The following is a 60,948-nucleotide window of genomic DNA, read 5'->3' as shown; positions in this document are numbered from 1 at the left end:
AGGTGCTCCCGTGTACTAGCCCGCCCACCAGCGATATCAACTTTAAAAAAGAACCCGATGCAAGCATTACATCCTAGCGTATTTCTGCTCTTTGCCTTTTTTCTCCTAACCATAGGTCTGGGCGCTGGCTTCCCGCCAGCCCCGCGGACGCCGCCCCAGTACGGCTGCATGGGTCCGCGGTCACTGACTTGCGTGCGGGGTACAGGGGTCAGCTTCAGTGAGTGACCCCGGGTGGCTCGGCCACTTTCCGGGTCTGTGCAGGGGCTCCTCCCACTCGAAATCAGCTCTGCCGGCGATGCCGGGGCGGCTCCGCAGCCGGGAGACCTGCGGGAACTTTTCCCGGTGCCCGTGCGCGGGGCCCAGGCAGGTTCGACAGCCTGTCGTTTTGGTTTGGTTTTAAGATCGCGAATCGCGGCGAAAACCCGCGGAAGGAGAACACAGGGGCGCGTAGAAGGGGAAACTGAGCCCCGCGGGCGGGAGGATCGCGCGCCGCCCCGACCCGCCCTGTCCGGGCGCGCCCGCCCTTTCCCCGACGTGGGCGGTCCCGGGCCAGCTGCCCGCCCTCCCTGCGGCCAACCCCCCCTCCCGGGCGCCGAGCCCATCCCTAAGGCGGCTCGTCACCGCCGGGAGGCCAATAGGCTGGGCCGAGCGGCCACGCGCACTCGCACCCGCTGCCTCCGAGGCCCTCCCGCGCTCTCTCCGGCGCTCCTCTCCGGCCCTGGTCCAGCCCGCCGCCGTCGGATCCGCCATGCAGTCCTTGCGCGCCGTGCTCCTCCCGCTGCTGCTGCTGCTGCTGGCCGCGCCTGCCTCGGCGCTGCCGCCCCGGGCCGGCCGCTCTGCGCCTGCTGCCACCGGGCCAGCTGCTGGCTGTCCCGAGCGCTGCGAGCTCGCGCGCTGCGCCCCGCCGCCCGACAACTGCGAAGGTGGTCGTGTCCGAGACGCGTGCGGCTGCTGCGAGGTGTGTGGCGCCCCCGAGGGCGCCGCGTGCGGCTTGCAGGAGGGCCCTTGCGGCGAGGGGCTGCAGTGTGTGGTATCCTTCGGGGTGCCCGCCTCGGCCACCGTGCGCCGGCGGTCGCAGGCCGGGCTCTGTGTGTGTGCCAGCAGCGAGCCGGTGTGCGGCAGCGACGCCAATACCTACGCCAACCTGTGCCAGCTGCGCGCTGCCAGCCGTCGCTCCGAGAGGCTGCACCAGCCGCCGGTCATCGTCCTACAGCGCGGCGCCTGCGGACAAGGTACCCCTCCCGCCCTGCGCTACCGGGCAGCTTCCCTGACCCTCCATTCCACCCTGGCCTTCCCCGCGGGGCAAATGGGCCAGCCGAGGGGCAACGGAGCGTTGTAGGGTGTTTCAGGGCGTCCGCTCGCCAGGAGAGGTGGGTAGGGCTCTGGGATGGCAGCATTCCACGGGCTCCCTCGGAAGCGAGCGCTGCGCCCAGCCCGGGGTTGGTCGGCGCCTGGCGTGTTCTCGGCGCGCTCTGCCCGGCAGCCCCGGGCCAGGGTGACAAGGCATCCCGCCCTGTGGCCTGCCGCTGGATGCTCTGCGCGGAACCACAGCACCCGGGACTCTGGAAATAATACAGGAATGTAAACATAAGGAGGGGAAAGTTGAGGACTGAGCGGCTTTGGGACCACAAGAACTTACTTCTGTTGCTTCCCTCCTTCTATTCTCTGCTCCCCTCCTAGCTTTGAAATTACCCATGCAGCATTTTTTTCCATGGCTCCTCTCAGTGAAAAGTTTAACTTTTTTGGGAAAGAAACAGCGTTGCCGTTGCCCGTAGTTTCCCCAGATGGTCTCCCCCGGGAAGGACTGTGTTAGGACCACTGACGTTTCAGCACTGTCGCTGCCTGTCTCGCTTGTTTTGAGCAGGAAAAAAAAAAAAAAAAAAAAAAAAAAAGTGAAAGCAGCTTCTTTTGAATAAACTAAACTCCAGCGCTGGATCAGAAATCTGCAGAGCCAGAGGCAGGATGGGCTAGGGATGAGGAGGAAAATGACCAGCTCTCCCTCATTCAGCTTGTCTGTATCCAGACCCCTTCTGACCCAGAAGGTGTGTGTGTGTGGGGAGGGGTGGGGGCAGGGAGGACAGTGGAGAAATGCCTGTCCTAACTTTAGGGAGAGATGCTGTGTCTCCATGAAGAGATGCCATGTGGAAAAACAATACAGAGTTCAGCCCCAGCCAGTCTAGTGGTGTGGGGACCAGCCAGCTGGGCTTGGCAGTGCACTTGGCCACAGCCACCCGGTTGCTGCCCAGACCTGGTGTCACCTTCTCAGTGTATGCATGTGGAGAGAGGGATGGGAGCGTGCAGGACTGAGGGTCTAGACTGTTCTTTATAGGAGCATGACCACCTGGCACAGCTTGGCTCACATGGAGAGGAGGGTGCCAGAGTGGTACAGGGAGTGGCCGGAGGATGTGCATCCACTGACACGGGAGCACAGAGCCCAACCTCAGCCCTCAGGAAACTGAACTTCTTTAAGGAGAGGAGAATTATTTCAGAGACAAATGATCTGAGGGCCAGGGAGGGGCGTGGAGAAGGTTCACCTTCGGAGTGCAAGTCCATTGCCAGGTGCGTCGCCCCAGACGCTTTCAGTCTTGATAGCCTCTCCGGAGGAAGCTTCTGCCTCCCCTTCCTGTTTTACACAAGTGAAGCTGAGGTTGAATCATTGTCCAAGGGCACTCAGCTGAAATCTGAACCCAGATAGCCTTATTCAGAGCCAGCCCTAGGGCCCAACATCAAAGTCCTGGGAGAGGGGCTTTCTAAGAGGAAGGGATCCAGGGGGTGCACCCTACATCTGGGGTGTGGAGCAGCCTGAGCAGAGCCATAGTTTTGTTTGGGAAGTGGGGAATGGATCGGGGTTGTGGGCATTTGGGAAGGGCCAGGAATGATCCGGGCTGGGTGTTCAGAGTCCCAGGAAGGAGGAAGAGGGACCGTGTCACGTACAATGACGTTCTTGGCAGCTCAGAGAAAGCCTGGCGGGGGACTAGCCTAGTGGAGGAGTGAGAATACCAGAGGGTGAGGAGTTTGGGCTCCTGCCAGAACCTGAGTGTGTAGTGACAACATCAGGAAAGCGTATTTTGGTCAAAACAAGGCAGCCGTTACTGTTTGTAGTCTGGCTGCACGGGGTCCTCAGTTACTTTCACCATGTGAACAGCCTAATTTATTGCCACTGAAGCCGGGTCACTTAACGAGCTCTGGAGTTGGCAGAGTCCAAATACTTGTTTGGTTGAGTTGCCTCTGGAGAGAAACAGGTCCCTCATTGGCCCTCTGTCTACCAGTGGTTCTCCAGTGCACTAGGTGGGAACAGACACAGAAGAATGAGCTTGGAGGGAGACAGAAGGGGTGCAACACTGGCCTCATCCATCCCTCCTACTTTTGCAAATATTTATTGAGTTTGTAACATGTCCGACACTGTTTGTGTGTCTGTCTGCCTGGCACATAGAAAGCACCCAATCGATACGTGGGTGGATGAATGAGTGGATGGATGAATGAATGAGTGCGTAAATAGGAGGTGCTGGAGACTCGTAGCCATCCTATTGCTAGTGGAAGGCGTTGCTTTGCTCTGCCCCTTGCTCCCCATCTGACACTCTGCCCTAACTTCCCAGAGTTATTTCCAGGACGGGAGCCTGGGTGCCAATGACCTTTGATCAGCCCAAGCCGCGCTCCAGCTCTCTGCATCTGGTGCCCAGGGTAGGTCAGTTGACATCATAGTGAATGAGGAGAGTTGGCCGCCTGTTCTGGTGCAAGGGTTGCCGGAGTGCAGCTTTAGATGGGTGGACACAGAGGCCTTTAGAGAGGTGCTGTTTGGGTAGAAGATGGGGCAGGGTGGGGAGCACTCTGCCGTAAGGGTGGTCCAGGATCACAGGAATTCAAAGGAGGGTTTGTCTGGGCAGTGTGTGGGGGAAGAGAGGGGGATGCTGTCAGAGGAGAGGTCTTTGGGCAGGGGAGCCATCCATTGGAGTCATGGTGGCCCTTTGGGTGGAGGAAGTGTCACCATTCAAAATAAAGCACTTTTGTCTGTGAATTATTTAATGAAGACCTCAGAGAACATCTCTAATTATGGAATTGGAAATGAAGGCAAACCATCAATTTCAGAGCTCATCGCTGCTGGCAGGTCTCCTTGGAAAACTATAGTTATAGCAGAGAACAGGCATTTGTCATGTGCTATGGTGGTCAGGAAACTACGGGGAAAAGATAGAACTGCAATTAAGAATAGGATAATAATAATAAGGGCTCATGTACACCTCGTGCTTCTTTTGCTCTGGGCATTTATTTATCGACTCTTCATCCTCCTAACAATGGTTTTGCTATACTCTCCCCTGTCACAGCTGGGTGACAATCATATAGCAGTGCCTTTTCTTGCACTTGGACCCATGCATCTGGTTCCAGAGCTCTGTTCATAACCCCCACTCTGTGCTGTCGACCGAGCAGCAGCGATTATAAGCCAACTGCAGCTAAGCCACAGCTAAGAGCTGAGATAAACAGTGTTCCAGATGGCTGTGGCCTTAAGCAGGACAGATCCCAGCTCTCCCTCTGCAGGCGCAGGATTTTGAGGACAAGGTTTTCTTCAGTTGCCATCCTTGTAGCCCTGCCAAGGAGAAGCAAACTAGAAGGGGCTGGAGTTAAATCATTTCCAAACTAGAGTCCCAGGCCCCAAGCTGCTCTTGAGAGAAAAAGGCCCTTCTGGATCCCTGGAGATTCCAAAAGATGAGCCAGGACTGTGTGGCACTGCATGTCTCTGCTAAGTGGACGAGAAGCCAGGAAGGCGCTCCGAAAAAGACTCCCCAGACTGTAGAAGCCCAGTTCATTTCTCCTCTTAGTACACAGTCCAGACAAGCCCACCTTATCCCCAATGGTGGCCCCGATGAGCCTAGAGTCTCCGAGCCTCAGGCAGGAGGAGGATGCCCAGGGGACCCCTGCACTGGAGGTTCTCAGGGGTTGCTGGGTCCTGGACTCTCCCCAGAGCCTCTGAAGATGGGGGTCACAGAATAGACAGTTGCTTTATTTCTTCAAGGCTCGCACCATTTGTAGACTCTATTTAAGTGGTTCTTTTATGGGTTCCTTGAACCTTAATCATTGTTATTTGAGGACCAGGCACTTTGCTGAACGTGGGGGAGACATCGAGGAATAAAACAAAGCCCCTGCCCCTGGAGGCTTAGGCTTGACACAGTCGGGGAGGTACCAGCCTCCATCACCACAAGTGCAGCATCTGCTAGAGGGTCATTTCCACTATCTGCACTTCAAACACATTTTTAAGAAATAAGCATGCAAGGGTCAAGGCTTCATTTTAGGGCAGGGTTGGTAGAAAACTTTGAGTTTCCAGGTTTCAGTCCTTTGAAACTTGGAAATTTTAATATAAAAGACTTTGCTCACTGTGGTTGCTTATCTACTTTTATTGCTCTGATGGTTTTACGAAAGAGTTAAAAACTATTAAGCGTTCATAAAATTAGTAAGCTAACAGGATCAAAAGCCAAGCATTTGATTTACTTCATTCTGTCCAGGAGAGCTGTAAATAGTTGCAATGGAGCTTAAAATAACTGCAGTCTGTAGGTGATTATGGCCGGACCATGAGCTCACGGTGGCCAGACAGCCTCAGCACAGCGGGGCTGGATTGAGTAGGTTTGGAGTTTTGTGATCCTGGACAAGTTTTGTGCCTTGGATTCAGAAATCAGACTTTCCATGAGCTTATATTTCTCGTGAATAAATAGCTCTGGTTAAGCTTAATGAGAAGGAGAAATCAAGCTTGGCAGGGGTTGAGGTTCCTTGGAAGACCAGCTGGGATGGCAGGGCCGGAGGGCTGACACCTGGCCCTGGCCTCTGTGGGCGGTTACCTGACCGATGACCAGCTCCTCCTTCTGAGCTTTCAGCAAGGAGAGGACTGGACCAGCTGATCTCTGAGGTCCCTTCTAGTTAGAATGGCCTGTGCTTCTTGTAAGAAAATCAGTCTCAGAGGAGATTGGAGCCCCAGCCTTTCTATTTTGAAGGCTGAGTGAGTTGCCCAAAGAGTTACTCTGTTTTTGAAAATTGCAACTGTCAAAGCCAAGGTTGGCACTGAATGGATGTGACCCATCTAGAGCCTGGTTGTCCTGAACTTTGGTTCTGTGCTGGCTGCTGGAAGTCCCTGGGAGACTGTGGGTCACATGTCTACCCCCAAGAACCCGAGGCTCTGGGGCCTGGTGTCCTTCCCTGGGGCCTGAGGCTGGACTGCCTCTGGTCCTCTGGAGTGAGTCTCCTACTGAGCCAGCATGGCTTGTCTTTTTCCACCTTCTCTGCCACTTAAAGAGAAAAGAGAAAAATGCCATCAACGGAGAAGTTAAGACCTGTAGCCATTCTGAGTACTTGTTCAAAAGACTCCCGGAAGTGGTGGGGAAGTTGGTGTGATTCAGCCCTGCTCAGTGATGTGTGCTTAAAACCACAGGAGGACATTAGCCAGGACAACATGCCTCAGGACAGAAAGAAGTGGCAAGGAAGAGGCCTGTCTGTCACTGATGGATGGGTTCACCTTTCAGGCTCAGTGACGTGAGGTCCATTTCTAAATTCTTTCAGAACATCTGTTGAATAACTACTGTGCATTGAAATGTACCCAGTAGAGGGAGTGAGGGTAAGACCCAGTGTCCCCTGTTCTCATGGTGCTCATCACAGGTTGTGTGGTGCCCAGCTTGAGGGCTGGGCTTTGGGAGTCCGGTCGCCACTTGGAGGATGTGTGACTTCTTGGATGTCAACTGTAAAACACTCATCAGCACTAACAGAAATCCAGTGAGCCTGTGCGCGCTTCGTGAAGTGCTTTGTGCCTGGTGCTTTTCTAGAGCTCCATCAGCTGTATGAGCTGTAACAACCACTGTGACCGACACCCAGGACTGCCAGGGCAGCCAGCCCAGGGCAGAAGTGGGAGAACGTCTCTTCTCCCCAGGGTGAGTGGGTAGGCTGGTTAGGAAGGCTTCATCGAGAAGGGGAGCCGGGACAGGTGTCCTGGAGGCTGGCCTGGAATTACCAGTTCATACCTCAGGAAGGTCTCCGGGCAGAGCGAGTCAGATTCCAGTCTGTCGTACTCTGATGGAGATCCAAGAAGTATGTGGCTTCCCTTGAATTAAGAGCCCAGTGTCTGGGACACCTGGGGTTTTACAGATGTCATCTTGTTAACCCTTTCTGGAGTTTGTTAACTCCTGGGGATGGCAGTTTGGAGAAGCCCTGGGGTCTTCTGGGACAACATGTGGCTTGGTTTCCCGTGCTCTGGGAATTCCTTACAGGGAAAAATTTGTCACAACTTAAGGAAAAGTTGGGCCGGGAGCCCATGAGTACCCTACAATTTTAAATTCCTAGGACAAATTGTCATGTAAGCACATTTCATAAGCACTGCCCTCCACAGCCTGGAAGGGCTGTAGCTGGTGCCTCCGCGTGGGAGAACCGCGTCTCCCTGCACATGAATGTCTCCGAGGGCATAGGATTGTGGCTGGAATTTCTGATCATTTCCAAATTTGAATAACCTCGTCTTAATGAGTCAGAGCCTTGTGCAATAGTTTAAGTTTAAGGAGCATCTTTTTCAGTAGTTGTGCAATAGCCAGAGGAGCTGGTAGGCCTGCCTGCACGAGGAGCCATGTTCTCCTCCCCTGCACACCAGCGGGGCAAGACTTTGCCCACTTGTCCAACACTCGCATCATCTCACACCCTGTGATTGAGATGAACTCTCTCTGGTGCCAGCATTGTAAGTGGCAGTCACTGCACTGGGACAGACACAGAGTTCTGCCACTTGGGCTTGCCAGGCAGATGGCTGCCCACCGGATGTGGGCCACGGAAGGCTCTGCGGTCACTCTGCTTTTCCCTGGCGTGGAAGGTGCTACGTGGGGAAGGGAGTGCTACATTCCCAGGACAGGCTGGATGGGGGAGGTGCCACCATGCAGGACAGTGACCCAAAGAGCTGTCATCTCCGTGTGCTTTCTTGAGCTGGACACTGACCATTAGGTTCCAGATCTTGCCTGCTGCCCAGGGAGGGAGAGGTGCCATCTGGGCTACCCAGCCCCAGGGTGGATGAAGCTCTGGGAGGTTCACCTAACTCAGCCAGTAGGTGGAGGGAGGCAGAGCCGGGGTTTGACCCCAAGTCCTCTCACTTGGGAACTGTCCCTGAGACTTCTTTGCCTCAGTGTTGCTTGGAAGTATTGATTCACCTCTGGGTAGTTTTCTATCATGAATTCTGTTATTCATTTCTACTTTAATTCTGCCGTGGTCCGAGAACGTACTTCTTTACATGATTTCTCTTCCTTTAAGCTTGTCGGAGTGCTCAGTCTTGGTGACTGCTCCCTGCTAGATGGAGGACAGGTGTCCACTGGCCATTGTGTAGATGTAGGGGAATGATCGTGCTGTTCAGATGGACTGGATTCTCACTGATTTTTCTGCCTGCCCAAGAAGGACATTGAGGTCTCCTGAGTAGTCTGAAACACTGAACTGCTGTCCTTTATGGACTACCAGCCTTAGGAAACCTGGATGTGGCCTGGCATGGACCTTTTGGACAAGTTGCTAACTCCCTTCAGCCTCAGTTGCCTCATTTATTACACAGGGACCGTGGTGCTGCCCAGGAGACAAGAGCAGCATCAGATGAGGTAACAGGTATGAAGGGCTTTGTCAACTGGGAGAACTGAAGCATTGAAGGTCCAAGGGAGTAGGACTTCTAGTTGGCTAGACTCTTCCAGGACTCCAGGTAGAACCAGGACCAAGAATGGAGCTGGAAGGATGGAAAATGATATGCTTCTTAGGTGTCCAGGCATAGGTGTCCTTTGGGCACTGTCGTAGTCAGTTTTCTGTTACTATCATGAAATATCTGAGGTTGAGTACTTTAAAAAGAAAAGATGTTTATTTAGCTCACAGTTCCCAAGGTTCAAGGGCATGGTGCCAGCCAGAGTATGCTTGGCTTTGGTGAAGAACTCATGGTGGGTGGTGGCATAATGGTAGGAGTGCATATAAAAGGAAGAGGTCACATGACCACACACACACATACACACACACCAGGAGGGGCCAAGGCCTGCTTTTTTATAACAAGCCTCTTGCAAGAGCTGACCAGGATCCCAGGGCAGCACCCCGATCATCCAGTCGTATCCCACTAGGCCTTGCCACTTAAGGGTTCCACACGACCTCCCAACATCGCCACCCTGTGGCCCAGGCTTACAACACACCAACCCTTGGGGACACGCTCAGAGTGTAGCAGGCGTGTTCTCTTGTCCTACTGAGATGTGGTAGCTCAGGAAGGTCAAAGGCAGAGTTCACTACCATCATCTCCAAGGGCAAAATACTAAAACATTTTGTTCCAAAACACAGCATCCCAGTCATTGTACGGAGCACGTAAGTGTCTTGAGCCAGCGTCACAGAGGGCACGTTCCCCATCATGAGGTTGTGTCTGCATAGTGTCCTTTCAGGCTGAGTTTCTTCTTTTTCTGTTTTTGTGGTACTGGTATTGAACCCAGTAGTACTCCGCCACTGAGCTACATTCTCAGTCCTTTTTATTTTGAGACAGGGTCTTGCTAAGTTGCCCAGGCTGGCCTTGGATTTGTGATCCTCCTGGGTTCTTGGGATTACAGTTGTGTGCCACCACTCCCAGCTTCAGGCCAAGTTTCTGTTTAACATTTGCTGGTCAGGAAATGGCCTGAGCTGACATGCCTCCGATCCTAGCCGGACATTTCTCCACCAGTCTGAGATTTTTGGCTCTGAAAAGTACAGCTCAATATGGTTCAGCTCCCCTTGGCCAAAACTCAGCAGGAAAACCCAGGTAATTGTCCGGGAGATGCGGGAGGGAGGGTGGAGACTTGAGACAACCCCGAGGGTCCCGGTGCACTGAGGTTTTGCTCTCCCTAAGCATCTGCAGTCTGTCCCCTTGGAACAGTCATCGCTGGCCACCACAGAACCAACCCCTCCACATCCTCTGAAAAAACATCACCAGCTCTCACTTCCCACGTCTCTAGCCATATCAACTCCTCGTTTTCCTGCTTTCTTGGACCTTGTGGACGAGGATGCTGCCTTCCCTGCACCGATGTGGTAGCTAGCCAAAGCCACCACCTGCCTTGTAGGGCAGATGTACCTAAAATTGGAGCGTAGACAGTCTTGCAGGTCCTACAGCCCAAACTCACTTCACAGATGGGAAACTGAGGCACCCAGTGGGAACGAGAGGCACAGCTCATTCTGGGCGCCTGGGGCACCTGACCCGAAGCCCCTCCCACAGCCCCTCCCAGCTGCCTCCTCCTGCGGGAGCAGTGGATGTTTGGGAGAGGACGCTCCCCAAGGCGTGATGGACAGCGGGAATCTTCACCTACTCTCCCTTTTCAAGATGGTGCTGAGGATAGCTTTTTCCCCCCCCAAATAACTTTTTTGTTCTCTCGGGTTGGAAGATGAATGCAAAGCAGTTCTATGACTGGCTTCTCCCCTGGGGGGTTGGAAGCACCGTGAAGGCTGGGGTGGTAATTATAGTGCTCTTGCTGCAGGCAAAACAACCCACAGAAATATCATGGTGGACACATGGTGAATCGGCCGAGGTGAGGCTTCAGTGCTTTTTTTTTTTTTTAAAGAGAGAGAGAGAGAGAGAGAATTTCAATATTGATTTTTCAGTTTTTGGTGTATACAACATCTTTGTTTGTATGTGGTGCTGAGGATGGAACCTGGGCCGCACGCATGCCAGGCGAGCGCGCTACCGCTTGAGCCACATCCCCAGCCCGGCTTCAGTGCTTTTAGCCTGTGGTTGGTTAGGTTTCTTTTGGGATAAATCTGCCAGGTTTTTCCCCTTAGCATAAAGGCTCTTTTTAGTTTGTTTTCCCCACATTGTTGAGCCATCCTGGGAAGTGCGTTCATGCACCTGACAGCATGTTGTACTGTGTCCGTTTTTTAAAAGTTAGAAATATCATCTAAACACATCAAAGATAAAAGAAGGGAAAAGATTCGTGAATTTTCCACCACCAGGGTTCCAGCAGCATCCTCATTTCTGTCCCAAGCTTTGCCACTGTTTGGGTAGCAATCCTGCTGATGTCCCTTTGGGCCAGGGCAACAGTGCAGAGGCATGCATGGTCATGTTCATGGCTACTTAAGTTTCTTGGGTCGTTCTCTTAGGATGGACACCGAGAAGTGCAGTAACTGGATGGAAGGAGGTTACTTGTGAATTGCCAAATTATTTTCCAGAAGGTTGTGGCAATATTTGTTGCCATCAGTTATAGAATTTCAACCTCTTAAGTCACTGAAGGTCAATAAGAAAAATCCTTGAGGGAAATCCTCTGGGATAGATGGAAAATGATGGTCCAAACCAGCCATTCTGTTAGTTACTTTCTTGGTCTTCAAAGTTACCTTTATTTTGAGGTTCATCTTCTGTAAGGGATAAGCGATGTTTGGGCAGAATGAGCACTTTGGACATTCATTTTTACCTGGGTTTAGGGAGAATTGTGATCACAGACTGTCTGACCCAGGAGGGTTTGTGTGGCTGTCAGGTCCAGTGTGCCTGGGCTCAGTAGGGGAGATGTAGGCCCAAGGTCATGAGGCAGGACATGTCAGAGCTGGATTTCTTGGATGCCCAGCTCAGGGACTCTAGCAGGGCATCTCCAGGATGCAGGAGGAGGCCAGACGGTTTTGTTTATTTTGAAGAATATGTTCATTCAAATATTTGCTTGTTTGTTTGTTTTGTGGTGCTGGAGATTGAACCCAGGTCCTTGCACATGCAAGGCAGGTACTCTACCAACTGAACTGTATCCCCAGCCCCATTCAAATGTTTTTACACTTAGAAGTAGAATGTGAGCCACACATAAGAAACTCAATTTTCTAGTAGTCACACTAAGAAAGTAAAACAAAAGGAACATTAATTTCATAATAACTTCATTGAGATATAATTCACCGGTTGTGTTGATGTGCACCTCTAATCCCAGACTTTGGAGGCTGAGGCAGGAGGATCGCAAGCTCGAAGCCAGCCTCAGCAACTTAGCGAGACCCTAAGCGTCTTAAAATAAGAAAAAGGACTGGGGATGTGACTCAGTGGTAAAACACCTCTGGGTTCAATCCCTGGTACCACAAACACACTAAATAAACAAACAAACAACCAAATAAATAAGACATTCTTCCCTTCTGCCTGGCCCTAGCCAACCTCCTGTCTCTGAGTTTGTGTTTTCTAGATGTTTCCTATAATTGGCCTCATTTAGCGGCTGGTCCTCTGGGACTGGCTCCTGTCACTGAGCCTGTTTTCAAGGCTCACTGTGTGGCTTTAGGAGGGCCGTCCCCCTGCTGTGGAGCCTGACACCAGCCCTGGACGCCTAAACTGCTGAGGCAGGGCCGACGGGTCCTGTCAGAAGAAAGCGGAGCCCGGCCAGGACGGCCATTGAGTATCAGGGCATTCTGTGCGGGCGGGAACCTTGTATTGGGAGAGCGAAAACATGAGGAAGTGCCGTTTTGGGATTCATTAGCTCATATGCTTTTCTTGGCTCTGGAAAGGATGTGGGAAGTGGTCTGGCCTTCCCCCTCATCTGACAGACAAGGTAACTGAGGCCCAGAGCAGGGAAGTGGCTTGTCTTGGGTCCCAGGTCCACTCTTCACTCCTTGCTTGAGGCGGAATTTCCTTCTGGTGTCTGCTGAGGCTTCTACGGTCCCCTCATGAGCCTCCTTGGGCAGCTCATGGGCAGTGGGCCTTGGGTACTGCTCGGCCTCTTCCTGGAGGCCGAGGCTTGCTCTCCATCACCTCTCCCCTGGGGCTAGCCTGACCCTCCCTCTGCCCCCAGGCCTCCTCGGCCTGCAGTGCCTGGGCAGCCCCAGACAAAACAACCCCAGGAGTCATGGCAGGAAGAGAGGCCAGTGGAGAAATCTGTGAAGGTCAGGACGGGAGCCAGATGCTTATCAGAGGAACTGTTGATGGCGTTGTAGACTGAGCAGTCAGCTGTTTCCCCAAAGATAATAGATGCATCATGTGGGGCCTTCACACACTGCTGAAAAGAAGTGTGCTGTGGAACATGATTGGAAACTTTCTTCTAGTACATAAAAGAGGCCAGAAAAGTCAGTCAAAGGCAAGGATCTGGACCGAAGCCAAGCATTCTACACAGGCTGCAAGCAAGGGTTACTGTCACAATTTTTTTCTCCTTGCTGCTGAAACTGAGAAGCAACTTTTCAATGGCAGGCACCTTTGAGCAGAGACACGTTCTGGAAAAGGCACCCTTTCCCAGTAAAGCCAAAGCTGCAGAACTGGGCTGAGCTTGTGAGTCACAGCATAGTTAGGGGCTCGCAGCCAGCTGGCCAGGTGCCCCCAAAGCTGGTTCCTGATGCGCCTATTTGAGGGAGACTGTCCTAGACTTGTTTGGGTGATCCTTCTGCTTCCCTTCACCTGCCGCCATCGACCGCAGCCTTGGCCCAGGCCCTGTAAACAGGCCCTGCTCAGCGCACCACCCCGGGCAGCGCGGCCTGAGGTCTGCTGTCGGGTGAGCCTTCCCCCTCGGAGCCGCCTGGGAGACTGCACCGGAAAGAGAGGTGCCGCCAGCTCTTGGAGTGCCAGTGTGGGCTGGAGACGGAGGCCAGGCTCCCGCTCCACCCCTCTTCCTCCTTTATTCATTAAAAGGAAAGAAAGAGGTCACATGAGTTCTGTTTCTTTCTATGCAAAGGACAGGGCGGGTCTCTGCCCATTATTCAATTTTTAATCTTAGGAAAAATAACTGTTACTACTTGTGAATTCACTGCATTTTAGCAAGAGCGGTTCTAAGGGCCATTGGCTGTGGGAAGATTGACAGGACACCAAAGGGACGCGGGGGGGGGGGGGGCATGTCTTTCTGTTGCATTCTTCCTTCGACTTGGGGATGATGATGCTGGTGCCTGGGCTTTTCAGGTTGATTTTAGACCTCAGCTGGCCACTGCGGCCACAGCTTGGTGATGCCTGTGTCCTTCCTGGGCACAATCTCCACAGGGCTCCAGGAGACCACTCTGCCTGGGCTCCTCTGTGCCCCGGGGGGCCCCTTGCCCTGGAATCTACAGCCCCAGCACTGATTAGGATGGGGGTCTGGTTTTCTGGAATGTGCAAGGTGTCACTTCTGCTTCAGCGTCTCCACGCCTCAGACCAGCCCTGAGCCCGACTCTGGCTGCTGCTGACGAGTTTCCTTGGAATTTAATGGAGTGGCGTAGACAGAGCGCAGCCACCCAAACCGAACACATGCAGCCAGCGGTCTTGTGGGGCATCTCTGGCACTCGCTGGGTTCTGCTTTTCCTTCCCCAGGCAAACTCTCTCGCAAGCAGGAGGCCCCATCCATCCCCTTGCGCTTCGCGACTGATTCAGATAGATGTCCCCTGGACCTGCAGGGAGAAGGTGGCCAGCCCTGATGGAGGAGGAGGAGGAGAAGCAGTCCTGCTCCGCTCCCTGCCCATCTCCCTCCCTGCTCATCCGGCTTCTTCCCCCCTTGTGCTTCTCAGGCCATTCTCAGATTCAGCAAGAAACCTCTCAAAGGGAGCATTTTTTAGGGGAAGACTCATCCCCCTTTCCCTCCCTGGATGCACCCAGCACCCCACCCCAGCTGCAGGCAGCACAGTAGTTAACCGCCTGTCTCCTGGTCCTGTCTCAGCTTGCCACCCATTCCTGGGACAGCTGTGCTGATTGGCCCTCAGGTGCCTACGCTCAGCCAGAGAGACGAGGCGAATTCCATCCTGACACGAAAAGTCCTGAGGGGGGACCCAGCGTTGAGTAAAGACAGTGTTCCAGGTCCTGTCTTCCCCCCCCCCCCCCCCCCCCCCGCAGTGACAGGCCAGTTTGGGCACGTGGTGTCGGTTACCCTGGGCCTGCAGCCTGCTTGTTCCCACCTCTCTGTCGCTGTGTTTCTGTTAGTGCACCCCCTTATCCGACGTGCTGGTGGTGGTGGGCTTTGGTTCAGGGGGTGCTGGGAAGCAGGAGGAGTGGTGGGGGTCAGCTGACCTGTGGATCCCCCCAGCTGCTCCCTTGTGTCCCGGCCCTTGTAAAGGTGCTGGACTATGAGTAGAGCAGGTGGGTGAAGACTTGTCCGTGGGTCCCAGGAGTGTCATTTCCTCCTGGGGGTCCCCAGTGGATTGGGGCCTGGATTTGCTTAGTAGCGTCTTTGTGGTTTCCTCTGGCAATGCTAGGGATTGATGGGAGGGCCAAAGGAATGTGAGAGTGGCCCTCAGACTGCGCAGGAATGAGAGGACGCCTCAGGCAGCAGATTCTGGGTGTCACTGCAGGAGGCTGGACCTCTGGGGCGGGGCTGCAGGAAGGTGCCGTGACAGTGAGGAATGGGCCCCACCCACCCCAGTTTGCTCAACGCCCACTGGGGGCTGCTGTGTTTGCCTTCTTTGTTTACAGTTTCCTTTCCAGGGAGACCCAGAGCAGTGACTAAAGGAGGCCAGGGGAGACTTTCCTGGGCAGCTGGGCAACTTTGAGCCCCCAGCAGTGGAGGCTGCAGCACAGGCTCTCCTAGTCCCCAGATGGTCAGAGTGGCTTCCTGGCCCTCCAAGTGTGCAAACGCTTCCTGTTGCCCTCATTTCCAACCTCTGCACGATGGATTAAAAAAAAAACTTGCATGCTTTTGTCTCTGGCCAGGTCCAAGTGGCAGAAGAAAGGAGACGTCCAGCCGTCCTCACCGACCACCGGCCTGCCCGGTGCCTTAGCTTGTCCCACGTCCTAAAGAGCAGTCCCGTGCCCATTCTGCTGTATTTTTGACTGGTCGTTTTCTTCACATCTTTCCTGTCCCCTGAATCCGGGCAGTTGTTGGAACTGGGCTGTGCCCTTGTTTGAGGTCTGGAAAGCCTGTGCTGGTGTTCAAAGTTGAAGAAATTAGGTCAAAAATCACAAGTGATTTAAAAACAGGAAGGGACCTTAGAGGTCACCAAGTTAAGTCTCCTCATTTAAAAGTTGAGGAGTCCCCCACCTGGTGGGCCTGCCTAAACTCCTGCAGCTGTCCTTGGCTGGGCGCGGGCTGTCCGGCATTGCAGGTCGCTGAGGTTGGCCGCTTCACCTCCCACACAGCAGGGTGCTGTGTCAGCCCCTGCAGAGGGCCACGGGCACCTGGGCTCCACAGACTGAGGCCACAGTTCCCGTAGCTCCTGATCTGCGTGTAGCACCTTTTGTTACTTTATCTGGATTTTGGTTTTAAATGAAATGAACTTGCAATGCAGGCCAGGCAGGCTTCCTGGACATGGGCCTGCGCAGTCACACGGGCCCCGTGTTCAGCAGGGTCCCACCTGTCTTAATGCTCTGGGGTTGCTGTTTTGAGATCCCTAATAATTTTTGAACAAAAATTTCATTTTCATTTTGCCCTGGGCTCTGCAAATTATGTAGCCCGTCCTGAATGTAGGACAGTGCATTAAAATGCCAGGGATTTGATCAATCTGTTCTTGCAACTGATTTGAATTTTGGGAACATGCTGTTCCCTGTGAATAAAGGGGGATTCATTTCTTTTCCCTCGAATACACTGTGTTCTGTTTTCCAAATTAGCTCTACTTATCAACTCTGCTGAGAAATTGGATGGTGGGATTGTTCTCCCTGGAAAGGAAGGTTGTGCATCCTGGCCCTTATTTCTTGGGCTGGAAGTGCAAAGCACGTCCCACAGTGATGGAGCATGGGAAGCTCCAGCTCGGGAGCTCCATTTGGATGGGGCTGGCCTCCGGCCTCTGCTACTTGCCAGGGCTGAGGCTCTGAGCATGGTGCTTTCCTTCTTTGACACTCTGTTTTTCCATCTTTCTGTAGACTGGACATAAGTTCTACCTCTCAGGCTTGCAGGAAAAATTAGAGAGCACATCTGTGTCTAGCATTGTGCTTGACATATAGTAAGTGCTCAATAAATAACTAATATTACTCTTACTGGTGTATGATTTTGTTGCCAATATCGAAGGTTGGGTGGGATTTGACTAGCTGTAGTGGGGTAGAATGAAGTGTCCCAGGCAGGAAGGAGAATAAGTGTGAATGCAGGGGATTAGGATGGAGCACGGCATCTGGGGGGCTCAGGGAGAAATGAGATGCTTAGAAGCTTTGGAAGTATGAGAGGAGTTCTTGGAGGTGTTGAAATGCATTGAGCCGGTGCTGGGCTAAGAGCTAGGACATGGTAACCCGGAGACCATGACCTTGAGTGTGGGCCATGAGATGAGTGTTTTATATGCATTCTGTCACTTAGGCCCCCCACCTGCCCTACATGTCACAGGGTTCCATGTTCCAGGAAGGGAGATGGAGGTGTGGACAAGGACAGCTGCTGCCTGAAGTGCCCCAGGTGCAAGGGGCAGAGGAGGAGTTTGATGCTAGTTCTGCCTCTGAAGCCAAAGTGGCTTTCACTGGGGGCTTGTGACTTTTCATAGCCTCGCTGACCCTGCTGGGACTGCGGGGGGGCTGGAGTTCAGCTCGGCCTTCCTGCCCACCCTGGACGCTCCTGAGTTTGTGAGCCACAGTTGCCATGCCAGGTTGGGAAAGGGCAGGCAGCTTGCAGGGAGAAGGACAAGGGACAAAGGACTGCACTGAGGACAGAGCTGAGCTAGTTCCAGTGCTGGACTGGCCAGGGGCCAGGGCTGGGAGAGTTGCTGGCTGTCGTAGTGCAAGGGTTGGCCTGGGGTTCCAGAGCTTTGCATATTTTATTTAGAGATAGTTTTGCTAAGTTGGTAAGGCTGGCATTTGAACTGGTGGTCCTCTTCCCAAGTTGCTGGATTATAGGTGTGTGCCACCATGCCAGACTACCCCTGCACTTTTTTTGGTACCAAGAATTGAATTCAGGGGCACTTGACCACTGAGCCACATCCCCAGCCCTATTCTGTATTTTATTTAGAGACAGGGTCTCACTGAGTTGCTCAGTGCTTCACTTTTGCTGAGGCTGGCTTTGAACTCACGATCCCCCTGCCTCAGCCCCCCAAGCCTTGGGGATTACAGGCATGGGCCACTGTGCCCAGTTTACACCTGCACTTTTCTTCTTTTTTTTTTTTAAAGTTTTTTTTTTTTTTTTTAGGTGTAGTTGGACACAATACCTTTATTTTATTTATTTACTTTTATGTGGTGCTGAGGATTGAACCCAGGGTCTCCCATGTGCTAGGCCAGTGCTCTACTGCTGAGCTACAACCCCAGCCCCTACACCTGCACTTTTCAGGTAGCCCCTTCCCCTTTATTTTATGGCTGTGGGCTCATTGATCACCTTTTCAAGTGACAGTGATTTCATAAATTTCCTACAGAGAAGAAGCAGTTATTTTTATATTCATTATTATTTATGTTGCTAGGAGTAATTCAGTCTATCTTCCGGCGTATTTCCCTACTACCCACATACAGTCCTCTGGACCCCCACGTCATTTCTGGTCTGCAACACGGGGCTGGTGGTGGGTGATAGCAGTGTCCCCAGAAGCTGCATCTGTACCAGGACAGGCAGGGTCATCTAAGTAGACCCAGAAGTGACTGCAGCATATGCAAACACATCTCACTTAACCCGAACAAAATGATTCTCCAGTTTTACTTTCCCTGATAGGGAATTGCTCTGTGATGGAGGAAGGGACTTGTGGCCTCTGCCACCTGCAGCTTAACTATTCCCCTCCAAGATGCATGATGACTCTGCTTTCCCAGGGCAAGGGGGGTGCGCTAAGCTGGAGCTCTCTCGACCTTCACTCTCCACTCACCTCTGCTCTGAAACACTGAGCCCAGAGACACCAGGCAGAGGTTCCTAAATGTGCACAATTCATAGCACCTTTAGCATCCCAGTAATTTTTTTCATGACTTTCAGACCAAATGGAATACCCAAGGGTTCTGCTGACCTAGTAGTTAGGCCCCAAAGAACCTACCAAGTATTTGTGTCCTTACAACATGGTAGACATTTGAAAAAGAATAAAGTAATACTTCACTTTATTTTTCAAGAACTATAAGTCCCCGTGAATAGAATTTATGCACCTGTTAGGTGCCACATGACCTTTCAAATCTCAAATTCGGATTGCCCTGCCAGCCCTGTCTCCAGTTCAACATTGAGTTTCATGTGCTTTGTTCCTTTTATCACAGCAACTACCAGACACTCAACTTTGCAAAGGGGTGAATCGCAAAGAGGAAGGTAGTGCCATCCGATTTGAAACTGAACTGCTGGAGCTAGTTCCCAAGGTGTCCAGGGGGTATGCAGCCTCGTGTTTCCCCAGAGAACGTGCAATATCTTTTGAGCTTGCTGTGATGTTCTGGGAACCTTGGGGCAGACATTGAGGAACGTGGCATTAGGACCATAAGCATGTACTTCTTTTCCTCCTGCCTCAGTTCTAATCTTTATCTGATGTGTTTGCTTTAAAGATGAAACACATATTGATGTATTTAAAACACATCCAATGTATGCTCATTCTCCTGAGAGAAGCAAAGAGAAAAGTCTGTTCTTGGGCTAGGGAACAGTTGGTAGAGTGCTTACCTTGCACGCACAAGGCCCTGTGTTCAATCCCCAGCACCACACACACAAAAGGTCTGTTCTCGGGTTCACACTTCCTGCGTGTGACTTCCATTTTCACTGCAACAAATTTTCTTTCTTTTTTTTTTTTAATATTTATTTTTTAGTTTTTTCGGCGGACACAACATCTTTGTTGGTATGTGGTGCTGAGGATCGAACCCCGGCCGCACGCATGCCAGGCGAGCGCGCTACCGCTTGAGCCACATCCCCAGCCCCGCAACAGATTTTCTTAAATGTGATAATGGATGTCAAATACAGTCACCCTTCTGTATCTGCAGGGTCCCCTTGCATGGATTCAACCAACTGCAGGTAAAAAAAAAGTGAAATATACATCAACAAAAGCAAACTGCATCTGGCTGCACACATACAGATGTTCTCCTTCCACTCTTCCCTAAACGATTCAGTACAACTATTTAGACGGCATTTACATTGTATTAGGTATGGCAAGTCATCTAGAAGCGACTTTGGGTACATGGGAGGCCATGAATAGGTTGTATCAAGTACTCTGCCCCATGTTTCTATAAGGGATTTGAATAGGCAGGGATTTGGGTTCTGAGGAGGGTCCTGGATCTAATTCCCATGGACACCGAGGGTCGCTGCACTTACTCCCTGGCACTCTTCGGTAAACACTCTTCAAGGGAATGTGATTTTTGAAACTTCTCCACACTGAGCAGTCTCTTCCTAGCAGTTGTTTATGGTCGTTAAGATGTGTTTGTATTTGTAAACCACCGAGGAGGGTGGGCCCCAAGGAAGCCACATTTATGAAGTTGTGTTCTTGACTAGTAGTTTTTAAGGAGGAGAGAGGAATCTGTTATTATCTTGGGATACAATCCTGGCAACGTGAAACTCATAAAGTTAGAGGAAATGCCAGCCACTCTGAATGGGTCCTTCGTTGTGTTAAATATCCAGCGTAGTGAGCCACGGTGGTGGCTTGCGCTTCTAATCCCAGCCTGGGAGGCTGAGGTAGGAGGATTGCAAATTCAAAGCCAGCCTCAGCAACTTAGTGAGGCCCCGAGCAACATAGTGAGAATCTGTCTCAATACAAAAAATAAAAAGAGCTGGGGATGTGGCTCAGTGGTTAAGTGCCCCTTAGTACCCCAAAAAAAGGACAAAAAGAAAAGAAGTATCAGTAGTGATAAACATGTATTAGGTAAGTGGAAAGATCTGTCTCTGTAAAGTAGTGTGACTCATCCTTCTGCTAATCCTAGTTATTTACCATTTTTTTTTTCTGTTTAAAAAATGAAGTCCTATAGTATAAATCACTCAGTTTTTGTTTTTGAGAATGTTTTGCATACTTGAGATTCTTTGCTTTCCACATAAATTTGAAAAATTGGTTTCAAATTTCAAAAAAAAAAATATCTGCTGAGATTATTCATGGGGAATGTGTTTAATCTGCAGATCACTTTAGGGAGAATGATAGCTTAAAGATAATGAATCTTCAAGCCACAAGTATGGTATCTGATTTATTTTGACAGTGTTTGGGAACTTTCGGTGCACAGTTTCTGCATGTATTTCATGACACATTTCCCTGAGTATTTAATGTTTTTGATGCTCATCATTGATGTTCTTAAAAATTTTGATACCAACTTTTTATAGACAAATACCTAGAAGTACAACTGATTACAGTCTGTACTTCTGGGACATTGGTCAGCACACCGACTCGAGCAGTCTGTAGAGCTGAAGCATTTTCCAGAAAGACTCTCCAGGCAGTTTCCTGTGTCCTTTCCAATCTCCGTGCCTTTCCCCTTCCTTGCCTGTTACACACCTTTCCCTGTATGGCAGCCCGAGCCAGGATCCGTTCAGGACAGTGACCCAGCAGTTAGAAGGGCCAGGCCTTGACTTTGCAGGGTCTCCTGTCCTCACGACTGGCTGAGGCCTCAGTTCTCGCCTAAGGGGATGAAGCAGGGGGAGCAAGGTCTGGCTTCCCAGGGGCCAGAGTTGCCTTCCTCTGGGTTGTGCCCATCTGGGTGCCTGGATTTCCTGCTGACTCAGCCCCTGCCCCTCCCACAGTGGCTGTGGGGTGAGTTACAGCCTCCCCTGGATCAGTCCTCCACAGGGGTGGCCATGAAGACACTGCTGGGAGGAGCCTGGGACCCATGTGCGTTGCCAGGGTGGCACCTTCGCCTCTCCCTCTCCTTCTCTGCTGTCCTGCTGACCACCCTGTGCCAGTTCCTTTCTTTCTTTCTTAAACTTGATGCATGGCTTGGTCAAGTGCTTCCTGTGCATTGCTCAGAAAGGCAGCACAGCAGGCACTGAGGTGGGTGCTGCTCTGGTGGCACTGCAGGACAAGGGGTGGGTTTGAGAGTTTGTGATAACAGCCGGGACCACACAGCTAGTGGGCACCATGCCCAGGGCCACATTCTGCTCCACCTAAGGCCAGAGCCAGGCCCAGCACGCCCCCGCCCCCCCCCACCCCTTGCCAAGTGGCCGGGACGCCCCAGCCTCCCCAGCCTCCGTCTCTCATCATCCCTTGCACCACAGCTCATGGCAGAGTCTGCCTGGCCTGGCCTCACCCATGAGCCGTCCCCACCTGGACTGACCCTGCTGCAAGGAGGACAGTTGACTGGCAGCTGAGGTCAGAGCCAGCCAGGGTGTGGTAAGGCAGCAGCGGCTCAGGTTCCAAGTGGATCAGGAATTAACACCCAGCCAGGTGCTCCTTGAATCCTTCAGTCCTCGTTCTGGTTGGAGAAGCCAAACATTCTTCCTCGGGTTGGCTTTTTGGCCATCTTTGAACAATTCATTGATGTTCCTTGTGTTCAGTTGTTTCTGTTTAGTTTCCTGTGGATGCTGGTCCACGAAAAGATGGTCTCGAAAAGTCAGAGGTCATCTGACCCACACAATTCAGGCCTGTTGTGGGCTTTTTGTCACCATCTGTCCTCCTGCTGCCCCTCCCTCCGTTTACTCATCTGCCAAGTCGAAGAGCCCTGCGCTCACTCTTAGTCTAGGGCAGCTCATTCTAGAGGCACTGGCCCCATTTTGCAGATGGGGACATGGAGGCAGAGGTCATTCTGCGGAATGAAGATGGACCTCAGGCCTTCTAGTGTCCAGGTCAGATTCCTGGTCACTTTTTCTAGACTAGTGAGAGAACACCGGCTTCTCCTCTGAGCCGGGAACCCCTGGGTTCATCTTGCCCTGCTGCAGGCAGGTTCTCCCAGGCCTGCCCAAAGTGGGACCTCCGAAAGAGGAAGTGAGTCAATGATCCACAGCGGGCAGATCCAGTAGTTGTGCTTCTGGAGAGATCCTCAGGAATGCATTAGCTCTTGGGAGTTGCTGGCTTTGCCTGAGTCACACTCTGCCCTCTGCCCAGCCTTTGCTCAGGAAGCCTGTCCCAGGAATCCCAGATGCTTTGTTTACAGCCACCTCTGGGTGATGTTCACCAGGCTTCGTGTTTGAAAGGAGCATTTCCATCCCCTCATTTCTATCTTGCACACCTAGGAGGGCAGCAGATATGTCTAGGGAGAGTTCCGAAGTGGGAAAGTTGTGGATTTGGAGAAAACATGGAGTCAAGGGGCCTTGCTCAGATTTTCCTGTCATATATGCATGCTATTTATCTATGGAGAAGTCACTCAAAAACCTGTAAGCCTCAGTTTCTCCAAATATACTATGGGAGCAGTATCTGATTTTTTTCTTCTTCCAGAAGAAGGTACAAAAAACTAAAATGAGGTAGCACATGATAAAGCAAATATAATAAAAGCAGCAATAATAAAATGATGCTATCGTGTATTTGTCAGATTAGTTGATTTCCCCTAGTAGTAGCAGGGCTTTTTCTGATCTTTCTATGTAAAAGGATCAGATTTCAACCCTGAAAAGCTTGTTAGAACCAGGGAGCCAGGCAGAGAGGGCCTTTGTCTATAGATGCTCCCTCACTTCCAATAGGAGGCGATCCAGAGAGGCAGGCTGGCCCTGGAGTGTCCCTCTGTGCAGTGGTATGGAGTTGGGTTGCTGAGGTCCCTGGTGGCACAGCTGGGGAGGAACTGAGACACCATCTTCAGATGCTCAGGTGCTGCCGGGGGGAGGCTGCAGATGGGGAGCTGTGACCAGTCACAAGAGGGCCTGGAAGTGTCCCAGTTTTCACTCAATCTAGAGCCTGGGGAATGGCTGCTTTCCTCGAGTCAAGGGAGACGTGTATGTGTGTGCAAGCATTCATGTGAGACTAGGTGTGCATGTATGTAAGCACCTGTGTGTGCATGCATGTGAGCATGTGAGCGTCTGCATATATATGCATGCATGCGTACGAATATATGTGTGTGTGCACGTGCATGTGTGAGTGTGTATGCATTTGAGTACGCATATGCATGACTGTGAGTGTGCAGGCTTGTGTGTGTGTGTGTGCTTGTGAGTGTGCATGGTGGTGCTGTGATGCACGTGGGCTCCCTCTAACCCATCTCCCTCCAGGCCCCACGGCACAAAGCACAGTACGGTTAAGTGCCTGGTCTTTTCTTTGTTCTCAGGGCAGGAAGATCCGAACAGTTTGCGCCATAAATATAACTTCATCGCTGATGTGGTGGAGAAGATCGCTCCTGCAGTGGTTCACATCGAGTTATTTCGCAAGTAAAGAGGCCTCCTTGTTTGCTCTAACCTGAAGCTTTCAATGACAAATGCTGCCTTTAGCAAAACACCAGTGCTATTTCTGAGATGCATTCAAGTGTCAGAGTGTCACTGAGTAGATTCTTGCCTTATGATAAATGCTTCTCCCTTAGGACATTTTTCCATTTGACTATTTAAATCTACATTCTTGACCCTTCAGATGCTTTAAGAACGTTTGGCTCTGCAGAGATTCCCCAAGAATATTTTCTAAGTGGAATTTTTCGATGTGTTGCAAAAACTGGCACGACGTTTCGTCTTGGGCTGTTAAACCTGGTGTGTGAAGCAGCGATTCCCTTCACACAGAACCAGTCCCCAGAGCCTCGGTGGGCGCGGTGCACAGATCTGGGATTGGGGGCTTACCTTCTGTCCTTTGGTTCCAGGCTCCCTTTCTCCAAGAGGGAGGTGCCAGTGGCCAGCGGGTCTGGGTTCATTGTGTCAGAAGACGGACTGATCGTGACCAATGCCCACGTAGTGACCAACAAGCACCGTGTCAAAGTCGAGCTGAAAAGTGGAGCCACCTATGAAGCCAAAATCAAGGACGTAGACGAAAAGGCGGACATTGCTCTTATCAAGATTGACCACCAGGTGAGCGGCTTCTGTGTCCCTGACAGTGCTCCACCTGCAGAGCCCAGATCTCAGACATCCTAGCCAAGATCTTGGCCAAACCCAGACCTGGTAAAGGCACCTGGGATCTGACTTCCTGGGATCCCAGGGAGAGGCCTTGGGGAGTATAGCCTAGAGCAAGGGAGGGCAAGGGGGTCAGAAAAGCTGTGGGAAAAAGCTGTCTCCTTCCAGGTCAGAGAGTTTCACAACAGATATTTAAACTGTTTATAAAATAAAGCAATAGGTTGGTAAAGAAATAAGTAGGTGGAGCTGGGTATGGTGGCGCATGCCTATAATCACAGCTGCTTGGGAGGCCGAGGCAGGAAGATCACAAGTTCGAGGCCAGCCAAAGCAACTTAGCCAGATCCTGTCTTCAGACCCTGGAGAGAGATATAACTCAGTGGTAGAACATCCTTGGGTTCCACCCAGAGTACCAAGGGGAAAAAAAAAAAAAGAAAGAAATTAGTAGGTGAACAGTGGTAATTGAGTCTCCTTCCCATTTCTGATCCTGAGGCATCTGTTAAAAGTTTTTTGTCTGTCTCCACGGGTATCTTATGTGTTCACCATGTAGCATAGACGTACCAGGTTTTAGGATGAGCCATCTTTGACACCAAACAACTACTTTGAGAATAAAACAGGTCTCCCCATTTGGGGACTTTGCAGGGTAACTAGATAGGCTTCAATCCATCTTCAAATTCAAACAGTTTGGGGGGATGGTATACAGCTCAGGGATAAAGCACTTGCCTGGCTTGTGCTAGGCCCTGGGCTTCACTCTCAGTACCTCAAAAGGAAAAGGGCCAAGGGCCTTGGAAACCAATTAAAATTAAAACAAAGCTAATGGATTTCTTCTTTACAGAACTTCTCAGAGCCTTTAATATGCTAATGTACACCTGCCAACGGCGGGGTGGGGGGTGGGGGGGTGCGGGGGTGGTGGTGAGGGGGGTGGGGGGGGTGGCTGGGACTGCAATGTTTGCTCAAATTAGAATTCTCTGAGTGTTCAGGTTTTTTTTTTTTTTGGCAGGGATGGGAAGTGGGATTCAAAGCTGAGACAGAGTGAGCTCCAGTTGGGGAATGTTGTATTTGAAAATGTGTTTGGTGTTGGGAACACGGCTTAGTGGTAGGGTTTCCCTGGCATGCATGCAGCCCTGGGTTTGGTCCCCAGCACCAGAAACAAAACAAAAACAAAAAAGAAGATGTTTCTGTTTGACTAGTCTCCTCGCAGTCATTTTTGCTTTGCAGATTTCTTAGCAAAGTCTTCATGCCTGGAACGAAATCCAGTTCTTGTTGGATCATCAAAAATTCCCACTCATCGTCATGTTGATTACAGAGCATTAGTTTGCCAGGTGCCAAGTGCAATGAAATTGCTTTTTCTGGTTTTTTTTTTTTTTTTCACATCCTTACAGTTTTCTAGACTCCAGATGGAAGGAGGAATAGGGGTCAGCTGGAATCCTGTGGCTGGACTAGGAAGAGACCCTAGACTGAGATCGGGGGCCGGGGTCTTGTCCGGCTCCCCTCCAGCTTCCCCTGGGTGTTGCCTGTGAGGTCAAACAGGTGTGGCTGCTTGGTGGAGCTAGTTCTGTGTTCAGTTTGGGCACAGGATTCTGGATTCTGGATCTTTCATTTTATTAATTTATTTTTTAACAGCACCAGGCTGCTGCTCCTTCCCAGACAGCTTTTCAGAAAACACGAGCTTTGAGACATCTATGCATGTTCCCTCACCCGCTCGGCTGTGCACCCCGGCCCAGGCCAGAGAAGCTCAGGGTAGATCCAGGCTCTGTGCTCATGCACAGAGTAAATGGCCTTCAGTGAGACCACAACTGTGTGTTATTCTGGTAGGTCACCGTGGAATTTCTAGCAACAACTCATCTTTGAAAATTGTTTCTTGGTCACAAGATAATTGGGCCAGGCCCCACTTTCGTTTACTTGTGTGCAAGATAACTGTATCATCCCCATTTTACAGAGGGAGAAACAGGGCTCAGAGAGTGTAAGTGATCCATCTGAAGCCACACAGCTGCACCTAGTTACCCCAGCCTCCTGGTCAGTCAGGCTGCTGCTCCCCAAGTGCCCAAGCCCATGGCCACGAGCTCAGGGATGGAGCCTGTCCTCTTTGTGATGGGACAGCTCATTCTAAATAGCCTGTAGGAAGGCTGGCACATCCCCATTTAGAACTCTGCTAGAAAGGTGTGCAGGACGTGGTTGTCTCACCGGAAGGAGGGCAGCCAGAATAGCACGGGCTGTGGCCACATCTGTGACTTTCAGCTCCTCCGAGCCCTTGGAAGGTGGCCAGCGTGGGGCCGAGCTGTCTACAGGCGGGTGCTGGCCTGCACGGTGCCTGCACTGTCCCTGCACTGTCCCCGCAGAGTGACTCTGTGTTTGGAATGTGTGGTGCATTCCGTGCGATTGCTCCTGGCCCAGGAATCTTCTCAGATTTTGAGCCAAAGTGGAGCCTGGAGCCTGTGTCATCCAGGCAAGATGTGGGCGCTCCAGCAGGCGGACACGGCTGTGCTGTCCCTGGGAGTCCAGCTGTGTAGCCAGCAGCCTGCTGCGTGACATGTGTTGCCAGCCCCCAAAAAAGGGTGCTGGAAAATTTAAAATTGAACTGATGTGGCTTTTCAAAATGGAATCGGAAATGAAAGGATATTAAATTGCAGACACCCACACAAAAGCCGCTTTCCACTGACTAACTGCTGTTTTTTTTTCTTTCTTCTTTTTTGCTGATTAGCTGGAAGTAGGGGGGGAAAAGACACCTCTTCCAGGCTTTTCCCTTTTGTCCCCTTGTTTTGATGAGAGCCAGGTGGGGGTAGGGCAGCAGTCTGGCTGGTCATGAGGCTCCATTTGGAAAGAGCCCCTCACCTGGGTGAGTGAATCCCTGCACAGATTCACCCATCTGCACGTGATGTCTTAGGCGGGAGGTGGGCAGCAGATGGGGCATGAGCTTGCCTGGTATTGTGCCATCTCAGGGACAGTGACAACACAGAAACAGACCAGGGAAACTCGGGGAAGGCAGGCAGAGCCGCAGAATCGGCTCCTAGGAAGGAACTTGGTTACGGCGGCACCTGGTCGTGAAAGACTATGGCCCAGTCTCCCCAGGGCCATCTATGAAGAGCCCCGTGAAGAGAGTGTGGCCACCTGCCACATCTATGGGCCCAGTAACTTGGTGGCTCACAGTTGGGGTTCCGCTGCAGCGTCATGAGTTAGTCAGAGGGTTCTCGACCACTCACACTGCTGCTGCCCTTGGAAGGTGACATTTCTGACACTTTTAAGGAAATGGAAGGGGCCACGGACATCTGTCCTGTGCAATCCCCACAGACGTTCCCTTGGAATTGCCGACCACATCAGGGTGCTGCCCACAGAAGGAGGGTGGAGGAGCCACTGTGGCCCCGCCCCACGGGGAGCCCAGCTCTGTGCTTCTCACCTCCTCCCGCCCTTGGCCGCCCTCCCATCTCCAGGGCCTTGCAGTTGCCAGAGCTGTTTCTGGGATCGTGACCAAAGAATTCTTTTTTGCCTCTCTGCTGAGAAGACATTATGCACCCACTTTGCCGGGCGTGTTGAGACCCTGCAGAAATTTGGGGAACAGCCCACCGAGCAGCCCTCTCGCCCCGCATGCTGGAGGAGACAGAGTGTCCCCTGAAGGCCCAGCCCTCCAACTTGACCAGACCTCCCTTTCTACAGTGTTGCCCGAGGGTTGAAAGTCCCCTTTCCTTAGGACCCTCCACGGGGCCAGCGGGAGCCTGGAGGAGGACAGTCCCAGGAAGTAGGGACAGTGTGTCTGTAAACACTTTAATGGAAAGCAGCTTCGAGGGCAAACTAGTTCAGCTTGGGACACAAACTGTTTCCAAATGTGCTTGACATGAGCCACTGGCCGTGTGCGCAGAGTATTTTTAACCTCATCCAGCGGCAGCTTTTTGTCCGCGGGGTTCCTTTTTTCCTGAGCAGTTTAGAGAGAGAGACAGATGTGGGGGTGGGTGGAGAGAAAGGGGAAAGGGGGCTATTGGGTTTCTTTAGGCCAGGAGCACAGGGCAGAAATACCGGGAGGTATGGAGGGAGGCAGGAGGGGAAAGTTACTTTGTTACAGCTGTTTTTCCAGCTGTGCTGGTTCTCTCAGAGGGTGTCCTGCCTGTCCTGTGTAAAAGCTTTATGGACTTCCCACTGTTGCTACAAAGAGGTCACAATGTCTTACCTGGGCTATTCCTACTGATCTGAAACCCTCTTTAAGTTCCCTCCTCACTTCTGCCCAGCCACCCCTGACCTTGGGCATCTCCTTTCTCTGAGGCCTCCCCATCCTTCAGGTCTGTGATCACATCCTACCTCAGACCCCAGAGACATCCCTTCCTGACCCCCTGTGTGGCATAGCTCCCTATCCCTCAGCCCCTCCACCCCGACCGACCCCTCATGTGGGAACAAAGTCTAGAGGTGATCCCTATCTCATGCCTCCTCACCTCTTTAGCACAATTTATAATCAGCTTACTTGTTAATTTATTTAGAGATGGGAGTCCTACTCTGTGGCCCAGATGGCCTTGAGTGATGTCCCTGTGTCAGCCTTCCCAGTAGCTGGGACCGCAGGTGCGGGCTTCATCGGCTGGCTTCATTTATTTCCTGTATGCATTTGGTGCTGCGGTTTGAATGCAAGGCCTTGCACACGTGAAGATTATGCTCGACCACTGAGCTACACCCCCAGTCCTGGTCTCACTTATTTTTGATTCAACTTTACCTCTGCTGATGGAGTGGGACACATTCACCTCATCCACCCATCAGAGTGTGGGTGTTCCACGACAGCGTCTTGAGTGGACATGGAACCATCTGTCCAGGGAGAAGCTGGGCCTGCTGCTGCACAGGTGGCCCCTACCTCTGCCGGCTGCCAGGGCTTTGTGGTGCTGGGGTAGGTCTGTGGTCTCGGGTAACTCAAAGTACTGAGGCAGTCAGATTTCCTGTGGCCGCTTTTCCCTGACGCTGGCCGCCAGGTAAATATTTGCAAGCAGCTGTGGCGAGTCTTGTGAGCTGGTTTTCTTTTTCCCCCCAGACCTGTGCCACCTTCAGGCTGGTGACTCCCACAGACCTGTTTAAAGTGGCCAAAGCACAGCCTGAGGGCTGGGGTGCTCTGTTTGCCGAGGGTCTTTTTACCTCGAGCTTGCTGACGGAGCAGGATGGCTGTCACTTGATCATCAGGTTCAGAACAGGGTCACTTTGGGGTGAGGGGGGAGTGAGGACACTGGGCCTTTCACATCCAAGTCTCTCCAGGCCCAGCTATCAGAATTTGGCCTGGCGTGTGGTGACTCTGCCCTGAGTTATCTGAGTGAGGAGGGTCCAGGCAGACTCTGGGGACAAGTCAGTGGCCAAGGTGGGGGTGGCGTGCCTCAGTCTGACTCATGCTGGTTCTCTCCAGGCGAATTGATTGTCAGAGGGCGCTGACTAAGACGCACAAGCTGCCCAAAGCGAGTTGGAGAGCAGGGCCTGCGTGTCCTCCAGAGCCCGTCGCGGGTCTCCCTAGAGCAGCTGGCCGGGAATGCGCACACTGCAGTTGCCCTGTGATTTGTCTCTGTGTTTTTCCATTCTGGATTCTCCCCCACTCCCTCTGCACCACTGTCTTGTGGTGTTCTTTTCCTTCCAGAACTCAGAGGGCTCCCGTCCCGTTTGCTGTCGTCGCCAGGGACCTGCTGACGTCATGTGGCTTCTATTACCAAATTGATCTTTACCGTCTTTGGGGAGGTGGGGAATGAATATTTCATGAGGGATGGAAACCCAGACAGCGAGTGGGAGCTGGCTTTCGTCCCCTGAGCCGGCCTTCGTCCAGAGGTGAATGGGGACGGGGTTCCTTCATTCCCTTCTGCTCTTTTTGGCATGGGAAGACATTTCAGTTCCCCCAAACCCTCTGAACTGGAGCCCTGTGTGTTTTCTGGCCCTGTTTCAGGAACTTCTTTGATTGTTGAGGAAATTCTTTGGCTCTTGTTTTTCTCTTAATATGGCAGTGACTTTGTCCTGCTGGCACGTTTTTCAGGGAATGAGATGAAGACTGTTCCTCATGGTTCTGACCGAGCAGGTCCCAGGTCCCAGGTTATGGGGACTGAGTCTGCAGGTGCCCCCATGGGAATGTCTCCTGCTCTCTTCACTTTGAGGAGACATAATTGGTTCCATTTGGCAGTTCAGTGAGTCTGGCAGTGTGATGACAGTGTATTAGAGTCCAGGGTCCCCAAAGAGCCTGCAGTCCAGATCCGGCCCTCCACCTGATTTTGTAAATAAAGTTTTATTGGAACAGTGTTGCTCCTTCATTCATGAAGAGCCTATGGCTGCTCTTGTCCTGTACTAGCAGGGTTGGACAGTTGGATTGGAGACCCTACGACCTGTGAAGCCAAACATATTTGCTTTTTCGGGCACTACATAAAAAAAGGCTTGCCAACCCCACTGGTGGATGGTGACCTTATCCTGGAGTTGCTGACAGTGGCTGAGAAGTAATGCCCCTAAGAACCAAGTGAGGAGAAATGCTAAGTGGCCCAGGGAAGGAGGCAGAGAAGCCGGTTTGTTTGCTCTTCCTCCTGGGAGGAATCATGCTTCTTTGCTGAAGGTGACACTTTGGTCTTGCCAGATACAGTAGAAGCCTTGTATTTGCCCATTGGTTTGTGATTTTGGTAGGAATGGAGTTTGCTCCAATTCCACAGTATTTTTACAGATTATTATCTGACTTTAAGATCCTACCGGATCTTTTAAAGTCAGTTGTTCCTAATTCATTTGCTGATTTCATAAATGCCCGGTGAGCGTCTGTCTTGGGCAAGTTCTCTCTGAGGAGCTGAGGCTGTGGCAAGATGGGGAAAGCCGTGGAGAGGCGGGTCTGCTGTGGGAACAGGTGAAGTGCGAGGAAGGAGACAGGAAGGTAGGGCGTCGGGCCTGGGAAGGCCTCCAAAGGTGGTGTGGACAGGGGAGCTTCTGTGAGAAAGGGATAGCCCACTGAGAGGAAGGACAGAGAGGGCCGGCCCCAGGGCCAGTGGAGGGATGAGCACTGTGGAGGGAGTTACTCAATTCTCCTTTCATGCCAAGCCTGGAGGACCTAGGTCTTGGACCATGTGCAAACGGTTATTTTCCAGTGAGTTTATTAGAACCTTCCAGAATGAAAGCCAGTGTTTCTGGTTAGTTGGTTTCTCTGTCTGTTGTCTATTTCTTATTGGCCTTGGTTCTTTGGGATTCCTGCTCATACTCTAGAAAGCTCCAAGGTCATAAGGAGTCAATTTCCTAAGAGTTTGAAAATACAAAGGATTCCTCCTGACCCGGCCACCTTTCACTCACAGCAGGAGATTGGGGTCTCCTGTGACTGTTTTCCTAAAACCATCCAGACCTCTCTCTGTCCAAGGGAGAAATAAGACCTCTTGGTGAATCGAGGACTGATCATGCTAATAAACGTGCTAATTAATCAGTCACTTTTGCTAAGCAGGGCACTGGAGTCTGATAACTAGAGCATGTGACTCACAGTGTTTCCTTCCTTGCTTTGTCCACCAGGCAGCTCTCAGAGTCCACTGGCCTCCCTATGTCCCATGTCATGGTTTGAATACATATTTAATTAATTGTGCCCTTTGTCATTGAACGTCTCAAATTGCTTTTATCTAGAGGAGATTATACATCTTTAAAAACATTTAGAAATACAGTAAAAAACACCACAGCATCCCCAGGAACCTCCCCTTGTGAGCACTTGGGTGCTGGGGTCACGAGGTGCCGGAGCGCCCTCACTTCAGTCAGCAGGCGCTGAGAGGCCGCTCTGAGCTGGGCGCCGCACTCCCCAGGAGGCAGGAGCACAGCCCACACGCACCCCTGACAGCTGGCAGGTGGAGCTGAGCCTGGCTCGCCACCGCGCAGACAGCTACAAACCAGGCCTCCTGAGTCAAGCTGCCTGAGCGAAGCGCCAGCCCCAGCCAACCAGGTGTCGTCTGCTTTTTGGATCCCCGATGGACTTTTGAGATCTGGCGGTTCGTTTTCTCGTTTATTCACTGACTTCATAAATATTTACCGAGCGTCCGCCATGGCCTAGCCCTGCCGTCGCCCTGCTGAGGTCAGTGGATAGCAGCGGGTGGAGCAGAGGCACTGAGTGTGGAGAGGGCGGACGGTGGACTTGGCCTAGGCGACGTCTGGGTGCTCAGAATGTATACAGTCACTGGCTGCTGGGCGCCCATACGGAACTGTTGACATTTTGTGGTTTGAGCATGAGTAAGAGGATATTTGGAATGGCAGGCGTTTCTTGATACCTTACAGGAGACTAAATATCACGGTGGTGTCTTAAACGGTGAGGAGGAAGGTGGTGTCCTTTCCTTTGCGCTCTCCCTCCCCTCACTCCCCTTACTCTCCCTCCCTCCATCATCCCGTTTCTTTCTGCTTCATCCCCGACAGCAGTAACAGTCGTCTGGGCGTAGGATGATGGCGACTGGTGGACAGTTTCTTCTGAGCCTGACGTGCTGTGGTCTCAGTACCCCTGGCAGGTCCTTCCTGCCCTGGCCTCTCACCTCCTTGGTCTCATCCTCCACTCACCGCAGCCACCTTGACCTTGTCAGCCTCAGACTCCTGACTTGGTCCTCACTGACAACCCTCATCCTCTCTAACCTGAATCCCAAGGATCTCCCTCTTGGCCCACCACCTCCTCGTCCCCTGGCAGGGCACCTTCATGGGCATGTGGCCTGTATACACAACAGGCTCTGGGCCAGAAGGGCCTCATACTCCAAGGTCACCATCCTAATCCTGTGTTTGAATTTGTGTCATCTGTTAATCAGCCAGTGAGATGGGAGTGCACATAGGGGGCTTGCAGCCTTGCCTCTGCTGGACAGGTCCTTGGCCTTCCCACTCTCTGTCTCCTAGGACCCCAACCCTGCTTGACCTTCCCTCCCATCTCTGCAGTGATCACTTCACCCCACATTGCTGAAAGAGATGTGGGCAAAGGCGGTGGGGGGCTGCACATCACACCCCTTAGCATCCCGTGGCAGCTTGGTGCAGGGCTCAGGCTGATGAGGCTCCGGTGTATCCTGCAGGCCACTGGGCAGGAGCGAGCTGCTTCTACCCTGATCCAGGTACCTAATGTGTCCTGGCACAGGGGTGGCAGTTCCGTTTGTTGTCCACTGTCTGTGGGCTGGGACAGTGGGCCTTTGGAAAGGAGAGATGCCTGGCTCAATTCCACACCCCCAACAGCGGCACGGTGTGTGGGGCGCGTCACTGGCTGGTGGAGCACTGAGTTGTGAGGCCCCCTTGGTGTCTTGCTGCTCTTTGAGTATCTTTGTTCTCGAAGGACCATGACGACGATAACTAGCAAATAGAAAGCATCAAGATCAGTGGAGAGAGAAAATGGAAGAAAGGAAAAAGTTTTGTATTTTAGTGCCTTTAATGTCACTTTTAACCCACTTTATGAGCAAGGGGCGTGTGTGCTGGGCCCTAAAGGCCGTGACCTGTTGCAGCAGGTCTCTGTCTCGTGTGGCCGTATTCCACGAGTCTATCACTCTTCCTCCCCTTCTCACCCAGGTGGAGCACTCGGGCCTTTCTCTTGAGCGTGTCCTTACACCTAGCATCCTCCCGGCAGCTCTCTCCCACAAGATTTCCTTAGGAGGCACACAGGCTCTTTGCTGGGTCCGGGGGACATGCTATTTCCTCTGTGGCATGTTTCTTAAAGAAAATGAAACGTTAGCATAACCGTTTCCAGAAGGCACATTGAATCACTCACTTGAGTGGCAGCCAGTTGCTGCAACATTAGCCTTTGGAACAGACTTCAACCAACGCAGGGACGGTCTGGAAGCGCCGGCCTCTGAAAATGAGCTGAGCGTGCTGGGCGGCTGGCGGATGGGGTGGATTCTGCAGACTCAGCAACAAAAACATTTCTGTAACCGAGGAGCACTTTGTAGTTTTCAAAGGAGAGAAAGAAGGGATTGACTTGGCTCATTAAGTTACGGACAGATTGCCAGCTTCTCCTTTAATTTGGTTTCATTGGTTGTTTTACTGCTCTCCTCTCCAAGCTTCAGGGAATGAAGTTGCAGTGCAGAGCAGCCGCGGGGGGTGAGGCAGAACCCAGAGCAGCAGCTCTGGTGGCTCCTGGCTGTTTGAGCTCCTCCCAGGGGGATGGCTTAGCAGGCCACCACCTGGAGGATCCCAGGACTCCCCTTTCCTCTCCTGCTGTGGAAGGGATTGTCTGACCCCATTGGAACTTGTATGCAAAGAGGTTTACTAAGGCTTCTAGTTTCAATCTTAATCCATTTAACTCTTTTTCCACTAATAGAATTTTTGGAAACAGTGACGTCTTCTGGAAAGAACTCTCATTGTCAGGGCTCAGATGACCATTGGCTCTCAGCAGGCTCAGCTCCCTTATTTTAGAGGAAGGAAAACCCAGACTCAGATAAGCCAACCAAGTGGCCCAAGGTCACAGAGTGATGCAGGACCCAGACCAAACCCAGATGCCCCGTTGCCTGGGACAGTGGAGCCCAAGGTGCTCACGTGCACGTGTGCACACACCTGCGGTGTCGTCTAGGTCTTCACTTCTGTGCCTCCCTGCTGATGTTGGACCGTGAGCCCAAGGTGAGCTGTGAGCCCACCACTCAGCACAGGCCTGCTCTCCTGCCCTAGAGAATTTTGGCATTTGTGGCTCATCCAGGGTCCAGTTGTGGAAACCATGCCTCAAGGCCCAGGCCATGGCACCTCTACCCCCACCCCCGCCAGGGCTGGGCTGCAGCTGCAGGGGCTCCCGAGAGGATACTATGGGACATAGCAAGGCCAGACCTTCACTGCAAGGACGTGCTGAGCCAGCGCCGTTTGCTGGTCTCTGTTCTTAACGCCCACGTGGCCCTGTTCTGTTACGCCCACCTGGTCACCTGCCTCTGTGGAGTGACTGAGGGACAGAGCAGCTCCTTCCTTGGTGTTGGGCTGGTGAGAAGAGCTGGAGTGAAGGTCTGGGGGAGGTTTGAACTTGGGTCCGCCACATGCAGCCTGCCCCCCATCTGTCCTGCAGAGCAGTTGTGGTATAGGCTGCGTGTGTGACAGCAGGAAAAAGTGAGGGGCAAGCTCAGGGCAGGTGCAGGAGTGGGCCTGCCCGCAGTGACCTGGCTGTGCTCCGATCATCTCCTCTTGACCCAGGGGAGGCATAAGGCCCCCCGTGGACATTTGGGACCACTTCCTTTTAAGGAGATTTCTCCTTCCATCCCCACCCCTGAAAAAAAAAACCTATGCATGGAAGAGGAGAACTTATTAGAGACCTTTCTGACACCCCTGGATGCTGTGCAGGGTCACCCCCGCAGGCCAACCTTCTCCCCATGTCAGGGTCAGCTCTGCAGGCTGCTCCCCACCTTCAGCCTTTGTCCTCATCAGCAGAGCCCTGAGTACCTTTTAGGCTCACATCCTTTGCCATAGGGAGGGGGCCTTATGCCTGGGTGCTGTGACGCCCTGTGAGGAGCAAGCTGGGGCACCTTTGGAATTTCCTTGCTCTTTGGAGGAGTCATGTTTCCACTGGGCTAATGTGGCAGCCATCTTGTGACCATGAGGACAGTCTGGAGTGGAGATGGAAGGGAAGGAGCCTTGCTCTTGATGTTGTCCTCGAGGCTTTGAAGTTACCAGCCCTGTCCCTTCTGCCCTTGGATAGGTGACTGTTTGGTCCATCTTGAGCTGAGTTTTTTTTTATTCATGGCTGAAAACACCCTAACTAACAAGCACAGATCATTTCCAATATTGATACCTTGTGGGAGATTCTGGGCTGAGCTGCCTTTGGCACGGAAGATGGACCCTGTCCATTTTTGCTCTGTGGGCCCTGGTGGCTTGTCTGTGCCTCTGTCATCAGTTAGGAAGCCTGGAGAGTGAATGTCTTCAGGACCCCTGGGCTGTGCATGGAGGAGACTCCCCGAGTGTCAATGAGGGGTCCTTCTAGGTGGGCGGGTTTCCCATCAGCGAAGCTCCAGGCTTGTGGTGGGTGGTTGTGATCTAAGCAGATGGTCAGAGCCTTCTTTAATCATGCTGTGGAGCACGTCCTTCCAGACACTGGCGTTCGTTTCCTGCCTGTGGCTGTATTTGGTGATTCTGTAGACACGGCACAGCTGGGCCCACGTCCAGGCCTCTGCCACCGTCCCCGGAGTGGGTCTCCACCTGGCTGGCTGGCAGTGTGCTGACCACTCAGGTGCTAGGGGTTGATGCGCTCTTCAGGTCGATCTCGGGCTCTGAGGACACCACTGAGTATTGGGGAGTCCCCTGGAGCTGTGGGCGGCCCACCCTCCTCCTAGATGCCCCTTCTCTACTGCGGCTCCCAGGCTCCCGTTCTCCACGAGCGTGTGAGGCCGTGAGAACTGGTGGCGCGAGGGACTTGCTATGGAGTGTTCCGTATCCTAGAGGGACTTGGGCCCACGTGAGCTGCTGGCCTGAGGTCACCTTCTTACCTCTGCAGTGACATGCGGCACCTCAGAGTGTGAGACTCGGATGTGTGCAGTGGGACCCACAGGCCACCTTCTTCTCTTTCCCTGGCCTCCGCTGACACGAGGGGCTGGATGCTCACCCTGGTGGCTCAGGGAGATGGGGTGTGAAGAGGCTGTTGGGAGAGTGGCTGGCATCGTGGAGACGGCCTGTGGCCGGTGCTGCTTCAGAGGGAGCCGTAGACAGAGTGTCTGCCGCCAGGAACCTTGGGACAGCTTTGATGTGGGCAGTGCAAGAAGCAGCCCGGGGCCCCAGAGCAGGGCGGACAGGACCCCAGGTGCTGTGCAGCCTTAGCAGGTCAAGACGGGAGCCTGGCCGTGCCTTTCAGCCATCTGTGCACTTCTTCTCCCCATCCCCCCTGGAGAAATGTCTAGACGGTGATGGAGTAAAAAGCTCAATTACTGAGCAGGAATTTGGCCAGCAGAGAGCTGCGAGCAGACAGCCCCGGGCGAGGATTGCGGCTGAGAATGAACCCCACTTGGATTTGAAGGACGCTGAAAGGCTAGGGGCTTGCAACCAGCCAGCACCTGTGCGGAGCAGGGCCAAACAGCCCCTAGAGGCAGCTCGGCCTGCGGAGAGCGCAAAGCTGGCCTAGCCTGCGTCTCAGCGCCAATCTGTCCCTTGCAGGGATTTCTGCCTATAATTAGAAGCCTGGGAATTAGAGCCGTGTGCTGGAGCGCAAGTCCAGAGCTGTTTAGCCCGGCTATTCCTTGGCCATGGGAAGTCCCTCCACTCAGCCTCAGTTTCCTCAGGAACCTTGGGACAGCTGTAAAACGGGCAGAATCAGGTTCCGCGTCCTAAGTGTCCTGGAAGGGCTTTGTTTGGCAGGTTTATTCCTTTCATGTGAATTCAGGGTTATGTGACCAGGCCCCCTTCCCCTGGCCATCCTGTCGCTCGTTCTGTCTTACGATGACTCTTCATAATCTCTGACGTTGTCAAGTGAGTAAGAACCTAGACCGAGGTGACAGTTCGGGTGGTCTACCAGTGCAGTGCGCCCCTCCTCTGTGTCTCAGGGGGGATTGGCCCCTGCAGGGACCTCTGGGCTCTCCTCACCGGTGTCCACCTTCCCCAGGCCTATGTGGCTGTGCCAGTGTGGACCACTCTGTTGCTCTCATGCCAGGCTTGTCCGTGGGGTGCTCTGGGCCCATTGTGGCAGCAGGCAGTGTCCCTGGAGGCCTGACTCTCCCAGGGAGTGTGAATGGACAGCAGGCAGGACTGGATGCCACCCTTGTGGGATGACTCCCCCGCCCCATGGCTTCTCCCAAAGCAGTTGCCCCCTTCCCAGCATCCCCTAGGCTTGAGCTCAGCCCTTGGGACAGAAGACACAGGCAGAGCTGTCTTTAGGTCTCTGCTGTCTAATGCCCCGAGACATGGAGCTGCTCCTGGCTGCCTTCCCAGGAGATGGAGGGGTGGCCATGCGCAGTGAACCCTGCCTGGAACCGTCTTGCCTGGTTCCCAGTTTGTGCCTGAGCCCCTGTTTGGGTCCCACCTTGGCCTCCTGTCTGCAGCCCTCTTTCTTTGGGTGGAAGGCTGACCTGCCCCAGCAGCCTCTGCCACCCCTGCCTGTCCTTCGAGGCCATCCCTTGGGGAGAGGCCAAGTGCACGTCAGCAGCCCCCAGCCCTGCCCCTCTCTGCAGTGGTTGCTGAAGTCATTCCTGGCACAGGCTGCTGGCATGGGCCCAGAGAGTCACATGAGGCCGAGTTCCCTGTCTGCCTTGGATGCTAAGGATGATAAGGAACGCGGGGAATGCTGCAGGCTCTGGCCACAGGGACCCCAGGGGGAAGGGTCACAGTCAGGGCGGAGCTGTGTCTTGCTAGGTGACGGCACACTGGCCTGTGGCAGCATAGGTGGAGTTTCCCCATGGGAGTTTGCAGGGACCCCCGTTAACAATGGTCAGCACCTGGCTTGGCTGATGCTAATGCCAGCCCTGACTCTCTGTCCCTTGGTTCTCACAGTAGACAGTGAAGCAGGTGGACCACATTATCTCCACTGTCCAGATGAGGAAATTGCAGGCCCCAGTGGTTGAAGCTCAGGCCTGGCCCCGTCTGTGCTCTTGACCTGGAATGGTGCTCTCCTGGGCCTTGTGTCTGTGAGCTGAGGGTGTCCTCCTCCTCACAGTCTGCTAGTCACTATAGGTTCGCACCCCTTCTACATTCCTTTCTTCCTCCTTGAGTTTTCTCAGCCAGCATCTCCTTATCGGGTGTGTTGGGGCAGGAGGGCGCTGTATAGCAGACAAGGGGGTCCCAGGGTTGAATCCCTCTCTCTAGAGTGACTCATGTCCTCTTTTGTTAAATGGGCATAATGACAGCCCCAGTTCATCTGCAGGTGCTGCCCCGTCCCTGGCAGAGGAGATGTTAGAGCAGCCCACCTCTGCTGCACCTGGCCCCTTGGCCTCTTTGTTTCAGGTGGGCACATTCGGGGACAGGCTCGACTCTGCTCTCTGGCCTAATCCATGCCAGACTCCGTGAAGTTGAAGGAGCTCAGAGCTCAGGAGGGAGGTTGCTTGGCTGTGCCAGAGGCAGGAAGAGAGCGGGGCCTGAAGGTGCCCCTGATGGAACAGGGAGGCCCCGGGCCCTTCCTCCAGCCCCTCAGTCCTGGGACTCTCGGAGGGGCTTGATTGGGTCCTGTCTTGTTCTAAAGAGCTGTTCGGGGCTTCCAACTTCACGCCGCCTTGATAGGGTGGGGATGGACTCCTGCCCAGGCTGGGGAGCAGAAGCAGAGATGGTGCTGGGGACCTTCTCAGGACAGGAGAGGTAGCCCACTATTCAGGTCTTGGATGCTGCTGGCCCCTGACCATCCCTGTGCCTACCCAACAAGTCAGCAAGTCCCTGGTGGCAGGACCCAATCCTTGGGCCTTGGGAGGAGTGAGCATGTGAGAAATGGGCAGGTTCCCTGCTTCCCCAGAGGCCCGTGTGGGCTCAGGCTCCTGCCTGGGCCTCTGCCCCCCCAACAGAAATGCCAAACCCAGTTTTTCTTCCCCTGTTGTTGGCCTCGAAGGTTCAGAGCAAGTATCTGCTGGGAGCTTTGAGCTGTGGTGAGACCCTGGGGTGGTCTCCGTGGGGTCTGGCCTCAGTGTTTACTTGTGACATGTGGGTTAAGCGGGTTCCCTTGCCCCCAGAAAGGCGTGTGGGTCCTGAGCCCAGCCCTGCATGGGCTTGGTGCATCCGTACCTGTCACCGCTCGGGGATCCACCGTGTCTGTGCTTTTATCCGTCTTGTCACGTGAAACAAGCAGCAACGCCAGCCCTATGGTTGCAGGGGAAGCTGCCGGTCCTGCTGCTCGGCCGCTCCTCGGAGCTGCGGCCAGGAGAGTTCGTGGTCGCCATCGGGAGCCCGTTTTCCCTCCAAAACACCGTCACCACAGGGATCGTCAGCACCACCCAGCGGGGCGGCAAGGAGCTCGGGCTCCGGAACTCGGACATGGACTACATCCAGACGGATGCCATCATCAACGTGAGCCGGGCCCCCCCTCCCTCCACCCGCTGGGGACTGGGGCAGGCTTTGCCAGAGGAAAGTCAGGCTTAGAAACCAGGTGTTGAGTCAGGATCCTTGTAGCACGGGGGTTCCCATTGAACCTCTGAAGCAGAGGGATGCCGAAGGTTGGCAGCACCCAGAGTGATCCCTGCCACTCCTACAACAGGGGCCTTAGACTTGCCAGAGGGCTGCATGGCAAGGGGATCCTCATCCTGCCCGGGGGGTGCTGGCTGCCCTGCCCCACAGGCCCCTTGGGCACATTGAGGATGTGCAGATCCTCCCTTTCTGGCAAGAGGGCCACTCACTTTGCAGGGCCCTGTAGCCTCGAGGTGGCCTGAGCTCTGCCCTCTGCCCTTGCCCTAGGCCACAGCCTGAGTGCCGGGCCTGTGCCCCCATGCCCTCTCCTGAGACTGGAGCTCTCGGTGCTGCTTCAGAAATGGACTCCCTCGAGCACCACGTTTCTCTTCTTTGTTTCTGAGAGCAACTCCCCCCACCTCTGTCTGAGAAGTCAGAAATGGTGTGTTGGTGCAGCCTCTGCCCCTCGTAGGTTTTATTCTCAAACTTCCTTCCAATCTGCATGAGGTTCTGGAACCAGGACAAACCATATGAATTCCAGCCCCAGCAGCAGACAGAGGACCTACCAAGGGGGCTGTGCAGATTTAGACCCCATGATCCAGGAGCAAGTGGGCAGTGGGCCTCACTGCAGGCCAAGAAAGTGGGATTAGAGGCTGTAGGGCCTCTGAGTCTAAGAGCCCCCAATTCCCCATCTATGGCAAACCCTTAAGTTTCTGAATCGTTACAAATCTCAGGGAAGAACCGTACCCCATACTCCAGGCCCGGTGCTCAGAAAGCCGCCAGGCAAGGACAGATTGAAGCATGTTATGACACAAGTATAACCTTTCTTTTTCTGTTTATTTCAGTACGGAAACTCAGGGGGCCCCCTAGTAAACCTGGTAAGGCCTGTCAATACCCATGTCGTGTGGTTTGTTTTTATCTGTGTGCATGCTGTTTTGTTTTAATTTCTTTCTGAACATGAACTTGCAAAAGCATGTTATCCAGTTCTTGTAAAGTGAGCTCTGAATGGACTGTATCTCTGCATATCACCCTATACACCTTTTCTGGAAGGAGTAGGGCTGCCAGAGTTGAGGCTGGGGAGGGAAGGCCCTGGGACATGCTGGTGTTCACAGTCTCAGGCCAACACAGTGGAGTCCGGGGCCAGTCCAGGCCAGTGAGGGAGCAGCTTTATGCTGAAGGTCTCAGCAGAGCTGTCCGTTGTAGGGAGCACCTCCTCCAGATCCAGTCCCCAGGGCAGGGAAGCAGGGAGGAGCTTTCCCAGGCCAGGAGCCCTCCCTCAAGACCTGCAGGAATGAGGAGGAGCAGGCTGCTCACGGCATCTCCCTCCCTCTGAACTTAAATCCTTGAGCATGAAAAGCAAAACCTGGAATCACAGACTGTCAGAGCCAGAGCGAGGCTCAAGGGCCACTTAGAGATGCTGGAATCAAGGTCATCTTGGGCAAGGCCCGGACAGCGGTGCCTCCTGCAGGGTCCCTCAGTCCCTTGGTATTGGGCCTGAAATCTCAGCACTTGCAGGAAGTGTGAGAGGTGATTGATATTGTCTTGGCAGTCTTCCCTGCCCTGCAGAGGAAACTAAGAGGTGCAACTCTGACACTGCCCTGCCCTCTGTCTCCCGGTCAGTCACAGCAGCATCTGTGGAGACACTTTCCTGCAGGGGTGGGGGACGTCAGCTCCCAGGCTCTAAGGTCATTTCTGACATCAGTGAGGCAACTATTGCCTCAAAGTCACTGGAAATGGGAGAGGCAGGAAGGCCACCTCAAGATTCAGAGATTGGGGAAATGCATTCGCTTTGAGAGGAGCCAACATTGTGTCTTGAAACTGCACACAGCTGTGGCCTGTGCTCCGGCCTGGGGTGTGTGCTGCTTCTGAAGCTGACTGCCCATGTCCAGGCCTCTTTCATACAGACCCTCTGCTCCCCAGGGGTACCAGCTGCCAAGCCCCAGGGGACGCAGTAAGCCATTTCTCCTTGTTTCAGGACGGTGAGGTGATCGGCATCAACACTCTGAAGGTGACTGCCGGAATCTCCTTTGCAATTCCATCTGACAAGATCAAGAAGTTTCTAACCGAGTCCCATGACCGGCAGGCCAAAGGTAAGCAAGGTCCAGAGAGCCTGGGACTTTGGAGATCAGTTCTAAAGCTTTACTGCCCCTTGATGATATGGGGCGGGGCACAATGGCAGTCCCTAAAACCAGTCGAGTAGGCTCCTATCAGGAATTGAAAGGGGATGCCCAGGACTAGCCAGCCCCTGGTACCAGGTCACAGGTATTGGAGCATTTTTGTCCTGTGATCATGGATATTTCATTTGGTTCTCATTCTAGTCTGTCTCAGGCATGGGCCCAGGTGACTTCTGTGCATTATATCAGTTATCATTACATCATTTGACTCCTGTGACCCATTAGGTAGGAATGAACAGTCCCATTTCAAGACGAGAAAACTGAGATTCAGGGAGCACATTCATTCTGCAGATGTCTGCATCCACCTGCTCTGAGGCGGCTGGGGACTGGGTGTGGGCAGCCCACAGGGCCCCTTGCAGGTGTGATGTTTATGTTATGCTGTGGAGGGCGGAGCTGGGGGCAATCAGACAGATAACATCACATAGCAATAAGTGCCCCAAGAAAATGAGGCAGGCGGATGGCCAGGGAGGGACAGGCAGGACTGACCGTGGAGCCTGCGAGGCTGGAGACGCCTCCCAATCCAGACTGGGTGAGCGGGAGCCAGCGTGTGCGTGGGTGGGGGGCAGTGCAGACAGAGGCCAGTGGAGTGGGCACAGACAGCAGGCACTTGTCCCCTCGAGTGGCCATGAGCAATCACCCAGGGCGGGAGCAGGAAGCCAGCCAGGGCCTGGAGCGAGGCTCACGCCACCAAGGTGTGGGGCCTGTGTTGTGTTTTAACTGCACGGGAACAGGGAAGCTTATGACGGATTGCTGTCACTGGAAAGAAAGGCCACTCTGGCAGCCAGCTGGGAGGGGACTGCAGGGTGAGGTGGGAGCTGGAGGCCTGTTAAGAGGCTCTGGCAGTCCTCCAGCCAAGAGGCCCAGGGCAAAGTGGAGGGGGAGGGGGCAGAGGGCCAGCCTGGGGGAGGGCCAGAGGTCAGTGACAGTGAGGATTAAGGACTCCTCCTAGGGTTTTGTCTACTAACTAAGATGGAGGGACTTTTCCAAGGTCCCATAGCAGGCAGGAGTCCAGACCAGCATGCACCTCGGTCCCAGCCTATGCCGCCCTGGCCCTGACCCTGCGTTGCAAACTATAGCATCAGACCCCTGGCTCCTGTGTCCCCGCCACCCCTGCCAACTGGGCTGACCTGTTGTCCCTTTTGTTACACCAGGGAAAGCCATCACCAAGAAGAAGTACATAGGGATCCGAATGATGTCACTCACATCCAGGTGGGTAAGCAGGAGCGTGTCTGCCTGCACTGAGGTAGCCCCGAATTTCACCAGGCTGGCACCCCGAGAGAGAAGCCATCTCAGCTTCTGCTCAAACTTAAATCACACTGGGAGGAGTAGGGCTGTTGCCTGGCCCTCTGTTTTGTTTCCCGTTTCTGTCCTCTGGAGGACTCTGCCTGCTCTCGGACGCAGCCTGAACGGACGCAGCCTGAATGGGGGCTGGCCCTTGCGCTCTCAGGCCGCCCTCTCACCACTTGTTCTGCTGAAACCCACATTCCAGGAGTTCCCCACGCGCCCGCCCAGCCCCAGAGCACCTGCCTCTCCTTGGCCTTGAGGCCGTGGGCCAAGGCGGGAGGAATGCCAGGGCAGCCCGCCAGCGACATGGTGACTGATGGGGGGGGAACCTGGATACCTGGATGGGAAAGGGGTATCTGTCCCCGCCCCAGCACAGCAGGAGCCGAGTGGCAGGAAGCAGGACGCATTCACAGACATGTGGCTCTATTACTAGCTCATCCTCACTGTTAGCACATTGTGATGCGTGTTTTGGATGATAGCACCTTCCTTAGCATTCCAGAAGATGGGATGGTTTTCCAAGATTAAAGTCACCCAGTTAGTTATCTCTGGAACCAAAGAGGCCGGGGTGCAGGGACGGAGCACAGGCTGAGTGGTCTGGCTTCCCAGCTCTGACGCTTCCCAGCTGTGACCCCGAGTGCTCAGGCCTCTTCTAGGATGAGGATAGCAATGCAGGTGTTCCTGCTGTGCAGCCAGGTTTGGCTCCGTGAGTGGTGGCAACTGTCACCAGCCACAGTGACTATCATATGCTTACTCTGTGCCAGGAACTGGGTTGGGCACCTTACCTCGATGGCCTCATCTGAGCCTCATCACAACCCATGTCCTAGAGTACCATCACTAGCCCCATGTTGTAACTGAGGAAGCAAAGACACAGAGAGGTTAAGCAATTGCCATGGTAACACAGATAGCAAATAGCAGAGCTAGGGCTGTAGACCAGGCCAACCATTAGACTGTCCTGCTCCTTCAGGGTAATTGCTATTAACTAACTAATAAATAACAGGAATAATAATAATCAAGTGCTTCTTTACTATCACATAATAAACCTTTGACTCTAGTAGTAGAATTTAAAGTAGAATTGGAACTCTCGAAGGAATTTTACTTAGGACTTGGGGCAAAAGGTGAGTGTCAGCAGAGGACAGTCTGTTGGTACTTAATGTTAACACGAGTCTTTTTCTCCTGGCAGCAAAGCCAAAGAGTTGAAGGATCGCCACCGAGACTTCCCTGACGTGCTCTCGGGAGCCTACATCATTGAAGTAATTCCTGATACCCCCGCAGAAGCGTGAGTGTCACGTGCTTTCCTGATCTCCTCATGGAGCAGTGCTCTCTTTATACTGGCTCAGTGATTGTGTCCACTCTTGATAAATGTGGTCAAGGTCAGCCAGGTCATCTGATCTGGTCCGGAGCAGGACTCATTCATGGAAGGGCATTTCCTGCCTTCCAAGGTCCTCGCTTCCCTAGGGGTCATCAGGTGGGAAGAGCAAGAGCAGGCTCTTCTGGAGTCTGGGAAGGCTGGCTGGGGAGAGAGGGTTCATGCAGCTGGGTCCCCACGACCTCAGGACCTGTCAAAACCTTTGGAAGAGTAACCCCAGTGACATCAAAGCAACATGAAAGAAGTGTTTAAGTCAATGATCAGGGTGTGTGACCTGCACTGACATAACGTCCAGAGGGAGTGTAGGACCACAGAGCAGGCCCTGAGATAGCCTGGCCCACTGCCTGCTTTCCTATGATCCATGGGCTGAGATGACTTTTGCCTCTTTACTTAGCTGTAGATATTCCAAGGCAATGATAGCATTTTGTGGCATGTGAAAATGATGCGAAATGCAAATATCAGTGTCTACAAGTGTTTTACTGGAATTCAGCCCATTAGGTTACAGACCATCTGTGGTGGTTTTTGTGTTGCTGTGGCAGAGTCGTAGCAAGACAGACAGAGTGGCCTGCGAAACCCAAATCATATCCTATCTGGCCTTTTATGAGGAAAGTTTGCACCAGACCATGAAGGGCCATGATGGCATAATGACACTGTCATATAGGAGCTAAAGTTGCAGCTTCAGCATGTGGAGGAAGTGCCTCCTAAGAGAAGCATTTGCCCATCCTGAAGGAATTGTTCTCTGGGCCGCAAGGCTCATTATAAGCAATTTGGCCACGGTCACAGTGTGTGGCAGATGGTACCTAATGCATCCTTGCCCCCTTTGGTATGTCATAAGATTACAGGAATGCCATAGGGACATAGGAATTTCTGCCATGATTGATGATTTGGCCTGTAAATCTCAGAAGGAGATACAGTGCACGGGTGATTTAAAGTCATCCTTTCCTGAATTCAACCCACACCTGGTCACCCTGGGCCTTTTGGTTCTGTGCTGGGCCTCTGTTGATGTAGAGTTAAACTTTGAGGAATGGAAACTTGACCCTTGTGTTTCCTGTGCGTTGCAGCGGTGGTCTCAAGGAGAACGACGTCATAATCAGCATCAACGGACAGTCGGTGGTCTCTGCCAATGACGTCAGTGACGTCATTAAGAAAGAAAATATCCTGAACATGGTTGTTCGCAGGGGCAATGAAGACATTATGATTACAGTGATTCCCGAAGAAATCGACCCCTAGGCAGAGGCATGAGCTGGGCTTCATTTTTCCCTCAGAGACTGCGGTGGACCATGCGTGAAGACTCTGGGCTGGTGGCATGGCATACCCGGGACTTTGGACCGCCATTTTGCTTGTTCAGTGGAAATGCCCCAGCCAACAGATTCCTTCCTGATAGTGTTCAGGCAAAACAAATGTAATGTTGCAGATCCTCAGGCAGAAGCTCCGCCCTTCTGTACCCCATGTATGCAGCGTGCTTTATCTTGCCAGCTTGAGCTCTTCCTGCTTAGACAGTCAACACCTGTCTCCTCCTTTAACCAAGTCATCGTCTTAGTCCAACTAATGCAGTTGACGCATTGTGTAGATAAGAGGAAGGCCTCGCAGGAGCCAGAACAGTCCTGGGCATGTTCGTGCTTTCCTCTGAGTCAGCACCCAGAGGAGGAGGATGCTCAGAGACCATGGATGGGTGGATGCTGGCTTCCGAGATGGCCAAGTCCCTCTTTTAGGAATCTTCAGAACCGGGAGTGCGATGACTCTGAGTTTGAGCTATTAAAATACTTCTTCATACATTGCTCTCCGGTGTGCTTCTTTTAACAGCTGGTTGCAGTCTTTTTGAAACAATCATAATGTCAATGCCTCCTCATTAAACCACAGTGTTCATGCAGGGTTGGGCTCTCAGTCCTACCAGTTATTTCAAAACTATCCTTTCGGATTTACCCGAGTTATACAACCCTGCTTGGACATCGGCTTTGTGATTGAGGGCCGCAGGACAGTTCTGCACACATCTGGAGCTCTTCTAACTAGACAGAGGCTGTTGACCTCATATATCATGCAATCAGTCAACAAAGATTTTCTAGGCCTCTGCTCTGTGCCAGGCCCTGGGCCAAGTGTGGAGGGCTGGCCAGAGCAGGACAGAGGCAGGACAGTCAGCTTCGACTGAGAAGCCTGTTCTCTTCCTGGAAGGCAGTTTGGGAGAGCAGGACAATCCCAGGACTGACCCATTCTAAGTCCCCAGGATGTACAGGGCTGTGCCCACCCCATTTGTCCTGGGTCTGAAATAAGAACCAGACCTCAAGCCGCAGAGTTTGGGGCAGTGTTTCTCGGTAGGTGTGCCTGCAACAGGTGCAGCCTCGAGCAGCTGGAGGACACCTTTCCTTCCAGGGAGGATTTCTAAGAGTGTGGGAAGCTGGACCCAGGAAGGCTGTCCCAAGGCTCGGGCTGGGATGTGTGCACAGGCCTGGGTCCCTGTGGGGAGCACACACCAGGGGGAAGGCTTCTTACACCAACCACTGCCAGGCAAAGGTTGTGTAGTCCTTGGCCGTCAAGGGTCTTGGCTGGGGTGGTGGCTCAGTGGCAGAGCACTCGCCCAGCATGTGTGAGGCACTGGGTTCAATCTTCTGCACCACATAAAGATAAATAAATAAAGGTGTTGTGTCCATCTACAACTAAAAAATATTTTTTAAAAAGGGGGGGGGCCTTGCACTAGAGGGAGGTCCAGGTCCCAGGCCCAAAGCTTTGTCCTTCCTCCACCAAGAGTTGCCTAAGGCCCAGGTACCTGGAGAGGGTGTGGGAGGCCAGGGCCGAGTCAGTGCCGGGCAAGCCTGTTCAGCAAAGCCCAAGTCAGGGCGGGTGCTGAGCAGCTGGGGCCGTGGCAGCCCGGGCTGTTTCACTCTCTGCTCAGACGATGCTGTAGTCAGGAAGGAGCCAGTGAGACTGCTCTCTCCGAGTTGCTCTGCATTCTCTTCTCCCTTAAAGGTGACGCCCAGAATGCCCTGTGGCTTCTGGGTTTGTCCTCAGATGTGTTGCATGTGGCCTGACCCTCTGGGGATCCCTGGGCTGTGCTGCTGCCCTGTGGGGATGGTGCACCGGGTGGTGTTGAGGTCAGGGCCAGCCCTGGCCGGAGCCCATCGTCTCCAGCCTGTTTGGAACTTGGGAGAGCACAGAGGGTTCTGCTGGGGAACCCACCTGGTGACCTGCTGGGTCCTGAACACCCAGCCATGTCCATCTCCCTGGGGCCCACAGGGCACTGGGTGAGGTCAGAGCCCCGCCTGTTCTGTGGTCACATGCAGGGCCACAGAAGGGGCCGCTGAGATCATGATGAGCACTTCCAAATTTGGATTCATGGCTGGACTGACTTGGGGACCCTGTGTCCTGTGCGGCTTGCTCATCCTGACGTCCCCACACGCGTGCTTAGAGACTGTCTTGGGACCTCTCAGGACAGTTGCTTCTGCTTACTTTGGGCTGTGATAGGCTTTTGGCAACATGAGTTAGCCTTAAAACCTGGGAAGCAGAGCACTGAGTTGGAAGAATGCAGCTTTCGAAGCCAGATGGACTTGGGTTTAAATCCAGTGTCTGCATATTCCTGGCTGCATGACCTTGAGCAAGTTGCTGAATGTCTCTGGGCTAATTTCCCATCTGTAAAATGCAGATATAATTATACTTATTTCCTTCAGTTCCTGGGGTGATTAAATAAATAAATATATAGTGCCCATAGTATGTAAGTGTTAGGGACATGTTAATTAATGCTGTTGAGCCTCAGTTTCCCTCTGTGTAAAATGAGGACTGAGAGTAATACTAGTAATAATGAGGAACGGTAGTAATAGTGGTAATTATTATTCTGGTGCTGCTGTGGCACCGGAGCATGAGCTAGACACAGCCACTCTCATTTTTATCTTTGTTGGCCTGCCCCGGTTGTGGTCGGCAGTGACACATCAGCTCACATCTGTCGAGAGCTTTCTGGTGTTGACGCCATCCTGAGCACTGAACGTTTCTTGGCTTGCCTCTCTGTGGTTTGAGGTAGATGCCATATCTATTCCCGTTCATCCGGTGAAGAATGGACACTCAGAACCGAGGCACCTTGTCCCAGTCACGCAGCTTGGGACAGCCATGACTAGAGCCCATGAACTCTGAGCCTGTGGCCTCTGCGTGGTGCCACTGGCCGTTGTCCCCTAAAACCACAGCTCCGGGTCTCAAGTAAACCCTGAGGACCCCTGGTCCCAAGTAAACCCCCCCTGGGTGCCCTCTGCTTCTGTGAGGGTGATCAAGGGGCTGCAGACTCAGAGCCCCTGCTCATTTTGGGGTCTTTCTGAGCCCTCTGATGGGGGCCAGTGCCGCGTCCGGCTAACGGAGCCGAGTCCGGCGAGGGACGGCCGTCACGTCACCGTCCCCTATCAGGAGGCTCCAACAGGTCAAGATGTTCCCGAGAGACACATATGCTCCAGGCAGATAAACAGGGAACCGCAAGCCCGCCTCATGGCCTTGTGAGCTGGCCACATTGACATGCATAACAAAGAACTGGGGGTTGAGTCCCCAGGGGCCAGGGCGGGCCTGCTATCAGCAGGCCAGCAGCTGCCCGCTCTGTGTCCTGGGAGCCCTGCCTTGTCCAAGGGCACCCTCACCTGTACTCACCCAGTCTCAGCCCCGTGGGTTCCAGTCCTCTGTTCTCAAGCTTTTGCCGAACTGCAGGTGATGCCAGTCACGCGGTGACAGTGGCCGGGCTCCAGGAGCACACGTGCATTTGCTGGCCCTTCCCCTTCCAGGCCTGCCCGATGCTTCCCTAGGTGCACTGGCAGGACAGGGCCCCAGTGAGCATCTCCCCATGGTCCTTGAGGCCCAGCTGAGCAGGGGTTGAGGCCCGTGGCTCTGTACGGGGCCCTCCATGTCCCCACCTGAACACTCGTGTCTGGTCGTGTATTTATCAGAACTTGTGCAGGGCTTGTCCCCACCGGGCTGCCCTGTTAGGCCAGAGACCCGGATGGCCGCATTGTTCTCTGACATGCAGCAGGGGTCCTGTCTGGTGAGTGGACCCTCCAGGTTCAAGGCTACGGTGAAAGCTGCCTTCCCTGAGGGTGGTGGCCCTTGAGGTCAGAGTCCAGGTGGATTCTCCTCTGGTCCTCCTGCCAACACTGATTTCCCGTTGGGGCTGCCTGGGCTGAGGAATGTCAGAACTCGGTTGAAGAAGCTTTAAAGACGAAGGGTGTCAAGTCCCACTGTCAGACCCTGTCATTGTACTGGGTGTGGCCTGGCCTGGGGCTCCCTGGGTGAGTCCAGAAAGCAGGCCAGGCTGAAGAGCAGGCTCGCCTCAGCAGCCATCCTCCCCCAGCTGCCCCCCGCAGGTGGGAATCAGCTCCTGTGACCCTGGGCTGCCTGCACCTGGGAGAACCACCTGCCACCAGGTGGGAGCTGGCGTGCTCTCTCCCTGCACGCCCCCGGGGGCTCTCGGGAACCGTGGTGCTGTTGGTGTGGATGCACATCCTGGGGTCCCTGTCAGGCAGCTGCCTAGTGTGATGAGGAGAGAGGTGGTGAGAGTGGGCTTCGTGTCTCGGAGCTGATGGGGCGTGAGTAGTGTTAACAAAAGGGATGCGGTGACGAGCAGGACGTAACACTGGGAGAGGAGTAGCACCCGTAAGCCACGTCCAATCATTGTGTGGGCCGAGCGCAGTACAGGCACCTGACACAGCCCTCTTCAAGCCCCTCATAACTCTGGGGAGTGGTGTCATTATGATTCCACCCTGAAGATAAGAGAACTGAGGCTCAGAGAGTTTAAGCACCTTGCCAAGGTCACCCACTGGACACTGGTGGAGGTGCCTGGGTCTCTAGGGAAGGAGGGTGGTAGGGAGCAGTGTGGGGGTAGTAGGGACCCAGGCCTCTCTGGGCCAGGGTCAGGAGCCCTGCCTAGCCCCCAGACCTTCAGGAGCAAGTCTAAACACTCCCAGGGACCCGCCTTCCCCTTCCTGACGTGGTCCCTGCCTTCCCTTCCCGTCTCGTCTCAGTGGATGCTGATGGATGCCGTGGTAATTGGAATTCATGTCCCTCCTTCCCGAGGCTGCTCGTCCCCGCTCCCTGTCCCCCGCATGGCAGCCCCGTCTCTCCGCCATCCTCACTCCAGGAGGGGGAATCTCTGTCCAGTTGGCTCCCCTGCCAGGAGCCCAGCTTCTCTACCTCTCAAAGGGTCAGATGATGGAAGCTCTAAAGGCCTCCCTGTGGGGAGAGGGAAATGGAGATGGGGCTGTAGGAAGCTTTAGAAGGTAGTTAATGATTTTGAGGAGGGAGGAAGGGACCCAAGGAGCAGACAGTGGTTCAGTTCCTCTGGGTTCTAGAGAGTCCCTGACAAGTGATGGGAAGGTGAGGGGGTGGAGCTGTCGATGAACAGAGGGGGTTTACTGTCTCCCAGGTGATCCCTGGAGCTGCCCCAGAGAGGAGAGAAGAAGTCACTAGGTGTGGTGCACACTATGACCCTTGTCTCTTCTTTCCCCCATGGTTAATCTTTCCTGGTTATTTGATTAGGTTCCACAGCAACTGCCCTCTTCCTGGGAAGGGAACGCCCCTTAGTTAGACAAGGGCAAACTTTAGAGAAATTCAGAGAGAATCTTCACCTTCCTTAAGAGAAAGTAGTTCAAAGATGAGGGAGAAATGGGGACGCTTTGGGTCAGGGAGGTTAGAGAGACCTTGGTCTGTGTGTTCCATTGAGCACAAGGGGAAACAGAAGTGCCCGGAGCTGGCCAGAGGCAAAGCCACCAAGGACAGCTGTACTGCCCCGGCAATTATCTAGCTCCATAAAACAGTGAAGGTCATGGACACTTGGGGCTTAAACTGCATTTGCGAATGCTCACAGGAGGCTTGAGGGTTCCCGAATACCACACTGCCTCCCTCCTTCCCTCCCTGCTCTGGCCTTCGCAGGCCCTGTCTGCTCTGCAGGGTAACCTGCCCATCACAGATGTCCCTAGAAAAGTTGCACAAGCCCCATGTGGTCCTCCCTGGGCACCTCACTCTCAGCCCTGCAGAGGGGTCCCTGGTGGCAGGTTCCTCTCCCGTTTCCAGGCCTGCCAGAGGGAGTGACATCACCCACGGAAAGGGGTCTGACTGCCAGGCGAGATGCTGTTCTTGGAATCAAATGTGTCTGCCATTGGAAACACACAGTGGAAGGGCCCCGTCCTTTCCAGAAGGGCCTGGGTCCGGGGAGCCCAGGTGGGCTGCCCAGCTGCCCTGCTCCTGTGTCTGTGGCTCAGCTGGGCTGACTCACGTGGCCTCTGGTACTTCCATCAGATGTGGGTGGGGCACACACAGAGGAGGGGCCTTCCTGAAACCAAGCAGTTGTTTTATTTAGAACCTTTAAAAGTGATTGCTTCAGGGTGGACCTCTGCCAGGAACCAGCAAAGATCAAATGAAATACACTCACAAAGGCATTTCTAATTTAAAACAAAATAAAAAGTGTCTCAAGCTCTTGGAGGGGACAGGTTCCTGTCCTGGTGTCAGGGAAGCTTGGTAGCCTACCAACCAGCTGACCCTGGCTCCTCTTCCTCACCCCTCCCTGTTGTCATCACCACCCCCCCTGGCGACAGCATGCTGTATGCATGTTTTAATTAACTCTCATTGCTGTGACCAAGACATCTGACAGGCACAACTTAGAGGAGGCTCACAGTTTCAGAGGTCTCAGTCCACAGATGGCTGACTCCATTGCTCTGGGCCCAGGGTGAGACAGCACATCACGGGGAAAGGGCCCAGCAGAGGGGAGTTGCTCAGCTCAGCTCATAGCAGAGTCAGAAAGCAGAGGGTCGGGGGAGAAGGAGCCACAGGGGAGACATACCCTTCCAGGATATGCCCCCAGTGACCCACCTCCTGTAGCCAGGCCCACTTGCCTACGGTCACCACGCAGTCAGTCCATTCAAACAAGTATGAACTGATCAGGTCGCAGCTCTCATAACCCAATCATTTTCCTCTGGATATTCCCCAATCGACAGGATATTTTGGGTGACACATCGTATCCAAACCATAACATTCCACCCCCCGCCCCCTAAAGCTCATGTCCATCTCTTGATGAAAAGTGCATATTCTGTTCAACTGTAAGAGACCCAGAGTCCTAGGATGTTTAGCCTTGCCCAAGTCCACTGTCTTCTCTGAGACTCGAGGCAAACTCTTGGCTGTGAGCCCCTATAAAAATGAAGAAGCAAGTTACAGATACCCAATATACAGTGGCACAGAGTAAACACGCCCATCGCAAAGGGGAGGAACAGGGGCCAGAGAAAGAAGGGACGGGACCAAAACACGACTGAAAGCCAGCTAGGCACACGGGGCCTGTAACTCCGCACACACACATCCAGGACACTTGGCTGTGAGACGTGATTTTCAAAGGGCTTCGCAGCCCTGCCCCTTTGGCCTGGCCCGCCCCAGCTCACGTGGCCTCTCTTTTAGCCTGGCTCACTGCGCGGACAGCAGCTTTTCTTGGCAGGCTGTCCGCGTTACTGGCATTGCTTAATTCCTGGGATCACCTTTCAGCTTTACATCCCCAGCTTCCTGCATTGCCCACTAGGGGGCAACCCTAAGGGACTCTGACTCCTGACCTCCCAGGCCTTCCTTTGAAATCTCAGTAGAAACCTCCATGATGGCTTAACTTGAGCATCCTGTATTCCTGCAGAATAGCACCATGTGGATGACACCAAGGTCTGTTGCCAGCTTGTGCAATACTTGGGCCCCCTGGGATCATGGCTGAGGTGACTGACCTGAGTCCCTGCATGGCTCAAAATGGTGAAACAGTTGGGTATGATGGTGCACGCCTATAATCCCAGCAACTGAGGAGGCTGAGACAGGAGGATCATAAGTTTGAGGCGCGTTGGCGACTTAGTGAGAAGACCTCAGCAAATTAGCGATCCCCAGTATCAAAATTAAAAAAAAAATGAAAGGATGTAGAGGTAGCTTCATGGTAAAATGACCCTGGGTTCAATCCCCTGTACAAGCAAAATAAAACAAAACAAAAATGGTGAAATAACTGCCTATGTACCCCCTGCCCCCATGTGAGCAGGGCAACCCCACGATCTCTTTTCAAAGGAAATTTTTCCTTCTACACCCTTGAGCCTGTGATGGCTGTTGGTCTTCCAAATTCCTGAGACTCCCTTGCACCATCTTTCCCGTTGTCTCCGTAAGAAAGTACTTAGCATCTTTTTAGGGGTTATGATCTCATCAACAAGAATGACTTTCTTGGATCCATTTTTATAAGCACGTCTCTGTTCAAACTACAAGTTTTTAAAATCCTTCAGATCTATTTTCTGCTCCTGATTCTCATAGTAAACCTGGCTAAAAGCTGCTAGTAATATCCATGTCACTAACTGAATGCTGTGCTGCCTTGAAATTTCCTCTTCCTGATTAATTAGCTCATCATTTTTAAATTCAGCCTCACCAAAGTTTCAAATGTAAACAAGTTATTTATCAGAATATACCATAAATGGCCTTTGGTCTATCAATAGAGTTCCCATTTTCCTCCGAAACCTCACGAGCACAGTGTGCATTCCTATTGGCATTCTGGTCTTCTGAGCTCCCATGGGAATCCCCCATTAAGCTTCACTTACAACATTCCACAACTTTTCCAGCTTGCATCTCTAAACTTTTCAAAATTTCTCCTACAAACTCCAAAGGCTTCTGAGCCACATGGTCATGTTAGTCACAACAATGACCCACTTCTCAGTACCAATTTCTGTTTTAATTAACTTTTCATTGTTCTGACCAAAATACCTGACAAAAACAACTTAGAAAAGGAAAAGTTTATCTGGGGCTGAAGTCTTAGTCCATAGACAGCTGACTCTATTGCTCTGGGTGAGATGGTACATCATGGTGGAAGGGCCCAGCAGAAGATAGTTGCTCAATTCATAGCAAAGTCAGGAAGCAGAGAGAGGAGGAAAGGGTCTACAGTGAAGGTGCACCCTTCTAGTTCGTACCCCGATTGACCCACTTCCTCTAGCCATATCCCACCTGCCTACATATACCATGCATGCAATCCATTAAACTAGGATGGACCAATGAGCTTACAGCACTTGTACTCCAATTGTTTTACTCTGAATATTTCTGAATTAACAGGATTTTGGGGGGAATATCTCATATCCCAATCACATAATGCACATTATTTTAGAGCTCTCTAACAGGCACATATCATTATAATCTCCATTTGACAGGTGGGGACATTGAGGCACAGTGCAGTTAAGTGTTCAACCTGAAATTGTTCAGCCAGGAGGGGGGGCAGCTGATGTACTGGAACCAATACCATCTGGTTCCAAAGCCATTCCTCTCACCCCAAGGCCATGATACACTTTGTCTTACGTCCTATGACATTTGTAGCTAAAGATCTACATTCCACCATGGTGTAATTTTCCACTAACCCACCTCTGAAGCAGCGAAGACAGGCAGGTCCTACTCAGGCTCAGGGGTTTGTGTGGAGTGATTTTGCAAGACAAATAAATTCACTTTGTTTTTCAAAGGCATCACCTCCTGCGAAAGATCATGAGTGTTCTGGGTGGTAAGAGAGAGCCACGGGGGGACACTTTCCCTGTCCAGGTGTTTGGCCTTGGGGACTACAGGTGTTCTGCCTGTTTCTGTGACTTTTCCATTTTCAATCCATCACTGAACCTGGGACAGGAGGTCTGAAGCAATACTCAGGGTGCAGAACAGCTATCAGTGATGCTGAGCATAGAGAGCATACTGAGAGTTCTTCAAAGAGGAGGCTAAGAGGTCATTTATGGAGGGCTCAAACTTCCTCTGAAAATCCCCTCACTTTCCAGCTATTTTCTGGCTTGTTATACTTGCCCTTTCCCATGTTACTTAATTGCACTTATGGCTTAATGACAGAAATTGAGAAACATGTGCTCACTATGGGAGAAAATGGGTGGCTCTCTTGGACTAACAAAAGTAGGGCAAAGTGGATGGAGGTTTCTAGAAATGTTCTCTCAGGTATGGTAAGTGAGTTAGGAACTGCTTAGACCAGCTGTTACTTTTAACTTAGGTCATGCTCCCAATCCTGTGAACTTTTATCGAGTGTGATTTTGTGCCTGGAGTTGTGCCAAATCTATATAGTCACCATCCTATTGAATTAATGATGGCATTTTCGACAATGTTGCGGCCCCTCTTTTTAGGGTAGGAAGCAAAAGTTCAGAGAGATGGCTTGCCTTGCTCAAAAATAAACAGCTAATGAAGTCGGAGCAGAGAGTAGGAGCCAGCCTGTGTGCCTCCGAGAAGAACCATAAGCTGGTTCTCAGCATGGTGGCCACCATGCATGCATCAGATTGCTTATGCAGAGGCGTCCCGGTTGGCTAAGCAGTCTGGAGTTACAGAGCCCTGCCTCATCCTGCATTTGGGTGGAGAAAGGGGTTAACAATCATCAGTTATAATTTTCTTATCAGTAAATATTCCTTAAAGTGTGTTAAGATGAAAACCCACAAAGAAGAAAAATATTTACAAGTGTTTCTGGACAGATAACTCATGCCCACACAAAAACCTGCACACAGGTGTTTACAGACAAAACTGGAAGCAACTAAGATGTAGCTAGTGGATAAACTACAGTATGTTTGTATGATGGAATATCATTCAGGGTCAAGAAGAAATGAGCTGGGAGCCCACAAAATGAGTTGGAGGAAACAAACCAATGTGAAAAAGTCAAAAAGGCTTCATGCCGCATGATTCCAACTACATGACATCTGGAAAAGGCAGAATTATGGAGAGGGCTGCGGCTGTGGCTCAGTGGCAGAGCACTTGCCTGGCATGTGTGAGGCCCTGGGTTCGATCCTCAGCACCACATATAAATGAAATAAAGGTGTTGTGTCCATCGACTATAAAAATATCTTAAAAAGTTATGGAGGGAATAAAAAGGTCAGTGGGTGTTGGGGGTTGAGAGGTGGGAAGGTGAACAGGTGGAGCACAGGAGTTTCAGGGCAGCATGTCTATTTTGCATGATATTGTCATGATGGCCACATTGCGGAGGATGCATTTATCAAGGCCCACAGAGTGGGGGAAATTCAAGATGGCAGGGAGAGCAAGGCTGTTTCCAGTGGCTGCGTCACTTGGGATTCAAGCAGTGGGAGTGCCGCTGCTCAGAGAGGTGGGTCAAAGAGGGAGATCACTGAAAGCTAATGTCAGACACAGACATCGAGAGACCCAGAAAGTTGGGAACATGGAGTAAAAGACAGGAAACAGTACCTTGGAGCCAAGCCAGTGACAACGGTGACAGAAGTGAAGGTTCACACAGCACAGAGAGAAACATGATGGGCAAAGTGGACACACAAAATCCCGTGCAATGAAACCAGGGTCCTCACAGTGAACTGGTGTCTAAAGAGTCTTCTGTCTGTCAGCTGGCCCAGAGCCCAGGCGGGAGCCATCTTGAGGAGCCAGGAGATCGTAGCAAACATTGGCACACCGTCCTGCAGGTGCCTGCCGTGTGGCCTAAGATGTCCCTAGCAGAAGGTGAGTGAAACAGGCACAGATTGTGCCCAGGGGGTACAAGTCAGAGCTGTGGCGGTGAGTGCCACTGCTTTCCCTGGAGTCTGGTGGCTTACGTGACAGTGAAGAGGGCCTGGACACTGAATGGGCAGCACTTGGGAACTGAGCCTGGGAAAGCTATATTCATGGGTGGTGGAGGGTGCGGGACCTGTGCAGGGTTGGCTCCCCACCCTATGCGTGGAGTCCTTGGGAGACCCCTGAGGTCCAGCCAGCCAGTCGAGATCAGAATCTGCCCAGCCCTAGGGAAGGGTCAATCCAATCTCTCTGGAGCAGGTACCATCCCACAAAGTCCTAAAGGCCTGCTTAGAGCTCAAAGCCCCAGCCACCAGAACTTCCCACCTAGAATTGTACAGCAGCCCACCCCGGAATGCAATGATCTGGTCTGTCCAGACAAAACTCCAACAATTCCCATTCAGTCTCGCCTTGTGCAGGTGAGAAGGGAAACCGAGAAAGCCCAGCTTCAGTTCCAGCTGACAGCCCAGTGAGCGACACAGAAAGAGGAAGCCCTTGCTCTCTCTAAGCGGGACATGGCCCAAGAAGAAACAGAAAGGAGAATGGTCTCACACAGGCAGTGAGCGTTCACCCTCATCAACAGTTCTGACCACCTCAGCAGAAATAACTCTTTCATTTTTAATTAAGAACTTTTTTTTTGTTTGTTTCCTTGCGGGGCATGGTGGTATGTGCCTGTAATTATTAGGAGTCTGAGGCAGGAGGATTGCAAGTTGGAGGTCAGCTTCAGTAACTTAGCAAGACTCTATCTCAAAAAAAAAAAAAAAAAAAAAAGCACTGAGGATGCTGCTCAGTGGTACAGAGCCCTTGTGTTCAATCCCCAGCACCCAAACTTAAAAAACTAAAAAAATAAAATAAAATAAGATTTCCTTTTTGTTTATTTGTTTGTTCTGGTGTTCTTGCTGTGCCGATTAGTTCATGGATGAACATATATATACACATTTGTTCTTTTTTCCTCATTTTTTAAATGTAATCTTTCTTTCTCTTTTGAGGGTTAGGGCTTTTCATTTGTTGACTTCAGAATTTTTAAATTTTTATTTTTGTTTGTTTCTCTTTCTTTCCTTTCCCCTCCCTCCAATAGCCAAATTCTCTTGATCTCTCTTTACTTATGTTGTTTATCTTTTTCTTCTTTTTCTTTATAGCCACCACTAACTACATCTTTTCACATTCTGAGCATTCTAAACTTTCTTTTACCTTCCTATCATATTTTATTTTAATGAACTGTATTTTTATCATCATTTGTAACTATTTGGATTATGTAATTCCTGCTCCCACCATTCACGTTGTTGTGGTTGTTAGTACTGTGATGATGGAGTTAATACCTGCTGTTGACTTTAATTCAAGATCTAGTTCACAGCTATTTATTGTTGCTGATCCTACCAGTCCTATTTTTGTGGTAACTAGCGTTTTAGATGTCATGGTAGGCACCAGGCATTCATATTAATGCTGTGTATTGTTCACTGATATTTTTGATGTTATTTGATTCCTCGTCTTTGTGAGGTGCTGGGAATCTTCTGGGACACTTTGAGTTCACAGGGTAGAGACTCTACTGTTGATCTGCATTCAAAACCCAGCCAAAAGACAATGATTCTTTCTACACACACACACACACACTGTCCATGCTCCAACTCCAGTGATACTTTAATACAAAGAATAGGGAGACAAAACCCCCAAACCAAATATATGAAAAAGTGTTCAACATCTCTAGCAAAAGAATGCAAATCAAAACTATACTAAGATTTCATCTAATTCCAGTCAGAGTGGCAATCATCAAGAATATAGGCAACAATAAATGTTGGCGAGGATGTGGGAAAAAACGTACACTCATACATTGCAACTGTGGCTGAAATTGGTGCAAACACTATGGAAAGCAGTATGGAGATTCCTCAGAAAACTGAGAAATGGAACCACCATTTGATCCAGGTATCCCACTCCTTGGTTTATACCCAAATGACTTAAAATCAGCATACTACAATGATGCAGCCACATCAATGTTTATAGCAGCTCAATTTAAAATAGCTGAACTATGGAATCAACCTAGGTGTCCCTCAGTAGATGAATGGATAAAGAAAATGTAGTATATATACTCAATGGAATATTACTCAGCTTTAAAGAAGAGTGAAATTATGGCATTTGCCACTAAATGGATGAAGTTGGAGAATATCATGCTAAGCAAAATAAGTCAATCCCAAAAAACCAAAGGCTGATTGTTTTTTCTAATATGTGGATGCTAATTCGCAATAAGGTGGGCTGCACTAGAGAAGAAGAGCATTACCTTAGATTAGGTAAAGGGAAGTTGGGGGAAGGGAGGGGAGGGGATGTGGGGATAGGAAAGATAGTAGAATGAAACAGACATTATTACTGTATGTATATATGTGACTACATGACCAATGTGATTCTGCAACATGTACACTCAGAAAAATGAGAAATTATATCCCATCTATGTATTGATATATCAAAGTGCATAAATGCATTCTACTGTCATGTATAACTAATTAAAACAAATAAAAAATTAATTAAAAAAAAAAGAAATGGGTAGGGAACACTAAGGTCTCACTCATGGACATACACTTCTACCATAAAAACAGAGTGAAATAACACAAAGACTGTGGACATCACTCTAATGAGGGCATATTAATCTAGGTCACTCCATTCCCCATTAGAATATACAGAGTTTTTAAATCTAGTAGAGTATCTAGTGGAATAAATACTAGAAAAAGTTTTCAAAAGAATGATTATAAAATTGACCAGTGAATTCTAAGAGAACACAGAAAAACACTGAACAAATTAATGAAGTCAGCACAAGATATGAACGAGAAATACAGTAAAGAGATGGAGATATTTAAAAAGAACCAAACTGAAATCTTGGAAATGAAAGGCACAGCAAATAAAAAAAAATGTTCAGTTAAAGTCTAATAGAGCCAAGTGTGATAGCGCATGCCTGTAATTCCAGAAGCTCAGGAGGCTGAGGCAGGAGGATTGTGAGTTCAAAGCCAGCCTCAGCAAAAGCAAACGCTAAGCAACTAAGTCTCTGAATAAAATACAAAATAGGGCTAGGGATGTGGCTCAGTGGTTGAGTGCCCCTGAGTTCAATCCCTGGTCCCCTCACACCAAAAGAAGAAAAAAAGTCTAACAGAGTAGATCATGCTGA

The 60,948-nt window shown here is 52.1% G+C and overlaps 1 protein-coding gene across 1 annotated transcript; it reads left to right on the top strand.

Annotated features, from left to right (window-relative positions):
- The first annotated feature begins 634 nt into the window (after positions 1 to 634).
- Htra1 (HtrA serine peptidase 1) lies at positions 635 to 47,099 on the top strand. Its single transcript, XM_027930210.2, has 9 exons — positions 635 to 1,232; positions 23,813 to 23,912; positions 24,329 to 24,533; positions 40,212 to 40,406; positions 41,348 to 41,380; positions 42,478 to 42,592; positions 43,828 to 43,885; positions 45,141 to 45,236; positions 46,388 to 47,099. Exons 1-9 carry the CDS (start codon positions 749 to 751, stop codon positions 46,554 to 46,556), a joined length of 1,455 nt encoding a protein of 484 aa, XP_027786011.1. The 5' UTR covers positions 635 to 748; the 3' UTR covers positions 46,557 to 47,099.
- Positions 47,100 to 60,948: the final 13,849 nt, after the last annotated feature.

Source organism: Marmota flaviventris, chromosome 4 (genome assembly GCF_047511675.1).
Source record: "Marmota flaviventris isolate mMarFla1 chromosome 4, mMarFla1.hap1, whole genome shotgun sequence".
NCBI lineage: Eukaryota > Metazoa > Chordata > Mammalia > Rodentia > Sciuridae > Marmota > Marmota flaviventris.
The sequence above is the reverse complement of the archived record's forward strand: the minus strand, read 5'-3'. Positions and strand labels throughout refer to the sequence as shown.

Coding starts and splice junctions, on each gene's coding strand:
- Htra1 (XM_027930210.2), top strand. CDS start 749: ATGCAGTCCTTGCGCGCCGTGCTCCTCCCGCTGCTGCTGCTGCTGCTG. Junction 40,407..41,347: donor AGACGGATGCCATCATCAAC/GTGAGCCGGGCC, acceptor TGTTTATTTCAG/TACGGAAACTCAGGGGGCCC. Junction 41,381..42,477: donor GGGGCCCCCTAGTAAACCTG/GTAAGGCCTGTC, acceptor TCCTTGTTTCAG/GACGGTGAGGTGATCGGCAT.